The sequence below is a fragment of the Rhipicephalus microplus genome, chromosome 8 (genome assembly GCF_043290135.1).
Source record: "Rhipicephalus microplus isolate Deutch F79 chromosome 8, USDA_Rmic, whole genome shotgun sequence".
In the NCBI taxonomy this organism is placed as follows: Eukaryota; Metazoa; Arthropoda; class Arachnida; order Ixodida; family Ixodidae; genus Rhipicephalus; species Rhipicephalus microplus.
Genome location: NC_134707.1, coordinates 59970151 through 60042239, shown reverse-complemented (window position 1 = coordinate 60042239; position 72089 = coordinate 59970151). Strand labels below are relative to the sequence as shown.

The 72089-nt window shown below is 47.4% G+C and overlaps 1 protein-coding gene and 1 long non-coding RNA gene across 3 annotated transcripts; both read left to right on the top strand.

The window, feature by feature from the left end:
* The first annotated feature begins 29627 nt into the window (after nucleotides 1–29627).
* LOC142768549 (uncharacterized) lies at nucleotides 29628–31646 on the top strand. Of its 2 annotated transcripts, XM_075870548.1 has the most exons (3): nucleotides 29628–29698; nucleotides 29798–30577; nucleotides 31113–31646. In XM_075870548.1, exon 2 carries the CDS (start codon nucleotides 29913–29915, stop codon nucleotides 30330–30332), a length of 420 nt encoding a protein of 139 aa, XP_075726663.1. In that variant the 5' UTR covers nucleotides 29628–29698; nucleotides 29798–29912; the 3' UTR covers nucleotides 30333–30577; nucleotides 31113–31646. The 2 variants fall into 2 exon arrangements, with proteins under 2 accessions (XP_075726663.1, XP_075726662.1); XM_075870547.1 differs by having other exon boundaries at nucleotides 29634–30577.
* Nucleotides 31647–54816: 23170 nt separating this feature from the next.
* LOC142768548 (uncharacterized) lies at nucleotides 54817–66957 on the top strand. Its single transcript, XR_012885332.1, has 3 exons — nucleotides 54817–54878; nucleotides 63856–64089; nucleotides 66359–66957. It is a non-coding gene; the product is annotated as an uncharacterized LOC142768548 (long non-coding RNA).
* Nucleotides 66958–72089: the final 5132 nt, after the last annotated feature.

Sequence of the window (72089 nt, the reverse complement as noted above, 5' to 3'; positions counted from 1 at the left end):
GAAAAAGATTGCGTTTGCGCTTGCTCTAGATAACGCAGCGGGAAAATATTACAGAGCGATATCAACTTCACGTGCGTCTTTATATGGCTTCAAAAAGGCTATCTGGCCACAAAAAAGAAATGCTACTGCGCAGGCATTTTGTGAAATCTAGTGCGTGCCACTTTCACCCACATTGTGCCGTTTCACGGTAACGTACACATAAGACGGTGGGGCCTGGAATAACGTACCCGGTGATTCATACTGGAGCTTAAGCGCACATACAGGAGGACCAATACGATGGAGACACAGGGACCAGCGCAGTCTCTATCGTATTTGTCCTCGTGTGTGTGCGCTAAAGCTTCAGTATGCAACAAAACCAACTAGCCCGTCTTTCCGTATTACTCCGGTGATTCGGTGCTTACACATTCGTCTCGTTTGGCGTGACTGGGAGCGTCATACGCGAACCACATTTTGGATTATCATTCCAGCGCAAAATTTTTATGCAGCGTCATTTGTGTTAATTCAGTAAGTGTATATAGTATACGGGATTTTCTTATGTTTTGAAGTTAACCAGAGCTTTCGGCTCGGTTGGCACTGGTAGAATACCGCCCACCACTATTCACTACCCATAGCTCTGAATGACTCCCTTGAAGTGCGTTCATGAGGAACAAATAGAAGAATCTATGAGAACGCAACTCCTGGGATTCGTGCCAACCTCCACGTGTTTATGTCAAAAGGAGTCTGAGCAGGCGGCCTTGCGGTGTCAGGGGTGACCTACGCCACTGTGGGCGCCAGAACGCAGACGTCATTGCTTCTGTTTTCTGCGTGCGTCACAGATGCGGGAAACGCTCAACTATGAACGGTATATGATTTTGTTATGAAAACGGGAAAATTCAAACCTAGCGATGCAAAAATGTGTGCACTTGAAAGCTTAAAGACAGTTCCTTGTCTGTGCAATCTTTAGCGCAAATGGCGTGCAAGCGCTAGCAACCGACGAGCTCAGATTGAGTTATATCGTTTTGTACTAGCATATCTATCTTCCTTGACCACCTCCTGACCCCCTCGCCACACCTCGTCTCCATAGCTCCTCTTTCCCACCCCTTTTTATGCTATACTGTACTATGTAATGCTACGGTTTACCCTTGCCCACCTTCTTTCTTTCTCATCAGCCTCACTTTCCTCTGCTAACCTCTTGGTATGCTTTACCGTGCATAGATATTCTACGCTAGGAGCTTCTCGGTACATATCTTCATTTTGTGGCGCACACGGGCTGAGTCCTCTGTCTGCCGACATCAACGGCCTTAACTCCAGCTTAAGCAGCAGAGCTCCCAAGAAGAGCTCCTATGGTCGGTCGTATGGCCGGTATATAGATATATTCGTGTTATTTCGTGTTTCCGGCTCTAAACATTGCCTTTCGACAACCTGTAAGCATGATTCTGATGTTATGACGGTACACAGGCAATGGAATTCATAAATTCGTTTCGAAGACGCTAGACATAGCCCACTCGGCCGTTTCGCAAGCCAGGTTAAGCCTTAGCAGAAAAACTCTGTCATATTTGAGCATCCGTGCGCATGGCCTTCGAGAGTGGCTCCGGCAACAAGCGACGACGCGCTGCGGCTCTGATCGCGGAGGTCACGCCATGTTCCACACGCTTACCGCAGCCACCACGAGGTGCCTCCACGCACCTGCTCCAAGCTTTATAGCGCTGGAATTTAGCTGTGCAGTAATACACTAGCGCGCTCGTGGTGGCGCTGAGAGTTATCCACTGCCTTTGAGCTGAAAAAAAATAAGAAAAATTAGCGATCAAAGCTTTGACACGCGCTGAGGTGGCTACTTTTCCCGGTGTCATCCCTTTGTTCGGCTTTCCAGCGATTTTCCAGGGACAAAAGGAGAGAGGAGGCAGCGTACGCGCATGACGAATCCTCGCAACTACGCTGGTAATTTACGAATTCGGAACACTTTCCGGGCAATCGAATTGTGAAGCGATGAATAAACGAGAGTTATATCATTCGATGACAACTTACAGAAGTGCTCTTGCTATCCTTAAAAAAAAACTGCTCCAGTAATCAACAGCCAAACACGAGGCACTGCTTGGGTTTCGTTTAGTTTTCCATTATTGATATGCCGAGCCATACGAGCTACAACATCCTATCGTCACTTCCGAGTGCCATACGGTTTCGTAATTTTCATGTCGAACAGATATCCTTAGGCAATCGTCATCAGTCTCGTCACATACGTGTCTACGCCCACTTCGGGGCAAAGACCTCTCCCTTGTTCCGCAAATCGTACGCTTGCAACGGCTACGTTATCGCCCGCAAACTTCTTTATCTCACGTGCCTAGTGAACTTTGCCTCACCCTTGGGCACTCAATTGTGATCTCTTGGGTGCCACGGCAGACACAGCCACTGACCATACCGCTTTAATAAGTGGGGATCGTAACGAGCACGCGCGGTGCACAGTAAAACTAGTGATGCCAAAAGCGAAGGAATAGTGGTCTTCCAGCAGAGAGAGTATACACCGGTCCCATGTGAGTGACGTCATGACGTAGGTAACGCCACGCTGTCCTGGGGGTTAATAGACCACCCCACATTCGGTGCGTTCGTTGCAGCGTCCGTGGTTGCCAAAGGAACGAGTTGCTAGCTGAAAGAACCAAAGTAGAGTTTAGTTGTAATATGACAGTTCGCACTCGTTTTGTATACATCTGTCGCGTCCTTATTTGTGTTTGTCACAGAGCGTTTATAGCTGCTTGCCGTTCTTGCTGTCGCATTCATTGCTCTGCCCTTGAGGACAACGATTGAAAATATTTATAAGAGAAGCCTGCATTGTACCAAAGCATAGATAAAACTGATTTTATTTAGCCGCGTTTTCCTGGCCATCACACATTACCTGGTCATCTTCCCAATCCATTTCCGCCGAAATATGCAAGGCAGCAAAGCAAACTTTCTGGCGTTGCCAGAGGATACTTGTGGGAGGGCTTTCCGTCCACGCGTCAAAATTAAAACGCGCTGCAAGGTTTCCTACCCACTTTAGCAAAGCGAAAGTATTTATAGGAAGATGAATCACCGCGCTCTCATTTGTAAAAGAACAATTTGGCGTCGCGTTTAGGGTCGTAACTACCTAGCCTTGGCCGTGTTGTGTCATCGTCGTCCAGCTGGAAAAGTAAAAAAAAGCAAGAAAATAAATTTAGGCATAGCAATGTTAAATGCGTCAATCAATTTAAATGCGTTAAGGCTTGATCTTTCTCTGTGCTGAGTACGACAAGGGGTAGCACACACGAATCAAAGTACCTGCGATGTTATGCCCGCTTACAAAACAGTCCTTTAAGTTTTTCGTTAGCCCTCTCTTGCCACGGGAATCACTCTCGTTAAAGAGTCACGTAAACACTGTTTCGATATCATTATACTCCCCTCGTAGGTTGTTGAGACATCAAGGTAAGTTAATACAAATTTGTAAAGAGAATCACAGGGGTGATTCAGCTATAAGAACTCAGCTATAAGAGTAAGGCATACTATCTCTTGAACTGTAGCAGTAGTTGACAAAACTATTTCAGCACCAAAACATAAATGCTCCAGCAGCTTCTTGGGCAGCAACTGCTTCGTTTACTTCCCATTGCATTCTTCTTACGCGAATGATGCCCGCGCAATAAAAAAAAAAACGTTCTCAAATAACTCGGGGCGTACCGCACGTTTTCCACCAACATATTGAAGTGTTGTTTCGCGTTACAGCACCCAAAAGTGCTCCATGTCCCGTGTTACGCCGTGTTATGCTTGAAAACAATAATTCTATTCGATAAAACAGACGTAAAATTCGTTGCTATCACAATTTTTTTCATCTGTGCACATATCTCATAAAGGCAAATGTGCAAGATGCGCAAACACGAAAAGGAATTGACGGGAGCGTGAGCACGAGTGATGTATAAATCATCACCAAGCGATGATTTCACATATCCAAAACATGTGACGTCACCCTGGCATACCGTACCGACAGTGCGCTTTAGCGTACCGACAGTGCGCTTTTGGCGTACTGTCGGTACGCCAAAAGCGCACGAATCACGGAGGCAGTACAAAAACGACGTCGGTTTCCGTCAGCGCCGATATTCTCCGATACAGGAGGCAACGCAATGACACGTTGTCTGCAGGAAGCTTTCGGCCGATATCCTCCGATACCGGAGGCAGCGCAATGGCACGTTGTCTGCAGAAAGCTCTGGGCCAAGGTCAATGCAATCAGTGCAGAAGAAGTTACCATGCAATAATATGTCGGCTTCGAGTAGCGTGAAGTGTGGGAAAATCAACCCAGGGTCAGCGTTCTCCGACAATATCCATCCACATGGCCGCCCCGTACGCCATAACCTCCCGAGTCCCAGACTGATTTTAGTGCAACGGATTTTTGTGAAACTTTCAAAATTAGTTTATGAGGGCCTCTGGATATAATAATAACAACTTATTATTCACTGCAAACTTTCGGACGCGTTTGCCGCATTGTCCTTTACATTGGACATTGGGACTCTATGCGGTCTTTTCTAATGCAGCGGTATTGTTACACGCAAGATGTTTTTTGTGACAAATAATTTGATCAGGTAAACGTAGGAAAATTTTATTTACAAACTGCTTTGTTCACTTTGTGTGAGCTCCTTCATTTACTTGGTGTGAGCATTTTCGAAGCATCTCCTGTCTTTGGTGACGCAAAAGAACAAATTACACTTTGTGCAGAAGAACTTCGTCTTTTTGTTGCATCCTTCGAGCCTGCAGCGGGCCGCATTCGGAGCATCTGTCAGTCTTGGGAAATAGCCTCTTTGCTTTTGCTTCGACTGGAGGCAACGGAGCCCTTTTTGGTGGTGGGCACCACTCTTCGTCGGAGTCACTCTCTGCTTCATTTTGACTCTGAGCTTGCGCAATTAGTTCCTCACCAACAGACAGACGAAACTCCAGAATTTCACAATCTGTTTCTGGCGCTTTTGTTGCGCCCGCATGTCTTGCACGTCCTGCATCCATGAGTTGCTTAACGCAATGTCGAATAGGTGGGAGATGCTTCTGATGGTCCACTTGTTCACTCGAGCATTGATTCTGTAATAGCTGATCATACAATCTGCGAGATCAACTCCTCCCATGTTGACATTGTAACACCGTACAACAGCTGGCCGGGGCACATCAATGTGTTTTTTTTTTATTTCCTGGACCACCTACAGCATGTGTCTTCTTGGTGCTGGCCATGAATAGAGGACATCAACGTAATGGGCATATTGTCATACCAATGTACAACTGCCTGTTTTTTGTCGTTTCTCGCAAACATCTCTAACGTTCCTCTTCCTTTTTCTTTTAGCTCTTTCTCGCTGGATAGTTTCACCCCTTTTGGTATCTGGTTGTTCATAATTGTTCCCGTGCCAGCAATTCAGTTTTCTGCTAGCTTATCCAGAAGCGGCTCTGATGTGAAGTATCTGTCGAAGTAGACCTTCGTTCCGGAAGGGAGCGTCTCAGTGAGCCTCAGCACTGCGGATTCTCCTATTCCAGAGCTGCCTGGATACAATACTGCCTTTTTTTCCTTGATAGATCTCAAAATCGAGGATTAATTCACCTGGCATTGCGAGCACAAAGTTTTTAAGCCCCTCTGGGTTTGGCTTGCGTGGTACGAACTGCTTCAGCTGCGTTCGTCCACTGAACGGGATCATTTGTTCGTCGATGCTGACATTCTCTTCCCGAGGAAGCTTGTGACACCCTCCCAGTAGAAATGACACCAGTGGTCTTATGCGCCAGAGCCTGTCTTTCTCTTTTTCTTGCTAACTTACATCAAGTTCGTTAACTAGCTTCAGCCGGCGCCGAAGTTGAAAGTACCGGTTCTTTGTCATGTTATCCGCAACAGGAGGCACCCTTGTCTTTTTCATTCAGTACATGCGAATCTGCGGGTAGCACAGGCAGGACATTGTCAGTGAAATCCCAAAAAAACATTTTGTGTTCTTCTACTGAGGTCTCCAGACTTTTTCCAGTCTCCTGGACATGTGTCGTGTTCATGGCAAAAGCCATCATCTCGAAGACTTCATGTGGCACATACTGAACGAGGTAGTCACTTGGGCTCCACGAAACCCGTTGTTGACTGTCATCAGGGGTGGATGTGAAGTCAGGAATCCAAGACGGAAGCGGCTTGCATGAGGAAAAACAGCGTAAAAGAGCAGAGTTGCTTTTGATACGTTCACATGGCAATGACCGATCGTCACAATGCACACTCCTGCAGTACATTAGCCCCCCCCCCCGCCTCGCATACTACTACTATTCCTTACCTATCATGGCGTTTCCATGACTGCCCCTTTGTCGTCTTCGAGGTGGACGGGCGTTCATCGTCGCTATTTTCATCCTCTTCAGAGCTCAGGGTATCGATTGGAGCCGAAAGTGTAGTGTCTACCAAAGTGTCGTCGTCACTGTCCGAAAGATCAATGTAGGACGTGGCCGTTCCAGCGATTCCTTCAAGGATTCTTTCGGCCATCTCATCACCGACGCGTGGCCTTTTTCCTAAATGAAAACAAATTTCATATCATACCGCAACCTAGTAGCAATTGGAAGCAGGCACGTTCTGTTCACACTGCAGCGCGCCACGTTATTCACACAAAGCAACTTGGTTCAGTCCCGACGTCCAATCTTTTGGACATGTCAAAGCTCACACCGCGTAGGCAAAAGAAAGGACGTTAAGAGCTGAAATATTCAGCTGCGTGTGCTTTCTGCAATATTATTTTTGACGTTTGACCGATGAAATGACATTAAATAAGCTCTAAGTGCGAAAAAAAGTACTCACGGTTGCGGTTCAGACCGTAGAACGCCGCACCACTGAACGCCGCCATTATGAATACTCCTAGCGGCGCTTCGAGACCTCTAATTTCAAAACCACGGTACAGATGGCGCACCAGTTGTCCAAGGTATTGGACAACCGGTTTTACGGTGATGGGAGCTTTGGAAAAGCTGTAATCGCTCGGTCTTCGATGTCCAATATTTTGGACAAATTTCCCATTGCTGGTACTCAGGAGGATATCCTGGTTGAAGTATTCGCCTCGCTCGAGTTCCTCAGGATCAACGCCAAAAGTACGGCCAAGAACCTGACGCACTCCATCGGAATTGCCCTCTGGCGGTCTGTAGACTGCCACCCACGGCGATGATGTGAAGAAAGCGAAGCAGTAGACGTCGTGACGAGTGCCTCCGCTTTGCGGAACCAGCGCAGATCCTTGGGTGAGTTCTTTGCTTATAGACAGCGATTCAGCGGGGACGGGCTTCGAATGCACCTCCCACGAGAAGCGGTGAAAAAGGGAGTCCTGCTGGTCACCTTCTGCGTTCTCGACGCGATAGAGAACCCAGGGACCAATCGCCTTCTTAAGCATGAGGCACGTGTAGATGCCGCACAGACGCTGGAGCCGCTCATTCGCGTCTTCCATAGCAGAGATGCACGCACGGATATCGGCGATGGCGCCTGGAACGGACCTTCCCGTGATCTTCGGGATGCCAAGAGAACTGTCGCCGTCCAGGCAATGCAGCTGATCGGCTTGCAGGCGGGAGAGTCGGGCGTCCAGCCTGTCCAAGTCTACAGCTGCCATTACGAAAAAACGGAACTACGCACTCGTGCGCTAGTAGATCGTGGCAATGACACACTTGCCGAGCGCTGATGTTCACCGCTGAGTCTACCGAAGTGGACCACCTGGACCACCGTGCCATCCGTGATCGCGCTGAAGCTGCCACCCCAAAGCAGGAATTGGTGGTGTACCTGGTGTTAAAGCGTCGAAGTATCCTGCGCTATCTAGGCAAACGCCTTGTCAAGCTATTGGCAATGGTACTTCTGCCGTCACGCGTTTTACGTAACGTAAACAGAACGCATTGGAATTTCCGGTGGTCGATAAGAGGCTGGAAAGTCACGTGACTTGAACAGAAACATCACTACTGACGTCATGACGTCAGTGGTTCAACGGCACATCACTGTCTAGTTTACTTGGGGCAGTAGTGGTGCTAGCAGAACTGTGCGAATGGAGGTGTATCGGTCGTCATAAAGTCGAGGTGTATGAGAACTGTTGTAAGACGCTGTACTGCATCCATCAAAGTACAGTGTACGTGCGAAGCACGGCTATGGGAGGGGAGATGAAATTAATGAAAATTAAAATTTCATTGGAGATACTTGGCCAGTAATTTGATTTTTTTTGTGCGTGACAAAATAGTTTAGCAATTCACTTTGCGGTGTGCCTCACGTGTTGCTGAGTAGTTGAAGGCCTGAACGATTTTTTTATGTCACGAATCATAAGCAGGCACTCTATTATTTCTGGCTTGCGTTTAATTTGACGCACTGCCGCGTCAACACGCTATCGTTATTTTAGCGGGACGGTATCGCGCGTATGATCTGTTCGCTAAATCTCTGCACACATAATCCTCACCTGACCTGGCGTTTCAATCAAACAAACCTCGTTCACAGAAGCTCTAATGAACCGTTATCGTCCCTGCATTTTCTGACGCGTAACCGACGTGCTGTCGCTTTTCTTGAATATGAATTCTTCACGCTGCCCGATGGAGCACACTGCATTGAGCGGCAACGAAAGCAACAAGACCATACATGGCTGCTGTCTACGATCGCCCCTTTCGTTTCCACATGAGCTGGAAACACGAGTTTTGATCTTTTGGGCTACTGTGCTTGTAGGTGGCTATGCAATATCACCTCTTTATTTGTGGGCCACGCAACAGCAGCATCTGACGAATAAAATACAGCTTCTTCGTTAAATGTCTTTTTCAGGTTATTTGGTTCCAAGTTATTGTTTTTCGGGTTTACCAGAGGCAACGAGAGATCACGTGTAATTGCATCCATTATTCGGGCAAGTGTTTATTTTGCATGAGTACATGAGTAAACCCGGATCTCTGCAAGCCTGACAGGACTGACAGAGGTGCAGTGTCGACAGACTAAATGGTCAAGACGGCAGCCAAGTTGCTGTCGGCAAAACGCGTTTAATGAAAGGCTTGAATTCGTGTTGACTTTGCTACATAGTTTTTGACTCCTTTTTTTGTGGCATGTGGATCGTGTGATCCCAAGTATTTATAGGCTCTTTCCTCTTCATGAAATACGCGCTGCCGTCGTTTGTAGCATTGTGGGTCTTTACTTTTTCACACTGTAACTCAAACATATTTGATGGACTAAATGCTTTCAGAAATTATAACAGGAATGTCGCTGGAGCCAATGTTCACTCAACTGAACTTATCTTTGTCAAGGCAGCGCTGTTACCCTGATGATCGGCTAGTCACTGTGCCGAAACACTGTTTCCAGGGATGTTCTCTCTGAACAAAATTCTGATCGCTTCAGGAATCCCCGTGCTTGTGCACTTTAGCCCTGTTTGGTACTGAACTTCTGTAAGAAAGTTATAAAAGTTGTCATAAGAAACGTGATTGAGTCAAATACGACGTGTCCTACTCGTGTTGTTGATAACTTTCGCATTGGTTCGGATACTCTGGGTTCATCTCTTGCTCATTATGTCCTTATATATCGCAAATGAGAGTTGCTCGTAGAGATTGACACTTCGACACTACGTGCATCTCTCTGTATTTGTACAAAACGTGTAATAAAAAAGTAGATTTTAGTTATGTTGATCGAGATTCGTCTCACCGAAAAGTCGGCCATCTCAACTTTCGCTAGTTCAAAACACACGAACGAAATAATAAAAAAAATGTTAACAATATTTTACGATTCGCCGCATTACCGAAGCTGCCAGCGAACCTCAACGAATGCACGAACACCTTCAGCTTTCACGCGAAGCGCCAAAGGAGAGTTTCCACGCGATCACCCTTCCTCTCGGTTTTTCTTCCTCTCCCTCTATTTGGTGACCTCAGCAGTGACGTCATTGGATGCCGGGCAGCCGCCAGTGGTAAAAGCGGCGCTGCATGCCGCTGCGCATCAGAATGCGAGAACGCGTTACACGGGAGGTATGAGGAGTTTCCGCCCCTTGGCAGAGCAGCGTTACCCGATTTAACCGTCTTTGTCGAATGCATGGTTGACTTCCGCGGCGCACCTCACTGCGGCGTCCGTTCTATGCCCACCACAACGTGTCTTCATCTCTCCCGTAGTTGGAATGTCAAGCGAGCGCGATCTGACTTGCAATATTGATCGAGTGAGTGGTGAGAAGGAGCGGAGGCAACTGCTACGAACTCAAGTCAACCACCTTGCTCAAGCTTCACATTGTTTAAAATTCACAAAACAAGAACTGAAAAAGACATATAGGCAAAAGAAAAGTTTTTCACACTGGTATCGAATTTGTTTATTTGTAAAAACTTGTGGAAGCCAACAAAAGCAAACATTCACATCCACCTCGCCCACTCAACAAGATCTTCGGATGCCAGATCTTCGGTGACGTAATGAAAGAAATTTTCTGTTCATGACTTATTTCTAGTAGGACACCCGGCTACCGCCAGTGGTAAAAGAGGCGCTGCCGAGAGCGAACACATGGGAGGTATAGGGAGTTTCTTCCCCGTAACACAGTTTGCTGGCGTTCCCAAAGGATACTGAAGTGAAGGCTTCTCGTCCACGCGTTAAAATCAAGTCGCACTGCAAGGTTTCCGAGCTAATTTTGCAGAGAAACTAAAAGTTTTTATAACCAGTTGAATCACCACTTTGTCTTGTGTAGAAAAACACTTTGGCGCCACATTTAGGGCCGTAGCAGCGTGGCCTTGGCAGTGTTGTGTCATACTTATAGTCGCCTAAATCGACGTAATTTGTCAATTGACATCGTCTTCCAGCTGGGAAAGTAAAAGAAAGCTAATTTTTAGTTTTTTTGGCCACCTCGTCTCTGTGCCGAGTACAAAAAAAGGCAGCGTACCCGAATCAAAACACCGACGATTTCGTCATTTCTTTGGTTGTCATAGACGCTTAGACACGGTGTCGACTATTTTTCTCAAGTGTTCACTTGCCACGTAAATGACTCTTTAAGGAGAATTCGGAAGTTTTACTCCCGTCGGAGAGGACTGCAAGCTCAATGAAAGTTAGCCCGTCCCTTTAAAAGGAGTCATTGCGAAAAGGAAAAACTCACCTATAAGAGTAAAGCATACTCTCTCTTGTAATGTAGTTCCAATTGGCAAATTGATTAAACGCAAGTCACTAAACGCTCAAGCAGCTTCACGTACGGGCAACGCTTGTTCCGCTTACTTCTCAATAAATCCTTTTCCCTGAATTACTGTGACCGTAGCACACATCTTCAACATAAGAATCAACCTGCTCATTTCGCCTCACTTCGTCCAAAACTGACTCAGCATCGATATATAACGCTAACATGCTTGAAAACAAAAGTTCTAGTCGATGAAACTGACGTAAATTACTTTGCTATTACACTTTCTTTCTTCTGCCTACGCATACCTCATCAATGCGAAAGCATCAAATGCATCATCAAACAGGAAACGGGACATTCGGCTGTGTGAACTCGACGCATGCAGAAATCATCCAATATGAGATGATGTCAGATATTCAAAATTTGAAACGTCGCTCATAGCATCACACGAAGACGTCATCACAAGGCGCCGTCGGTATAGGTCAAAAGTGAACCGATCAACGAGACATTCACGTCGGGCTCCGGCGGCGTTCAGTGGAACTTTTCAAGTGCACATATTTTCATAGCGCAAGGTTTGAATTTTCCCCTTTTTCATAACACATTCACATAGAAGCGCATTTCGAGCACCTGTGAGGCACGCAGAAAACAGAAGCAATGGCGTCTGCGTTCTGGCGCCGACAGTGGCGTTGGTCATTCCTGACACCGCAAGGCCGTCTGCTCAGACTCCTTTTTACACAAACACGTGGTGGTTGGTGCGGATCGCAGGAGTTGCATGAGCACAGGTTCTGCTCTGTTCCCCAAGAACGCACTTCAGAGGGGTCCTTCAGAGCGAGTGGTGGTGTAAAGCGGTGGGCGGTATTCCACCAATGCCAGCGAGCCTAAAGACTTGATGATATTCCAAACATAAGATAATCTTGTATACCATAACCGCTTACTTTATCAACACAAATGACGCTGCATAAAAAGTTAGCGCTGGAATGATAACCCAAAATGAGGTTAGCGTGCGAAGCTCCCAGTGACGCCAAGCGAGACCAATTCGTAAGCACCGAATCACCGGAGTAATACGGAAAGACGGGCTAGTCGGATTTGTTACATACTGAAGCTTTAGCGCACACACACGACGACAAATACGATAGGGACTGCGCTGGTCCCTGTGTCTCCATCGTATTTGTCCTCCTGTATGTGCGCTTAAGCTCCAGTATGAATCACCGGGTACGTTATTCCATGCCCCACATTCTTATGTTTAGGTTGCCGTGGAACGGCACAATGTGGGTGAAAGTGGCACGCACTAGATTTCACAAAATGCCTGCGCAGTAGCATTTCTTTTTCTGGCCAAATAGCCTTTTTGAAGCCATATAAAGACGCACGTGAAGTTGATATCGCTCTGTAATATTTTCCCGCTGCGTTATCGAGAGCAAGCGCAAACGCAATCTTTTCCCGTGTCGATTCCTATTGTGAAGAAACGCGCCGCCCACCAGATGTCGCATCTCCAGTACACATTCGGGTCTGTTAAGGAACTACAAGGTCAGTTCTTAGTCGCTCACACCGATTCGGGTCCAGGATAGCGTCTTCGTCGGCAGGCTATACTTCTTCGGCAAACTCCTCCAGCTATCCGTGCCAAGAACAGTGCGGAGGCTCGATCATATACACTGGGCGACACGGAAGGCGTATACACATCTGCTGCACCACTAAACAGCACTTTCGAGTCTCGTGCTGTCACATTGCACAGCGACCGCCTGTCCACATCGAGCGACTTTCCGAACGAGACCCTCATTCTCAGCTGGTCATGGCAGAAGAGGACATCCACACACTGCGACTTCTCATGAGGCCCTTGTCCCTGGATCAAGTGCGCAGCCTCGAAGACGACAAGGTGATACCGGGCCTGCGCCTCGGAGACGTCCAGGATAGCAAAGAAGCCTGCGACAAAGTCTGTGCTGCCCTAAAATCAGGCGAGTCACGCCTGGTGCGACTTACCAAGCTCGCTGCGGCCTACTGCTGGCTCTTTGCGCGCAACCAGAGGCTCACGTGGGCGCTCTTCGCGCTGGATCGGAGCATGCCGCCCATCCACGACTTCCTGCTGCAGACGCTGATAGCGACCGGGCTAACGTTTCCGGAAGTGGACATCGGGTACGTGACCCTGACCAGAGGGAGAGAGCGCTACGCGTGTGCAATCACCGCCGAAAAACAGTCCGACCCCGAGGGTGCGCAAATTGTCGTGGGCATGTGCACGTGGCTGGACTTGCCGTACCTGGCGATGTCTTTCCCCGGCACGAGTTGTGCGACGCGGGTACAGCGTATTGTCGACAGCATCCTCGAGTGCAAGTGCGACGAAATATTTCTCGGCTGCTACACTGGCATTGACCGGACACTAGCTCAAGCCAACATTCATCGCATGCAACCTGAAAGCGACAGCGAAAGTGTTGAAATCGACATCGAAACTGTAGACTAGCCACAGACACTTTGACGTCATGTACAATTCCATACTCATTGACGGCATCTGAACAGCAAGACTAATGCAACGCGGAATGTGGCAATATGTAAAGGTATACACACCTGGCTCTTTACGTCAATATACCATTGGTCTAGTTGTTATGGTGCCTAATTGACAGCCCGATGGTCGCGGTATGGAATCTCGGCAGCCGCAATCGATGGAGGCGGGACGGTCGAGACCCGTGAGCTTACGGTGAGGTGAACTTTACAACACCTCACGTGGTCCAGTTTTTTGGAGTCCTCTTGTACGGCGTCTCTCGTAATCGTATAGCAGATTCGGAACGTTAACAGTTCACGCATACAAAAGTACACACACATCTAATTTTGGGATACCATTCGGATGATTACGTTCCACACTTTCCCAACTTCGCCAATATATTATTAAAGCTCCTGACAATTCAGATTTTTCTTCAAAGTTCAAAGCAATAAAAAAGATTAACAAAACACAAGGGATGAAAATACAGTTACCGGTGCACGTGAATCATATGTTTTTGTATTTGTGGTTTACAAATTGCGACATTTTATTTACATTTAAATATATGTTTATTGCACTGTTTTTCATTCAGCGACCGCTTGCAGTGACATTCAAAGTTTTATAATTCCTAATTTTGTTTATGCTATGTACACGTTGTGTACTTTTGTCAGCTGTGGTGTTTTGTTGCCACCACCGCCACTGCCCTATGTGAATAGGGGGTGAGAACGTAGTCGAGCGGATAGTCTCTTTTATTCTCACCCCCTCCATCAACTTTGTATTGATAGAAAATAAACCATTATTATAATTTTTTCTTGATTTTATTTCAGTTATGTGTTGTATACCCTCATTGCACGTAAGCCTGATTGTCCAGTAACGGCTACGCAAAGAAAAACCTTACATTACGACACATGTATCAACATTACACACCACCCACTGGGGTGGTCTAATAGCTAAGGCATTTTGCTGCTGACCCGCAGGTCGCGGGATCGTATCCCAGCCGTGGCGGCCACATTTTCGATAGAGGCGAAAATGCTTGAGGTTCGTGTGCATAGATTAAGGTACACGTTAAAGAACCCCAGATGGCCAAAATTTCCGGAGCCCTCCACTGTGCCGTCTGCCATAATCGCATGGTAGTTTCGGGACGTTAAACTCCAACAGCTATTAACATTACACCACGTCTTGGCGTTCTGTGACACCAAATTACCATATAGCTCTACAAAACAGGATATATGCCAGTTTGGTTATCCAAGGACAGACTGTTATTGCGGCTATTTCGGTAGCGCTGTTATTGTGGTGACATGCATTGCTGAGTAACTCAGGGGACGAATTGCAACTCATGATTACGGAGTTAGACAAAGAGAGCAGAAAGGCGGGCTTTAAAATTAACCTGGAAAAAACGAAAGTAATGTACAACAACCTCGGAAGAGAGCAGCGCTTTGAGATAGGTAATTGTCCATTTCTAGTTGTAAAAGACTATGTATACTTAGGGCAGGTAATAACCACAGAGCCGAACCACGAGATTGAAGTAACTAGAAGAATAAGAATGGGGTGAAGAACATTTGGCAATCACTCTCAAATTATGACAGGTAGATTGCCACTATCCCTCAAGAGGAAGGTATATAACAGCTGTATCTTGCTGGTACTTAGCTACGGAGCAGAAACCTGGAGACTTACAAAGAGGGTTCAGCTTAAATTGAGGACGACGCAGCAATAAATGAAAAGAAAAATGGTAGGTGTAACCTTAAGAGACAAGAAGAGAGTGGAGTGGATTAGGGAACAAACGAGGGTTAAGGATATAATAGTTGAAATCAAGAAGAGGAAATGGACATGGACCGGGCAAATGGACATGGGCCGGGCAGGACAACCGCTGGTCAATAAAGGCAACTAACTGAATTCCCAGAGAAGGCAAGAGAGTTAGGGGGAGACAGAAGGTGAGGTGGGCAGATGAGATTAAGAAGTTAGCGGGTATAAATTGGCAGCAGCAAGCACGGGGGGGGGGGGCCGAGTTAACTGGTGGAACATGGAAGAGGCCTTTGTCCTGCGGTGAACGTAATCAGGCTGATGATGATGATGTTGATGTTACTGTGGTGACCACATTTCAAAGCTGAAATGATCGTTTCTTTCTTTATTTGCAGGAGATAAGTACCACAGGGAGAGCTCTGCTGGCGATGACCATATCAACATGAGAAGCTTCTGAAAAAACTACTCTTTTTTTTCGCAATTTCAGGAGTGACATCATCATCTTGCGCTGAAACTAGATATATTATTTTTAACTTCCCCTTAGTTTAAGAAGAGGCAAGGGTTCCAGGGAAACCACAAAGTCAGGCAGGCAGATGAGATTGAGAAGACACTTGAGGATAATTCTTTGCCGATATAAGTGCAGTTAAGTTTTTTCTTTTTCTTTCTTATAAAACGGCAACATATATTTTATGTGACTGTTGACTGTATGCATCAGTTGCTCTTCAATCAGTTAACAACACCATATATGCACATATGTGTGATTGTCGAAGACATTTTGAAATCTCATGTTTTACCCAGTTGTGCTATTGTGTTCTACCTAGTTGTGCTACCTAGTTGTGCTAGTTGTGTATATTGTATATGCTATGGACTTCCTCCGCACATACACTTGTACCCTACGTGCACTGTCGCAACATCAGTGAGAACAGAAAGAAAACCAAAAATACAAGGCAGAACGCTGTTCCTTCCTGTCCTCATCGATTCTGTGCTACCAAAGTTTAAGATTATGAACGAACGCATTCATTTGAAGTGTATATGTTAGATACCTCTAAGGGATAAGGAGTAGCCGGCGTCGTTTTTGTGCGCCAACATCTCCTTACGTCGCGCCATTAAATACAATACCGCGAGGACAGCGTGGCCGCAACAAGCACAGCACAAGGTTGGAGGCCTTTGACCTGCAGTGGGACTGGTAAGGGTGAAGAGCTTGATCATGATGGAGTCAAAGACGCCTGTAAAATCTCCGGCCTGTTGCTCCTCAAACGCTTTCTTCCTATATTTTCCTTTGTATAATCTCTTTGTAATTTAGCACTGCTGAAATTTGGGTTTGTTGGAAATGTAGCGTCGACAAAAAAAAAATGGTCTCGATGAACGTGTACACCCAAGAGGACACGACACAGACGCCAGCATCCAACAAAGTCTTTCCGTAATAGGTTACTCATATTGCTTGAAGAAAAAACGTCACAGTATCCATCAGCACCTCTGTTGTGTCCTCTTCTTGAGTCCCGATCCATCCAGCGCTGTTTATTTTTTCTACACGACACCTCGCGATCCCATTGTTATCCTGGAAATTACGTATATGGCTTCTTATCGAATTGGCGCAGTGGTTGTATGCTTAAATTTCAATACGAAAGGTTAAGCTGTATCGAACCTAGGCAGTTTTCTCTATGTGCTGTGAAAGCGTGTTCGCATCCAGATATTTTCCCCCTGTGGTAGCTAGTGCAGCCACTCTGCCCATGCCAGATTCTTCATGATGCCCTATCGTATCATCGACGGAACTAACATACTAGAATGCGCAGGAAACGCCTCAGTTTTGTCCATTCATGAAATGATACAGCAAACTACGTTACAGGCCTTTGATACACTCTCGAGCACATCAGCTTGTCTAACTTGATAACCCAGCTTGGCATTTCTTTTTTTTCTGTTGCTACGTTTATACACAATGATCATTCCAAACTATATGTTACAGGAAACGTTCTTTCGACGCCATGCACAGCGGGTTTGTCTGGTTGATGTCATTCTTCAGATGTGCCAAAATAACGATAGGCCAAAGACTCGCAGCGTCTATCCCCGCTGAAAAGAACAGTGTGTGAGTGTCGTTGTCGAAGCTAGACCCTCATTCGCCGCCGGGAATGACGTCGACCGACTGGAACTCACTGTGCTTCCACCTTTCGAGCTTGTCAGCGAATACGCTATGCTCCATCGACGAACGATTCACTTTGAACTTCCCAAAGCGAGAGCCATGACCTTGATAAGGGCCGTGAGTGCTATTCGCGTCTACCTGGAACGTATAACAGTCCTGGAGAGACGCCTGTGTTGCATGGTCCAGACATACTGCCAGCTGATCGAACTAGGTGCGATCAGACCACGGAAGCTACTATACTGGCGCAGACGCTACAGGCCACCCATGAGCTGGGGAAACACTTATTGACCATACACGGTGCAGAAGCCAAGAAGTGCGGTGCACGAAGGAAACTCGGGAAAGCCCGGCATACCTGTTGGTTGGTCGCCATCGAAGGCCGGGCATGCCATGAACTTCGCTGCTTCACCGCACGGAACAAGCTGCCGTGCGTCGCAGTACTCCAACCACCGGGAGGACGTTCTGCGCTTCTCGTTTTTTCAGTCCTGGAGGCACGTTGGGAAGCTCTGGACAGTCGCACTTTCGGGGACCTGGAATCGACGCCAACTGTTACGGCGACGCTGGCCATTAAGGGCCGACATAGCCACTCTTACGCCACCTACGAAATATGATAACCGGCGAGAAGGTTTTAGACGGGAGCGAACATTTTAGCTGTGGAGTATGGCCATTGCAGAGACAGATGAGGCTGTACGCTTACAATCTTGCCGTGGTTCTCGCCTTTTGAACGTAACTAAATTAGGTAGATGTTTAAGGGAAGGTGGAAACTTGTGGGCATGAAAGAACATGGCTAATCTTTTGTCATAGGAAACGAGATACGTTGTTAAGCGCTTATTGTGCATAGTTTCGTCACAAGGGCAAAGAAATGAAAGCTAAAGCAACAAACTGCTGCAAAGTCACGCAAACAACGGCGAGCGGCTTCACAAGCAAAAAGGACACGCAAAGACGAGCGCAAACAAACTGCCACTCTACAATTGCAGTGAACCGCACAGACACAAAGGAGCACGAACTAAAATAAGAGAAGTTTAAAAGCTGCAATTATTGTCGGAGTCTTCATTCCGACATTGAGCCACGGTCGCATGACGTGCGCCATGTGACCGCGGCTCAAGATACTTGCGTCTTACGTCGAAGCGCGCTCTGAACGCACGCTTTATTACGCAGCGCCACCACCAAGCGTACGTGACGATGACAGCGAGTTTTACCCATGACCCCAGGTCTCCTATAGGGTCATTGAGAAGGCCGTTTATGTGTTCGGAGGGATAGAAGAGTTTGAGATCTGGTTGTGTGAAACGCAGGCGGTGTTGGCAAAATGCGAGGGACTCCACACGAGGCGAAAATTCAAATTAGGCGAGACGTGGTCCCGACGACCCACGTCGCACGCACAAACTTGCCCACTGCGGTAGTTTAACGGTGCTCGCATGTGAGGACGCGGAGCTCTACAAGTATACTTACTACAGACATTGAACAAGGCGACTAAGGACAGTGAGATCAACAGCAGGGTCTTTCCCCCGCTTCACGTCAAGCTCTTCCGGGCTCACAGTTTTCACCCCTTTGCATGTTGCAAATCGGTTTCTATCCCAGCTAAGCCAGACTCAGTATTGGTACGTGGGCTCCTACGAACTCGATCTGCCGGATTGCGGAGACCCCTTCTGCATGCTCTGGCGGTGTTCCTTGTTACAGCACAACGATCGTCTCACCACGGAAGCGGAGTGGGAGGAGGCGCTCAAGAGTTCCGAGCTCTCCGCTCGCTGCGGGCCGTCCAGAATGACCGAGACGTGGGGGTCAGCTATGGCCAGCTATCCCAACGTGGGAACTGCCAGCTGTGGCTCTTCACGTGTGAGAAGGCTTTCCGAGTCACCCCTCTATAGAACGCCATAATGTAACAATGTTTGTCTGTAATACTAGGTCGCGGCCCCACACTGCGTCTGCGACGTGTAGCTGGTGACATAAGACGTCTTGATTACCCGTGCCAGGTTTCGATTTTCGGGTCTTAGGATGGCGTGAGCGCGACAAGTCCGTGAGTGAGATGGGTTCTGCGCATGCGCCTCTTTATGATTACGTCACAAGCAAAAACTGGCCGGCTACGTGTCACTCGTCCATTCCAATGCAGCAAGCGAGCTTTAAGTCGACATGTGGACCGCTGCTGAAGCTAACATCTTCCCTATGTTTGAGTTTTGCGAGATTGCACGCGCATCGTCTAGAATAGAAAGGAAGCCATAGTTGAAAGCCGCATCCACAGTCGCGGATAACACGATCGTAGCGGTTGCTCAAGTCTGGAGAAACGCTCGTGGTCTTCGTGCGCAGTCGAAGCAAAACTGCTGAACGCTGGTGCTGATGTATAGCGAGGCTCAATGATGGATGGAGGCTACAATGGATGGGTGGAAAAACTTTATTTCGTCAGAAAGCAACTGAGGATGATTCCGTGTTAGATGGCCATCAACCCAAGGTTGGCGGCGACCTGTGTGGCCCACTCCACGACACTTAACTGGACGACTGGGTCTGAGCTGGTCAACAGGGCCTCCCCGTGCTCAAGGGAGGGATCACGCATAATATCCACCGGCGGCGGCACTATGCTACATTCCCAAAGTATGTGATCATATGTTGCCACAGCCTGACACCATTTGCATTGCGGCTTAATCTCCTCCGGGTACACTTTGTTCAACACGTAAGGGTTGGGAAAAGATCGCGTCTGCAGTTTTCTCCAGACGCATTCCTGCGCCTTAGTCAACCGCTTGTGTGGGGGCGGATAAAACCTCCGCTCTAGTTTATAATGATTCGTTATGTCATGAAAGGACACCAGCCCATCTCTCGCGGACCTCCCCGGAACTGGCGGCTTACCTACCCGGCTGACGAAACCTCGAGCATTCAGGTGAGCCTCGTTCCCAGGGTTCCCAGAGTGTGCTGGTACCCAGACAATTTCTGTTTCTCTAATTTCTCGTCCCGTGGCCCCATGCAGAAATCGTGCGGCGGTCGCCGATATTCTGCCCCTCGCCAGATTTCGGATGGCTGTCTTTGAATCACTGAAAATCAAATCTGACTGCGAATTAGTTATAGCTAGCGCTATATCCGCTTCTTCTGCAGTTTCCGAGGAACAGGTTTTGACCGATCCAGAGGCGACCAAGCGCCCCCGCCTGTCCACCACCACAATCACAAAAGCGTCTTTGTCCTTATATTCCGCGACATCTGTATAGACTGCCGCTTTGTACTCGCCGTACTCAACGTGTAAAGCTCTGGCTCTTGCCTGCCTGCGCTGCGTATGGTGACTGGAATGCATATTTTTGGGCAACGGTTTTATGTACAGGGCCTTATGTAACTCTCGCCGCACCTGAATTTTAGTGTCCCCAGTGGGAGCCTCTGCTCCAATGCCAATCCTTTCCAATATGATCCTGCCCGCTTTGGTTGTCGAAAGACTAGCGTGCTGCATCACCAGACGCGCCTCCCATAATTCATACAGGGTGTTGTGTACCCCTAGTTTTAACAGCCTTTCTGTAGGCGCGTTGTTAGGCAACCCAAGCGCTGCCTTGTAAGCTTGCCGGATCATAGCCTCGACCTTACCTTTTTCTGCGGCATCTAACTTCATATAAGGTGTCGCGTAAGTAATCCTGCTGAGCACAAACGCCTGTACCAGCTTACAGAGTTCTTTTTCTTTAACCCCGCTCTTACGGTTAGCGATTCTTCTGATTAGCCTGGCAGTAGCATTGACCGTGGTCTTAAGTTTTTCAAGGGCCACCCTATTCTTCCTGTTAGTTTGCAGATATAGGCCAAGAATTCTAATCGTTTGAGCTTCAGCTACCGGCCTACCCTCTACCTTTACCTCTAACGGCGGTGGCGGAATATAGTGTCTTGCATGTAGCCCTCTGGGTTTGTCCCGAACCACAAAAGCTCGGACTTGGGCTGAGAGCATGAAAGTCCCGCCTCCCCTGCCAACTCTTCGACAATATAACTGCCTGTTGAAATGTTTCTTCCAGATGCGCGTCACTACCCCTGGTTACCCATAGAGTAATATCATCTGCATAAAATGTGTGTTTGAGTCCCGGTATCTCCTCCAGCCTCGGCGGTATTTTAATTAAGGCGATGTTAAACAGAAACAGTGACAAAACTGAACCCTGCGGCGTCCCTTTGCTTCCCAACGCGAATGAGGCCGATTTGATATCTCCTATTGAAATTTCTGCGGTTCGGCCCTCCAAGAATGATCTGATGTAGCGAAATGTCCTGACCCCTGGGCCAATTTCCGATAGGTTATTCAATATTGCCTCATGCGAAACATTGTCGAAAGCTTTATTCAGGTCAAGCCCCAATACAGCTTTGGTGCCCGTGCCATGCCCGGGATCGACTACATCATGTTTGAACTGTATTATGACATCCTCTGTGGACAAATTGGCCCTGAAACCTATCATGGTTGAGGGAAAGATGGCCTTGTCTTCTGCATAATTCTGAAGCCTGTTGAGAACCACGTGCTCCATCAATTTGCCCACGCATGATGTCAGCGATATGGGGCGCAGGTTTTCCAAGCAGAGTTTCTTGCCTGGCTTCGGAATAAATATAATCCTAGCATTCTTCCATTGTGCTGGGATCTCCCCGGCCACCCAATACTCATTTATCAAGTCAGTGATCGCCCGGACCGATTTGAAATCTAGGTTTCTCAGCATTTTATTAGTAACTCCGTCTGGACCTGCGGCAGACGTAGTACGCAGCTGCCCCATGGCAAACTCCACCTCCGCAATTGTGAACTCTTCATCTAGGTCTGAGTTTTCCACCCCCGAGTAGTGTGGTAAGCATCCGTCTACTCCATCAGTTATGTACCGATTCCGGAGTTCCTGTATAAACTCTTCAATTGTGCCATCATATTGATGCATTAACCAAGTCATTTGTTCTCGTTTCGCCGATTTTGTTGCTGCCGGATCCAAAAGATGCCTTAACAGCTGCCATGTCTTTTTGCATCAAAACTGTCCACTCATGCGATCACAAATCTGGCCCCACTGCTTGGCTTGCAACTTAATTGTATAATTTTCGATTTTACGTTCTAACTTGGCAGTCCTTGTGCGAAGGACGCCATTATGTTTTAGATGCGGAGCATCTTATACTCGCGCCTTGTAGTGCGCCGTCCGCACCGCTTCTCGAACATTCGACAGCTGACACGCGCGCATGCGCCGTCGCGCCGTCGCCCACTCTTCGTGCATCCCTTCCTCCTCTACACACCGCGCGCGCTTCACTCCTCCACCATCTGTGCACCCTTCCTCCTCTACACACCGCGTTCGACATCTACAATTCTCCTGATTCTCCAGTGGACGCGCATGTGGCGTCGCGCTTCGAGAACATTCAACAGCTGACAGTGCATGCGCCGTCTTGCTGTATATATACTCAAGGTCGGCGCTCGCTCGCTCAGTTGCCGCTCGTCGGTTGGTTTGTACGGCGCGTCGACGTCCAAGGTCGCGGTGAAATGAATTCCAACGAATCCACAAACACAATGATCGACGTCCCTTCGACCAGCGCCGCCCTTTCGCATACGTGTGTACGTGTTCACTCATTTAACACCCCCTCCTACAACCACGTTAACCAATTTAGCCATCGACCCAAGTAAGTCGCAATTTAACACCCCATTTCACAACCACGTTAACCAATTTAGCCATCGACCCAAGTAAGTCGCACTTTAACACCCCGTTAACCAATTATATGGTCCGCATCCTCCTCAGTGTTCCCCCGAGGGAAGCTGCGGGCAATTTTTGCTTCTTCCCCCTTCTCAAGAGACTCGCGTGCGCTTCCCACATGTGTAATAGTCTCGAGTCAGCGGTAAACCCCTCCTGCTCGACTGGCACTTCTACCGTGGTATTATTTACATCCTCCTTGAGCGCCTGTACCCATCCATCTAGGTCATTAATTTTCCCGTTTACAGTGTCTGCTCTGTTTTTCCTAAATCTGTCCCAATCTGTAATTCTATGCCCCCTCACTTTGTCTTTATGCTTCGCAGCGCTAAACGTCGTGGAAAGGATATAGTGATCACTTCCTAGGGCTTTTCCCGTGTTAATCCACTTTACATTACTGATGCCTCTAAAAAACGTAAGGTCTGGGGAGGTATCCATGCTTATGCTGTTGCCCATCCTCGTATGATCTTGTGGATTGTTTAACAGCGTCCATCGCAGATCCCGGGCAACTTGCCAAAGCCGATTGCCGTTTGGGCTGGCTCGAATATAACCCCACTCCGCGTGAGGCGCATTGAAATCTCCTACCACTATAAGCGGAGCGCGAGCTGCTATCCGTTGAGTTTGAATCAGGAGTTGTGGCAAGCCCAATACCTTATCTTTTGGAGAACTATACACATTAAGTAAAAACAGACTCTTCTCATACTTTCGTTTAGGCAAAATCTCTAGCAGGACATAGTCTTCCCCGCTGCTATCTACGGAATGCTGAATGGCAGTGATATTGCGATGGACTAGCACGGCTGTGAAGACGCGTGATACGCCCCTTGAATCAATTCCTGGCGCTGTAAATGCCTTAAATCAAGGTAATTTTACGGAACCACTAGCCTCCTGTAAGGCTATTATGTCTGGTTTACTGTCCAGATTTTGTACGTGCAACTGCAGGTTACCCCGCTTTTGACGAAAGCCCCTGCAGTTCCACTGCCAAACCTCAATTTGCTGGTGAGGCGCCATGATGAGGCACCAGGTTGACAATGGCACTTGGCCACCCACGGGAGGCAGTCTTGCCTCCAATAGAGTTAAGCTGCTGAAACATGCCCATGACCTGGGTTTGGGAATCCCTAAATTCAGTTGAGAGCATGCCGAGACGCTCCTCTATTGTGTCTAATCTGGCTTCGATCTTTTCGACTCGAGCCTCCAACCTATCCTGTCTTTTCCCTTGTTTGCCTACTTTATCCGCAAGTGTTGTTACATCCCACTTAAGACTAATGACCTTAAAAACAGGCTGTGGCATGTCTACTGGTGACGTTTCGGCTAATCGTTTTGCGTTAGCTACCTCATTCCCCAGCAGTGGTCTCTTCACTGTCCCCCGATTCTCCACTTCCATAGCTGCACACTCCTGTACACGAGCAGACGCCTATTGCGTCATTTTTTCTGTAAGCCTTGCACTGCTGGTGCCTGTGTCTCCTGCCGTTGGTCGTTTCTAAGTGCGCGTTCCATCTCTGCAATTCTGTTTTCCATTCTTTTAATCAAGTCTCCCTGTCGCTGAACCAGCTCTGCTAACTCCCTCTCTCGAGCGGTTTCGTTCTGGGAGGCCGTGCTTGACAAGCTCACCTTTTTGTTGGTGTCGCGTGCGTAGCTGTTGGTACTGGATGCTCGTCCACCATCTTGGCCGCCCCCGCGCCCTGGCAATGGCGGGAAGGAACTCGACCAGTCCCTGCTTTTGCTTGTGCCTTCTTTACCCCTCGGTGACCGCTTCGTGGCCCTCGAGGACCGCTTATCGTTGCCAGCTTCGCTCTCTCTTTCGATGCTCTGCTGCCGGCCTGTCGGTGGCTTGCGAGCCAGGCGAAACTTGCAGTTCCGGCTCCCTGTGTGATGCGCACCATGGCACACGATGCAGTCCGGCGTGCACGTAGGTGGCTCTCCTTCTGGTGGGGCAGGATGGTCCTTCCCGCAACGGTGACATAGGTTGCTCTTCGGACGATAGCAAACGTCGGCTCGATGTCCAACTCGTCTGCAGTTGTAGCAGGTCTCGACTAAATTCCTGTACGGGATCACAGCGTACAGACAGTTCCAGTAAGTAATCTGCCGGGGTATGCGTTTTCCCCCGAACGTAATCTGAATCGCCTTTGACTTTCCCAGAGGTCTCGCGTCCAGAATGTCTATGCCTTCATTCTTCTTCAGGAATCCCGCCCGAACTTCTTCCACTGGGCATTCATCATAAGCATTGTATATCACTCCCCGCACGGAGTTCTCCAAAGGCGCCACGAACGCCGAAACCGGCAGATCACGATCACCCAGCTTGAGCGTCTTCACAGTCGCATATGCCCCACTGCGATTTATGCACGGTGTGCTCACCGTCAACGTGTTGTTTGTGCCATTAACCCGCACAATGTCTTCTTCCGCGGCAATCGCACTCGTTAGACGCGCTGCTGCTCTCAGTGCACATCCGAGTTCTCTCGCTGTCACAACACTCAAGTCCCAGTTCTGGGGCCTGTACAATCTTGAAATCCGTGACTGGCAACTTGAGAAACAGTCCACGTTTCTTCCATACCGGCGCTTTCCCCCGCTTGACTTGCTGCGCTCCGTGCGTCTTGCGCCCGTCGCTGCCGGCCTGCGTCTCGCAAGGCTTACTCTTGGCGTTGTCGCCATGCTGAGTCTTCTTAAATCGGTCCTGTGGCGTCAGCACTGGAGCCCACTCTCCCGCTTCAAAATCTTCGGGTGTTATAGTCTCCCCTTCGACGTAGTATTCCATCTTCAGCCCATCAAAGCCCACGGTCACCGGGCGCAAGTCAGACGCCCGGCGACGCGGCCCAGGCTTGGCCTAGGAGATAGGCCTAGCCTTGCCACCGCGGGGTTGATAGGAAAATTTCGGAAACTCCAAAAACGGGGACAAACTTGCCTAAATGAGTGGTGTCCGTAGGTACAGGGCAACCGCTTGCAGACGAGCCCACTGACAGCAAGTCCAGAACACAGCGCGTCCGCCGATAGTCGGTCACCGGGCCGGAGCTCATGCGAAACACGTCCACACAGCGTCTCACTCCAGCCGCCTCTTCCACCTTTTCGATAAAAGGCCCATGGCCCTAGATTCGTCGCGTCAAGGCGTGAAAGCTTTGGCGCCTCCTTAAAAGTGAAAATTGACTGGCGCCGTCCTTCGGCAGCGTAGATACGAGTGATACGATCATCGCTTTATGACGTTATCACGACTCTGGAGGCTACAAACTTTCGAAAGGATGCGAAGCTGCTGCTTGTCGCAGTTTTCACTCGTCACTGCCTGCGGGATCACAGATAATGGCCATGCAGTCCGAGTGCGCCGGGGAAAATATAAAATCAAAGGTGTTTTCCGCAGCCACTGAAGCCTTGGTTTCCAACAACACGATTGCGGGAAGATTGCAGATGCATGGTGACGACGACTTCTGAAGGAACGCCGCCGTTTCGGTCGTTCTCGAACGCCGTTTTCGCTCCATTGCGCAGCACAGTTGCGACGCTATACGTGTTCTGATAAATCTCGGAATTGGCTGGATTTTTCAACTGATAACAAGTTAATGGGAGTTTGATGCCATCGAAGAATGCATATTCTGGTCAGAACCCCAAAAGATGTCCTGGTTATCCAGTTTTTCTTATTAACAGTGGTGGCATTAACGAAAGTTACCGTGTTTTCATGCATGCCGGCCAACTTTCTGCAGAGCTCTCGAAATCCTATAAATGTTATTCAGCAATCATTATGCGCAACTAAAAATGAGTCTCTTTAAATTTCACGCTTTAATACAATTGGCTGTTCAAAACGCATTTTTTTACTGTTTTTCTCTTTTCCAGCATCGGGCAGAACTGAAGTTAGATGAAGTGGTGACAAGAAACCCGCAATCAGGGAACAAGATGTGTCAACAGGACACCGCCAGAATTGTCACTGCATGCGCCGATGCAGTGGCAAGCTAAAACTGGTTGCGGTTGCACCTCCTCCGATTCTTCAAAAGCTGCAATAGAAATGCTGAGCAAAGTTGCACCGTACATGTACATGACACTGCCTGCGACGATTTCATATATTTTGCATTGTGTACTTGCAAAAAAAAACAGAAGTCTTCCGTTTGACATGGCCTAATGTCTCAGCCGAGAACGGACAACATATGGTTGCCCTAATCGTGATGTGAAGGAAATAACAAGCCCACTGTCCTTTCCATACAATAAACATACGATGTCTCATTGAATAGGAAAATGCTTGAATACTCTTCTGCCTACCACGGTGGCTCCGTCGTTAGGGTGCTCAGCTGCGGAAGCAAAGGTCACCGTGGATTGGATCCCGATCGCGGCGGTCGCATTTTGGTGGGGCCGAAATTGCAGAGGCCCGTTTGCTGTGCAATGTCAGTGCTCATTTTAAAGAAAGTTATGGTCGAAATTTCCAGAGCTCTCCACTAACAGCACCTCATAATTATATCACGATTTTGGGACGTTAAACTCCAAATATTATTAAAGACGACAGTCTTTTTTTCGGATACGTGAACCCAGGCATTTTGGTCCATTTTTCTGTCTCACGAAACGATTCACCCATACGGCCAAAACTAAAGCGCTTGCTGAACGCCCATCTATCTTGCACTGGTGGCTGCGTTCATACTTGCGAACATTGCCGATCAAATATAGCGAATATTACGCATATCTGAGGCGTAACATCAATACGTGCGTATAAGGTGATGTGTTTCATTTAAGACAATACACAGACACGTAATTTTAAAGACCCTAGCACTTCTTAGGCTGCGCTGAAAATGCGACGTTATGCACGAAAAAAAAATACCAACGGAAGACATTTGCAGTGTGTCACGCAGATACGCCGACAATTTATATTATTCAATACTGATCTGATTCGTAAGGATTCATCCGTGCTTTGTGATGCCTTGTACTCGCTTTTTGTGAATACGTATCATTCTCGTAGCATTTGCTGCACTGTCTTCAATGTGATGTGCAGACGTTTATATGCCGCTGGAAAATTCACATGAGTTGCGAATGCGCGCAGTCGAAGACGACACCATGGATTGATTGATTTATTGATTGATTGATTGATTGATATGTGGGATTTAACGTCCCAAAACCACCATAAGATTATGAGAGACGCCGTAGTGGAGGGCTCTGGAAATTTCGCCCACCTGGGGTTCTTTAACGTGCACCCAAATCTGAGCACACGGACCTACAACATTTCCGCCTCCATCGGAAATGCCGCCGCCGCCGCCGGGATGCGAACCCGCGACCTGCGGGTCAGCAGCCGAGTACCTTAGCCACTAGACCACCGTGGCGGGGCTACATGAAGTGTTTATGCAAATGATGGGTATTTTTAAAAATCATTCAATCACTCGAACTTGCTAGAATGAAAAACAAAAACTGCCGATTTGATTGATAATCGAACGCCTCTTATACGTTACGCGTCATATATGGGACATGTTACGCCTCATATATGCGACATCCGACTAGCGGGAGTAGGCACCGCATATATACGAAACAGTAGAAATGAAAAACGAAGTTATGAAAAATTGGCAGATCCCTCCGTGATGGTTTGCGCCAAGACTCTGAGGAACAACCAACCACGTGCACTGGAAATCGATGACATGCGAAGCACGAATGAGGAAGGTTGATATGTCACTTTAAAATCAGCACAATGTTACGAGGTGGAGGTAAATGATGCCGTATACGACTTCCGCGTCATGATTATCATGTTCACGCCTGAAATTTTTGTTCGTCGTCCATTCAAGTCACGCAATGTCAAATTTGGTGTATCTGAAGCCGGTGAAACGGCCGCGAGCACGCTATGAGTGTAGCATGTAGTGATGTCTTACATGACACGCATGTCATGATTATCTTGTTTGGACGTTCCATTTACCTTCGTCATCTATTCACGTCACGTAACACCAAATTTGGCATTTGTGAAGTTAGCGAAACGGCTGCGACCGCGCTATGAACGTAGCATGTCGTCATGTTTTACATAACATCAATATCCTGATTATCATGTTTGGACGTGTCGTTTACCTCCGTCGTCCATGCACGTCACGTAACAGCAGATTTGGTGCATGTGAAGCTAGCGAAAAGACCGCGAGCGCATCATGAGCGTGGCACGCAGTCATGTTCTTACATGACACGCATGCGATGATATCCACATGAGGGCCTGTAAATTACGTTCGCCATGCAGTCATGTCGTGCCATACCAGTTTCGCGATATTACATGTGGACGAAACGACCGCAGTAACAGCAATACCATGACATGTAAATCCCGACATTCATGACATACATGTCATGATATTCATGATATGACTAGTTAGTTATGCCTGTCATAGAGTCATGTTATGCCATACTAAATGTGGTATATATTCCGTTATCTCAGCGGCCAGAAGAGCTTAAAGTCGTAGGCAGCTAAATAGATAGTTAGACAGATAGGGTCAAACTCGCCGAAGTTCGCTAAGAAATTCTTCGCAATTAGATATGAAAGATCCTGGTTTATAAACACCTCTCGGACATTACATCACAGCCCTTAAGCGCGTGTATGTACGGCTGCTTGTAATTTCTTTTTATCAGAATGACGCCCCTTCCAGCTAAATCCATTATCAGACACGTGACCAGTGGCCGAGTAAGCATGTGCATTAAAGTCCTTGCGGCGAGGCATTGCACTGCAATCCGCCGCCAACGCTCGAACGAAGCGGAGCCTGTCGCCGTACTCCTGAAAAAAAAAGTATGTTCAAACGCCCCATCGGCCGGAAACTTTTTAACCTCAGGCTCGACATCTGACTAACGGGAGGTGAACGCAAGCTTTTTCTTTTCACCCTTCCAGGTCGCATCAAGTACACCGTCACAACATCAAGTACACCGAGGGTTCCCTCTAGCCATAGGCCAACACCCCACGCAACATTCAGCTTCCATAGGCGCCTTCAGGGTCACTGGCAGCCATGGCGTACGTGGAAGTGCTGTGCTCACACCTTTCGAGGGTGCCGCAACACGAACTGCGATGCTTGGACAACGACGGCTTCACCGACCTTCCAAAGCTCGCCGACAAGTCTGTACCAGAAGCAGTCAGCGCGGTTCGCGCCCATCTGGAATCCATAGCCGCTCTGCGCGACCGTCTGGACTGCGCGGCCCACTTGTTCACCTGCATGGCCGGCCTGGGCGTCATAGGGTCCTGGGTTCTCTATCGCGCTGACCGTAGGGAGGACCCCACTGATATCGTCGGCGACATCCTGAAAAAAATGCGGCAGAGACGCGTCCACGGCGTGTTCGCCAAGGCGACGGAAAACGTCTGTTGCACCTGCCTGCTCGTCCCCGAAGAAGAGAGAGGCAGGGACTTCAGGCCTTACTTGTTCGTCGACTAGTACACAAAGCCCTGCGTAGCCATACACGAAACGCCCGACATACATTCGCCGTTACTCGAAACCGTCCTCCGACAGACGCTGGGAAATCCGCCACGAAGCTACCGTTGCGGCGTTTATCGAGACCTGAGGTCGCTGTATGCTGGCGTCCTCCAATTGTTCCCGTGATGCAGCCGCCGACTCCATCCCATGCCATCCGTGGGCAACGCGGTGAACTGTCCCTCCTTTTCGGCCTCCGACTTCATACCGTAAGTCATTTTTGCGGGCTAATCTTTTTCTATGTATGGCGTAGTTGCTCTGCTAAGAGAATTTAGGCCCGTGATCTCTGTGGCCAACGTCACAAACAGGTCTGCTTTCGCAAATAGTAACTGCGTAGATGTGGCTAAACACGTTCATTTTTAATTATACCGTTATTGTTGTAGCGTTCCTTGGACAATCCTAAATTTACTGTATAACTATCAAGCATAAAAAAATATGTGACGCGGTTTCCTTGATTTATACACTTCTGCTTAATTGAACGTAATGCTCATTGAACAGTCGTTGCTAGTAACATCACTGGTAACGTGGTTCCACGGCCATTAACGTCGGGACACACAGCGATGCTTGCAAGCCCGACGTGTGTTTATCTGTGCTTTTGAATTTAACACTGCTAATTTCCGTAACGTCGATTACCAGTAGCGATTTGCTTGGATTCATAACTGCCGTAGCCGGTTTATTGCGTTATCCACCGTGAATAACTATTCCGTTTGTGAAACAATTCTTCATTGGTTGTCTTCTTTCCAGCATGAAGACGATGTCGTTTGACGGACCAAAAGTTTTCATGAACCGGGCAGTTTGCCGAAACCACTTGACGACTTACAAATAACCAACGCATCCCCATCGGAGACTGCAGCCACGAAAATCTTGATAAGTACCACACCTGTTAAAGCTGTAGTGACAGCTGTGTTGAACATTGTTTTACTCAATGTTTCATTTTTAACCTAAAATTTCCACTTTAATTTTAGCTTCAAACATTAAATTTCTTGCCGCATTCCTCTTCGAGCGCCCCTTTTGTGTGTGTGAGCACCACCTGGAAGAGAGCATCATCCTATCCGTTCACCATCTGTTGTCACCTGCGTAGTGGAACATCATCTTAATCTTAGCTGAGTGACGAGGCCTCGACGAAATGGCTTATTGCTGTCCACCAACATGTTCCTTCATAAATGTGATGAAGGCGATGAGAGACTTCGCACTTCGTGTTATATGAAACATGTTGGGTCTTATGCAAGCCGAAACATCATGGCATTGACCAGTCGAATAAAGGAACTTTTATATGCACCCATGCTTTCTTGGTATATTTGCTTCTCAACTGTGTCCCTTGTGGCCAATCAAATTCAAGCATTGTTGATATTTCTACTTTTCAACAACGCCATCGACCCCCCCGAGCATGCATGTCCTTCCTCAACAAGTTTCACGACGCTTCGCAGTTTCCTAGCACGGGTGACAGCGCAAGGTTTACGAAGTTGCACCAGTTCTAGCAGGACGGCCGAAACATCACATGCCGGAAACGGTGGGCCTTGCAAGCAGTGGAGTGGAACGCCACAAGTTTTCTTTTGGAAGGAATGTACTTTCTTAGTGCGCAGAACGTTTCAGAAAGAAGTCGCATGGGACAAAGCGCACACTTGCAACCACTTTATTACACAGATGGCGGCCGTATATATAAAGCGAAGAGGGCGAGAAGAAGACTCACAAAAACGGAAAAATGATGGTGCATGTGCCAGAACATCTTATTATAGGAATCTTGAAGATACGTTTTAACTGACAAGATACTTGTACTCATTGTCCGAATGGGGCACTAACACACTCGGTTACCGCCTTGCGAATCAAAAAACGCTTCATTTCCCGTGCCCTCTTGTCAATCTTGCCATTCGCATTCTTGCCATTCAAGCCTCGGGGTGCACTAACAATGGGCACAGTCACTTTCCAGGTGGCTGCCCACTGATCCGCGCTTGAGATCCACGTACCCCTTAAGGAGATATTTCGGACATGCAGTGCCCCATCTGACCGATGTGTTATCGGCCACATGATATAGCAAATCGATATACAACAGCTACATTGCATTCTACGAACATTTTTGCAAGCTTCTTATAATACCCTATACCTGAAGATCCTTCGTTTTTCATAATTTTGTATAGAAACCCTGGATGGTTTTTGCTGTGAAAACAACCTTCACCTTAATTTTTTTTAAAATAATTCTTTTTAAGCAGTGTGAACGTTTGTGCATATAAAGTATGGCAGAAACTTTCGGGTTTGGCTGTTCCTGAATTGTGTGCTTCATAATCTTTCCCTGCTTTAATTAATTCAGAAGTGACTCTTCTGTTCCTCAGAGCAATTGATAAGGAAAGCCTGCTTTCTTATGTCTGTTAATATGGCTGCCGAAGCTGCTCTCAACCTGGTGATGACAGGGCCTTGACACTGATGCCATCTCGCGTGCTTTCGCAGTTCCTCACTCAATAAGCTTGGAATGCGCTCAACTAAAATGTATCAGGGCTTTCTGCTTCTGGCAGAAACATCTTTCTGGTTCTGGCAGGTACTGGCAGAAGTTCTAGGTCTAAAAATCTAAGTTTGTTATTCTCGGGAAACTCAGCCGTCAGCATGCAAATTAGTCATGTTATCAGAAATAATGCTCAACTCTCATCGGCGTCCTGCCGTGTGTCACATTGTTTCGCACTATAAATGACTAAGAAATCATTACCATAGAGGAATACCTTAACGGTACCAAGCCTCGCTGTATGTGTTTGTCATAACGAGCTAATAAAATACCACTGAGTACTGGAGCTAAACATGACCCAGTGCGCATGCCCTGTCTTCGAATGTACCATTTGTCGTTTTCTCGTGATGAAAGTCGACTGCGAGTAAAAGTTCAGAAGTTCAAGAAAGCTATCTACGTTAGTTCCACAAAGTCTACAAAAAAGTAATTCCCCCCACAGCATTGGATGCAGACTTCACCTCCTCGCACAAAATGTCCTGAGGTAGAGAATAAAAAGAGTCTTTAACGTCTACCGGAAACGCACAAGCACTTTGAGGGCACTCATTCCCTAGAAAGTCTAAAACGTCCTTGGGGTTTCTCACGAGGAACGTATCTTCAATGGTCGAGGCATTTGCAGATGTCGTCCGACAAATTTCTGCCTAGAGTAATACTCCGAAACAGACATAACTCCTTGTGTGTTTTGGCCGTGAAGGAGACAGAGAGGCTGGAACTTTCGCACGTCCTCCCGGACAGGGCCAATCTAATGAGCCCCCCGCTTGGTTCATACAGCCTCTCACCTTCTCGTTTTACTTTTGGCGGAGTTACTTTCCGCAGTTCTCTGAAGTTCCCTGATCGAGCCGCTGCCACTTTTTCTTCATATAGTGGTTCGGAAACCAGGGCATCCTCCTTCCTCGTCAGACTGGAGCAAATTGATGTCCACTTTTTTAGGAGCAGACACGACATGCCTAATTCCTGAAGTTTCTTCTCTCGCGGGTTCCTTGGGCAGACGCTTGACTCCTTGTTGGATGCAGCTCTCCGTTTCATCAGCCCCAGTTCTCCCAAAGGCTTGTCCGGCAAGACTGACCAACTCAGTTTTATCAAGCCTTGGGTGGACGCAGCTCTTAGGACCGAGTTCCAGAAGGCCATCTTTGGGTATCCTCTTATTTCCAAGGAAGAAAACGTCCTATCCCGAAGCGGGTGCTTTCGGTTTTTCTCCTTGGTAGCCTTATCCCCGCGGAACGCCACTGGAACTCGGCTGTTTGCGAGGAATTGCACAGATCCTACAGGAACACTTTCTTGGCTTTGTCCATTTGTCTCACGCATGCGCACTGACGGGACAAGGAAGACTTCACTCGCTTTAGCAGCAGTCGCTTTCAACGCGAAATCCTTGAATCATAGAGGTTACCGCAGTCATTGATGTGTCTGGTAGTAGCATTCGCGTACACTGGTGCGCTGCTTGCGTTAACTGCACTTCGCACTCAGCTCGGAGGCCAAGCAGAAAGGAACGCGTGGTTCAGATCTGCTCCGCCAGGTGCCGCAACGGTCCCGACAGATCTCAATCTTTCAATGAACTTCGTCCGGTACATTTCATCTTCATTTACCAGCGCACTGTTGGTACATGGCCACGTGGTGCGCCACATTCCGATCGAAGTATTCGCCTCGCTAGAAGCCGTTAGTATCACCGCCAAGAGTGTTGCCGAAAACTTCGTGTACTTCACTGGAATACCCCTCTCGTGGTTTGTGGAGTGCAACACACGGAGACGAAGTCTAGAATGTGAAGCAGTACACGTCGTGGGCCCCTAGTCGGGCTGTCGTTTTCCGGAACCAACGAGCACGCGGGAACTTTCTTTGGTTATAGCCAGCGAGTCGGTGGCGACGTACTTCACATCCATCTCCAGCAAGAAGCGGTTCAAAAGCACGTCCTGAGTCACACACTTAGCATGGGGGACGTGACAAAGAATCCAGGGACCGATCACCGTCTCGAACATAAAGACAAGTATAAATCACGCAAACGCACTTCAGACGCACCTTTATGTCCCACATTACTCGTGCGAATTGTGGAGATAGTGTCTGGAACGGACATTTCGGTGATATTCAAGATGGAAAAAGAGTTGCCACTGTCCTATCAGTACAGTTAATCCACTTGGACGCTGGATATAGTGCTGAGCAGAGCGTGTCTAAATCTACCACAGTTATCGGAAATAACAGAAAAGTACGTAGAACAAAAGTTCGACTTCTGAGTAGGATTAGGATTAGAATTAGAATGTTGTAGGTAGCCGGCGGATCTACCCTTCCAAAATTTGCAGGTAATTGCCCTATCATATTCTTTGCTAATTGTAACTAATGTCCTTTTGTTCGTTTGTTTTTTTAACTAAGCAAGGGCAGGATTTGAAACGGTCCCGCGTAGCTCGACGTAAGCCGAACTGTTGAACCAGACGTAAATATTATCTATTTTGCAGCGAAATTTGTTATGAAGTCATGTACAAGACTGAAGACATTATCCGAAAAATCCAGAGTGTTAGAAATCAAAAACAAAAAACAAGAAAATAATTACTATTGACACAATGTGACTTCAAAATACGCGCCCTAGCAAATACTTGTGCCTTCTAGATGATTTGCTATGCGCGAGCCTGCGGGACCCAGCTGCGCGCGAAACGGGTTGAAAGAAAAGGAGAACGTAGAACAAGAGGCAGAAGGCAATCCTCGGGACAATCTAGCTGTGCTATAATTCTCGGGCACAAGTTCGCCCAGCCTACGTTAGCTTATTAAAAGAGTTTATTGAAAAGTGCATTACAAATCTGGTGGAAGTGCTGGGTGTGATGCCAAGCCCCTCTCTAGTGACAGAGCACAGTCCAGAACCACAGCGATTTCGACCCAACGAGCTGACGCCTGTTCATCAGCGCTGCAGTCGACGCCTACGTGGTGAGGGTCCTGAATTTTCACCTTTATCGACTTCGCTTGGAACATCAACGGCTGTGAACGGGCACGCAACCGACATGACAGCTCAGGTCACTCCAGCCAACATTGTCGTAAACCAGCCAATGCTACCAAAGCCTTTCCACGGTGAAAGCTACGAGGACGCAGAGGACTGGCTTGAGCACTTTGAACGCGTCGCAAAGGCTAACGGATATGGGGAAGAACGCAAACTTGGAAGTGTTTACTTCGCACTGGAAGATAGCGCACGAACGTGGTATGAAAACCACCAAGCCACCTTCCGGCCATAGAACGATTTTCGACGGGAACTGCTCGCTGCTTTCCCGAACACAGACCGCAAAGAGAGAGCTGAAGCTGCGCTCCAGACAAGAAATCAGCGCAATAACGAAACTGTCGCCATGTATCTGGAAGACATGTCTCGCTTATTCAGCCGAGCGGATCCAAGTATGAGCGAAGACAGGAAGCTGCGCCATCTGATGCGAGGCGTGAAGCAAGAACTCTTTGCCGGACTAATTCGAAGCCCGCCGCGCACCATCGCCGAGTTTCGTTCCGAGGCGACTACAATGGAAAGGACGCTACAACAGCGAGCAAGGTTATACAACCGGGATGCGATCGTCACTTCTTTGGACATGTTGCCACCAGCCTTCGGTAACGGCATGAAAGCACTACGCGAGCTGGTGCGGTCTGTTGTGCGAGAAGAGCTGCAGAGGCAGCGTCTTGACCAGAACGCTCCAATGCTTTCGTCTCTGGCCGATGTGATCCGTGAGGAGGTCAGGCAGGTGGTACGCGAAACTTCGAGCAACGCACAGCCAGGGCCACCACTACAACAGAAGACGAGAATGACGTATGCTGATGTGCTACTACGAGGACCTCCAGGACGTGCGGACGTCGCGGCGGCTACACCTATGCAGTACCCGATGCCGCCGAGCACCCCGCAGCCAACGCCAGAGAGGAGACTAAGGAAGAGCGATGTCTGGCGCACTCCAGACAGGATACCGCTGTGTTACCACTGCGGGGAGCCTGGTCATCTCTACCGAACGTGCCACTACCGCCAGGCAGGACTCCGTGGCTTTCCTGTTAATGCACCTCGACCACGAAATGGCGAACGTCCCTTTGAAATTGAAGGATACCTGTTAGGTCGTCAAACCTCAAGTGGCTTCCAACGACACCAACCTCGAGCAACGACAACGGGGAGGTATAGATCGCCTAGCCCCCGACCTTCAGCAAGCTCCCGAAGGTCTCGTTCCCCAAGCCCGCGTCGGGAAAACTAGATTCAGCGACCTGTGGAGGCAAGGCCGCTGTCGACGCTAATGCAGAAAAAACTCCATTGCTGACTCTGAACGACGACCGATTCAGAAACCGGTGCTTCGATAGTGACGTTGCTTCCGATTTACGTGTGTTAGTTGACGGCTATGAAGTCATCGGACTGGTAGATACCGGCGCAGATTATTCAGTGATGAGTAGCGGACTTTCTAAAATACTAAAGAAAGTGCTGACTCCTTGGAAGGGACCACAAGTTCGCACAGCAGGAGGGCACCTCATCGACCCTACTGGAATATGCACAGCAAGAATCGGAATACGGGGTTTCACATACGTCGCCAGTTTTATTGTGCTGCCGGAATGCTCAAGAGACTTGATTATCGGCATGGATTTCTTACGAGCTAATGGCGCTGTAATTAACTTGCGAGAATCTTCCGTCTCATTCTCGACTAGGCACGCGATTGGTACCTTTGAAACGGAAGAAAACGTATATGACCTTTGTATTGCAGATGATGGCGTCATGGTTCCGCCAAGATCGAGCATATCTGTCCCAGTAAACAACAAAGCATTCAGTGAATTCGAAGGATTTGCTGACAACAACACTGCCTTACTACTCCAAAAAGGGATCTGCATGGCACGAGGTCTTGTTAAGTTACGTGACGGCTGTGCAAATGTTCTACTCACAAACTTTGGAAATGAAGTGAAGCACGTTGCAAAAGGAACCGTCATCGCCAGTCTTAATGATTTCGTCCAGGTTACGGAGCTGCGAACTTCTGAAACCAATGATTCTGATTTCGAAGACGTGGAGTCTGTCCTTGCAGCCATCGACATCGAGCCGGGCCTACTAACAAGCGAAAAAGAGCAAATAGAGGGTCTTTTAAGAAAATTCGCCGAATGTTTCTCGTTGTCATCTAAGGTTCGACGCACTCCTGTCGCTAAACATCGCATCATTGTCGACGAGTCAGTGAGGCCAATACACCAGCATTCTTACCGAGTGTCACAAAAAGAAAGAGAAGCTATTGGTAATCAGGTTAAAGAAATGCTCAAAGACGATGTAGTCCAGCCTTCATCAAGTTCATGGGCGTCACCTGTTGTTCTTGTGAAGAAAAAAGACCAAACCTTACGTTTCTGCGTTGATTATCGGAAGCTGAATGTCGTCACCAAACGGGATGTTTATCCTCTGCCAAGAATTGATGACACTCTGGATAGGCTGCGAAATGCCAGGTATTTTTCCTCATTGGATCTTAAAAGTGGGTATTGGCAGATAGAAGTGGACGAAAGAGATCGCGAAAAGACTGCGTTTGTGACACCGGACGGTTTATACGAGTTTAAGGTGCTCCCTTTTGGCCTTTGTTCAGCACCCGCCACATTCCAACGGATGATGGACACAGTGCTTTGTGGTCTTAAATGGCAGTCATGTCTGGTTTATCTCGACGAAGTTGTTGTTTTCTCTGCTACCTTTGAGCAACATTTGGAAAGGCTCCGGGCCGTGCTCACTGCGATCAAATCAGCGAACTTGACGATAAAACCGCAGAAATGTCATTTCGGCTTCCGTGAGCTCCTTTTTTTCGGCCATGTCATCAGTGCAGAAGGTGTCTGCCCAGACCCTGCAAAAACTGAGGCCGTAGCAAGATTTCCGAAGCCAACAGACAAAAGGCTGTTAGGCGATTTTTAGGTCTCTGCGCCTATTATCGACGGTTCGTTAAAAATTTTTCACGAATTGCTGAACCACTGACACGGCTGACAAAAGAGGAAATACCTTTCGTATGGCTTGCCGAACAAGAGGATGCCTTCAATGAACTACGAAAGTGCCTTCAAAGCCATCCTGTTTTGGCGCATTTTGACGAGGAAGCGGAAACCGATATCCACACGGATGCAAGCAATTTAGCTCTTGGGGCCGTGCTCATCCAATGGCAAAACGGACAAGAACGAGTCATTGCGTATGCCAGTCGCACTCTTTCGAAAGCTGAGGTGAACTACTCAGCGACCGAGAAAGAATGATTGCCGTGGTATGGGCTATCAGCAAGTTTCGACCATATTTATATGGTAGGCCTTTTCGAGTTATAGAGAGAGAGAGAGAGAAAATTTAATGCGGAAAGGCAGGGAGGTTAACCAGAAAACATATCCGGTTTGCTACCCTGCACTGGGGAAAGGGTAAGGGGAAAGGGAGGAAGAGAAGCACAAACACACATACACACACTCGCACACAGTAGTGTCACAATCGTTCTACGAGGCGGGTCGCTCGCAGAAACTTCATCAGCGCCTTCGTTGCTTTCTGGCGTGAAGCTCGATCTTTCCGACATTCCAAGATTGACTGCTCAGAAAATGGCTGGTCGTCGAGGCGAGCAAACACTGCTGAGAGGGACTGTCGCTGAGAGCTGTACTGGGGGCACTGACATAAAATATGTTCAATTGTTTCGTCATTGTCGCAATGGTCGCATGTAGCGCTGTCTCTCATTCCGATGCGGCAGGCAAAAGCGTTCGTGAAAGACACCCCAAGCCACATACGGCAGAGAAGGGTCGTCTCGGATCGGGGTAGGCCAGATGGAATAGTAAGTCGTAGGCATGGGTCCAGGCGGTGAAGACGGGTGTGGAGAAAACCGGGCGTATTCCGCATAGACCTTGCGACATCCTGCGCAAGCGTATTAATCTTTGCTGCTGCGTCGCTTCTTGATAGTGGAATAGGTTCCATCACTCCATTTTCGTGAGCATTCTTAGCTGCATTGTCGGCATGCTCGTTACCGATGATGCCGCAATGGCCTGGTAACCACTGAAAAGATATGTCATGTCCTTCGTCTATTAGGTGATGGTACAGTTGTCGTATTTCGAGCGCCAATTGATCTTGAGGTCCACGACGTAGAGTATTGTGTAGACATTGGAGAGCTGGTTTCGAATCAGTAAAAATGCTCCATTTTTGTGGTGTCTCTTGGTCAATCCTGCGGAGTGCGCTGCGGAGTGCCGCGAGCTCCACGGCTGTCGATGTCGTCTTGTGTGACGTTCTGAACTGGATGGTTTCGGCTCTTGCTGGGAAGATCACAGCTCCTGCAGATCCTCCAACAGTTGTCGAGCCATCCGTGTAAAGTTTGACATGATCTTTGTATTCTTCGTGTAGCATGAGTAGAATCATCTGCTTTAAAGCTGGCGCCGAGAGCTCCGCCTTCTTGCGAATCCCCGGCACTGTCAAGCGCAGTTTTGGTCGGTCCAAGCACCAAGGAGGTGTTAGTATCCGTTCCGGAGGTGTGTAGACTGTTGGAAGGCACTCACGGAAAGTCAATACTCTCTTACAGAAGGAGGCACTCGGTCGATCTTCTGGAAGCGAAGCTAGGTGGTGGGCAGGGGCGCGAGCAAGGTGTCTAATATGAGCTCTAAGCACCTCCAAAGTAATGTGCACTGTGGCCGGATGATCTTTGGCGATTGCGATGATTTCCGCTGTTGATGTACAGCGTGGTAATCCAAGACAAACTCTGAGTGCCTGGCCCTGGGCGTTTTCTATTGTGCGTATACTGCTTTTGCAAGCGTTCGTCAGAACCGGCAAGCTATACCGCAGGTACCCCAGAAACAGCGTTTTGTACAAATGCAACATCGCGTGCACTGATGTGCCCCACGTTTTGCCTCCGAGGAACTTGAAAAGTTGTGCGATGGCCGTTAGGCGCTTCTTTAGAGTGGCCACATGGGGACTCCAGCAGAGATTTCGATCGATCGTGACCCCCAAAAACCTGTGGGTCCTGGCGTAGCAGACACTGTGTCCATTGATGGCGATGGGATATGACGTCATTGCCTTCCGCGTGAACGCGACCAGCGCCGATTTCTCAGGAGAAATCTCGAGGCCTTGTTCTCTAAGGTACGCCGATATTGAATTCGCTGCTTTCTGGAGTCTCGCACGTACCTGAGGACGTGTTACACCTGATGTCCAGGCACAAATATCATCTGCATAGAGAGATATCTGCACGGAATCTGGTATGCGTTCAACGAGACCGATCAGAACCAGGTTGAACAGTGTGGGGCTCAATACACCACCTTGAGGAACACCACGGTGTGTATAATGTTCAGAAGTCGGCCCATCTTCAGTTTGCATAAACAATGATCTCATATGTAGGTAGCATTGGATCCAGCGGTACACTCGCCCACCCAAACCAACTGACTCGAGGGCGTCAAGTATGGCTTCGTGAGAAACATTGTCATATGCTCCTTTGACATCTAAAAATAGTGCGACAGATAACCGTCTGCTCATTTTCTGGTGTTGTACGTAGGTCACCAGGTCAATGACATTGTCAATGGAGCTCCGAAGACGACGAAAACCGGCCATGGCGTCTGGATATATTCTATGGCGTTCTAGGAACCACTCGAGTCTGGCAAGGATCATTCGCTCCATCAGCTTCCCTACGCAACTAGCCAGCGCTATTGGGCGGTATGATGTCAGCTCTAGAGGCGATTTTCCAGGTTTGAGAAGTGCAACCAACCGGCTTGTTTTCCACTCTCTGGGGACCGTTCCATCTCTCCAAGACTCATTGAATACTTCCAGCAAAGCACTTCGTGCTCGATCACCGAGATTGCATAATAGGCGGTATGATATGCCATCCGGCCCAGGCGATGACAATCGATTGCATGAAGCAAGAGCCACATTCAGTTCTTCCATTGAAAAAGGCAGGTCCAGGTGCGGGTCAAGTGAATGTGGCGTGTAATCAGCAGTAAGGGCTTCTGTGCAATTTGGTGGGCCCGCAATCTTCCTACAAAAATCTTCCGCTACCTCGATATCCCTTCTATTTTGGAAAAGGGCCAAGGCTTTAAACGGAAAACGTTGTTGGGGAAATGTGCGTAGGCCTCGCACGGTTCGCCATATTTGAGAAAGCGGTTTGCGAGGGTCTAGACTCGCGCAAAATTTCGCCCACCGTTGAAACTCCAGTTTGTCTATACGACGCTGGATCTTCTTTTGCATGCGCCTGGCCATCCGTAGATCTTGAATGGATTTTGTGCGTCGATATCTACGCTCCGCACGCCGACGAGTCGCACGGAGTCGCTCTAACTCCATGTCCGTTTCTGAGGGCCTTGAAGAATATGCCAGCGTGCGCATCGCACTCTGCGCTGCTTGTTTGATCGCTTGCTCAATGTCAGAGGTTAAGCCTTTTTCACAAGCGTGTTCAATGTTGGTTTTGAATGCTGAAAGATCGATCTTCCGTACGGTTTTCGGCGGGTGGTCGCTAGCAAAGCCTTCGATGGTGAGATAACTGGGGATGTGATCGCTACCATGTGTCTCGATGTCTAAAAACCACTTAACGCTTGTGGCGAAGCGACGTGACACGAACGTCAAGTCCAAACAGCTGCTGTACGTTGATCCTCGCAGAAATGTAGGGCTCCCATCATTAAGTAGAGACAGTTCATGAGTCGATACAAATGAAGCCAGCCTCCGGCCCGTGGTATTGACTTTTGAACTTCCCCAGATTGGGTGGTGGGCGTTGAAGTCCCCTATAATTATCCACGGATCCGGGACGCTCGAAAGAATGTCATCCAGTCTTTGGCAATCAAAACGGGCTGAGGGAGATAAGTAGACACCTATTAATGTGAAGGTGAGGGTTTTCTGCTTCACAGTCAGGCAAACATATTGGTTCTCATCATGAGGCGACACAGGTTGAATGATGTAGGTAAGCTCCCGACGAATATACACAATGACCTTGCTGCTTTCGTTTCGGGTTTTGGACGGGATTGATTCGTAGCCAGATAGCCTGATCGGGTTTGATAATTTCGGTTCACATATTACGATGATTGGGAAAAGGTTAGAAAACACGTACTGACGAAAATCGGAAATCCGTGATCTAAGTCCTCTTGCGTTCCACTGGATGACTGATGCTTCTCTGACGTCTTTGCGGAACGATTGTTGATCTCCTGCCATGACTCTACGCGAGGGAGGCGAGGACTGGGCTCAGCGCGTCCAACACCTGTAACCCGCTTCGAGCGGTTGGAGTTCCCAGGCTTCTTAGTATGTCTGCCATGACAGCGACGAGGGATCGTAACATCGGGATGATCTGTCGATCGACCCTTGACACATCCTCAACGGAAGTAGACTCGGTGGAAGGTGTAGGGCGGCGAGGCCTCGCAGGAGGCTCCTTTGCAGGCTGTGTACGCGGAAGCGTAGGCCACTCATCCGCAGCTGTGAGCTTCTCCACTTCTTTTCGCTTCGTGCTTACTACTTCACTCGTGCTCGGAGGAAATGGGTTATGTGCAACACTCTGTCCTCCACGCCTCCGTCGGCGACTACGTCGCCGCCGTACCCTTTCAGCAGCCTCTCTGTGGGTTGAATTGTCCCTAACCATTTGTTTGATAATGGCGATTTCCTTCTTAATCCGAGGGCATTCCTTGGATGCAGCATCATGCGGACCATCACAGTTTCTGCACTTCAGACTTGTTGCCCGACATGCGTCTGCAGTGTGCGGCTCAGCGCATCGGGGGCATACTGTGGTGTTTGTACATACACTCTTGATGTGACCAATTTTCATGCAGTTATGGCACTGGAGTGGTTTAGGGACAAATGGTCGAACAGGATGTCGGAAGTGTCCCACTTTGACATGCGACGGAATGGAATCTTCTTTGAACATTATCTTTACACATCGGGTGTTTCCGAGGCGAAGTACATTCGCGATGAGAACTCCTTCGTTCGCTGGTTTTATGAGAGTTGGGAGGTCCGAGTTTGCTATGGCCAAATCAATGTCGTAGATTACTCCCGCCGTGCAGGCACCGTCCATTGGAATAACCGGTCGTACTTTGATGCCTCCCAAATCTGATACTCTGCGAAGCTTGTCTATGGCGCTGGCAGTCATTGTGTCCACAGCTAGAATATTCTTCCGCGTGTTCACCCGGATATCCTTAATGTCGTTTGGTGCTACCCCCTCAAAGTACATAGAGAGAGCTTGCCTGTTTACTGCTCGAAGGCTGATGGTGGAGTCCTCGGGCATGAAGAGGATGGTGTGCGGCCAGCATTCTCCTTTTGACTGAGACGTTAATGTCCCTGCTGGTGAAGACGACTTGATACTTCTTCTTTTGGCCTTCCTGCTTCTCACGGTCTCGAAGTCGTCATCCGACGAGTCGTCGCCAGTGGCCGAGTACAGTTCCGTGTCCTCGCTGGTGCTCGAACAGGTGCTTCGTTTCCGCGACGAGCTTGCCAAAGGTGGTCTATGGTCGGACATAGCCGCAGAAGGCTCCACGTCCACAGCCATGATGCAGTGACTATCACCGTTGGCCTCACTGGTTCTGGGCCAGGCGCGCTGATTTACCGAGGAGCTCGCCATAGCAGACCTCTGGCTGGGCGGACCAGTGGATGACTCCGCGTCCGTCGCCTTGGGGCAGGGAGCAGCGTCTCCCGTAGAAAGCGAAAAACTTGATAACAATGCTCGGAGCCGAAAGCAGAAGCGTTCTATGAAGAGACACTTCGTCGTCGTCCTCTTCGAGTTATAAGTGACCATTATTCGCTATGCTGGCTGGCTAATCTCAAGGACCCGTGTGAACGGCTTGCACGATGGAGCTTGCGATTACAGGAGTATGATATCACGCTTGTGTACTAGTCAGGTCGCAAGCACAGTGATGCGGACTGCTTGTCACGTGCTCCGATTCAACCTGCTGCTTCTGCTTCCACCGAGGATGGTGAAGATTTTATTTTCTTGGGAGCTGTGACACCATCAGAGATGGCACATCAGCAGCGATCCGACCCTGAGATACTCCTCTTGATCAAGTACCTACAAGGACAGTATGTCGATATTCCACGACCTTTTGTCCGCGCCTTGTCAGCGTTTGCCCTACGAAACAACATCCTGTATAAAAGGAACTTTGACAACAAGACAGCGACATTCCTGCTTGTCGTCCCTTCACCTCTGCGACCAGAGATTTTGGAGGCTTGCCACGACGATCCATCAGCTGGACACTTAGGAGTAAGCAGAACGTTAGCACGCATCCGCACTAAATACTACTGGCCGAAGTTGCTTAGCTCTGTACGACACTATGTCAGAACCTGCCGGGACTGCCAAAGACGTAAAACGCCACCGCTAAAACCAGCAGGTCTCCTTCAACCGATAGAACCACCAGAAGCCCCATTCACACAAGTGGGAATGGACTTACTGGGCCCATTTCCTACGTCGTCATCGGGAAAACGGTGGATAATAGTTGCGACCGACTATTTAACCAGATATGCCGAGACAGCGACTCTAGTTAAAAGATCAGCCGTTGAAGTTGCCGAATTCTTCGTCTCCAACATAGTACTGCGGCACGGAGCTCCAAAAGCGTTGATCACGGACCGAGGGACTGCATTTACGGCCGACCTGATGAAATGTATCATGCAATTGACGCACACCTGTCATAGAAAAACGACGGCATATCATCCTCAAGCAAATTGTCTAACGGAACGACTGAACAGAACGCTGGCTGATATGTTGTCAATGTACGTTGATATAGAACACCGTACTTGGGATAAAATATTACCGTATCCAACATTCGCCTATAACACTGCGATGCAAGAGACAACACGGATGACGCCATTCCAACTTGTTTTTGGCCGGACGGTAACGACAACTTTAGATGCAATGTTACCTATTGACGAGACGCCCGAGAATTACTATGACGTTCACGACTACATACAAAGAGAAGAAGAAGCTAGACAGCTGGCACGATATCGCATTCTCCAACAGTAGAAAACCGACACGCATCGATACAATCTGCGAAGAAGAGACGTCCAGTACGCACCAGGAGACAGAGTGTGGGTGTGGATTCCTGTACGAGTACGTGGCCTGTCAGAAAAACTGCTTCGCCGCTATTTCGGTCCGTACAAAGTGCTCCGCCGCGTCGGCTCGCTCAACTACGAAGTTATGCCAGAGGGACAGGATATTTCATCCCGACGGCGGCATCGCACGGAAACTGTGCATGTCGTCAGGATGAAACCATGTCACGACAGGCAATGAAACGCTGAAGATACAACGTTCTTTGACGCTAACGACATCCCCGACGAGGGTTTGTGAATGACTACCATGCAACCAGTTTGACACAAGCATCGAGACGATGCACTCTGGAAAGGGGGCAATGACACAATGTGACTTCAAATTACGCGCGCAAACAAATACTTGTGCCTTCTAGATGATTTGCGATGCACGAGCCTGCGGGACCCAGCTGCGCGTGAACCGGGTTGAAAGAAAAGGAGAACGTAGGAAAAGAGGCAGAAGGCAATCCTCGAGACAATCTACCTGTGCTATAATTCTCGGGCACAAGTTCGCCCAGCCTACGTTAGCTTATTAAAAGAGTTTATTGAAAAGTGCGTTACACTATTATATTAACGATAACCTGATTTTTGGAGCCGACCTGGCAGCTGAGTTTGACAAACACAATTAATTTGGGATGTACGTCTCATATTTATTCACATATTAGAAACTACGTCTCAACGTTTTTCGCTTTTTTTTCGAGAATTCGTAAAAGTGGGCATTATGTTGAAGTACGTTTAGTGGCTTGAATGAAATTGCACACCGTAACAAATACATCTCTGTGGGAATGTCCCGAAACGGAGCCACAAAAATTTAGCAGAGTTTATCTGGTTAAACTTAAACCTAGCCTCGCAAACAGAATAGCTAGTAGTCTTTTCCTAATTACTACCTAGTTACGACATGATAGAAAATAATGTTGAATAGATACCGATTTTTCGCTGAACAAACGAAGGCAGGAAAGCCATCTGGCACTTGGAGTGATTTTGTCGTCTTCTCTTCCTCGTATTCTTGTGGCACGTATTAGTGCGTCACGCCACCGTCAAATAACGGATAATCGAGCGCCATTGAAACAAGAGCGGTGTACGTTGCCGTATTATAACTACATAAAAAAAGGACGTCCGCCATTGTCACTCGATCAAAACAGCTTGACAGCGAAGCTAGAACGATGGTGAGTTTCGCTTCGGTACAAAAAGCATCATCATCACCGCCATTTCATTTCACTAAAAGAAAAGCACAATTATCATCATCATCTCGAGAATCGGCACTTTTAGCGCCACGGACGACAGTGGCACGGCGAAGACACAACTACTGCAAAAAAAAATAAACAAACAAAATGAAAGAAAGCACAAGGACGCAGGGACACAGTCCAAGTACCACCTTTTCGCATCTTTCCATCCCATATTCATCATATACAAGGACCGCCATCCCGCGTGCATTTCAAGGACTAAACGAGAGGTGGTTTCTACGACGACGACGACGACACGGAACATACGAACCGATGGCGTAAGGAGTTTCGCCTCTAAAAAAAAATCCTGGTCGTTGATTCGTGGATACACAAAATTAAAAGATAATTGAACATGCTGTAACTTACCGTGCAATCCTTAGGCAGACGCTGTAGACTCTGAACGGCTGCACTTCGTAAAAAAAAAAAGCGCGCAAAGGAACGAATCCGCGGTGGAAGCCTTCGCTACTCCAGAAAGGAGAAAATACACCGTCGCGACAGCGGCCGGCCGCGGCTACCCACGGCTTGCGCAATACTACCGCGCGCCCGGCAGTGTTCTTGCGCGCCATGGCTGTAGAGCAGCGCCGCCGCACAACTTCCGAACAAGTATGTAGTGCGTTTAAAATTTTAATGCTGCCACAACGAAATCGCTGTGGTACGGACTGTTGTAAATTGTAGAATATCACCACCGTGACCAAGCGCCAATCCTGTGAACGGCACTATTTATTAGGCCCTTTTACAAGACTTTGGTTGGAGACGGGTTGGGAGCCGTTTAAGGCGCTCAACAGAAAGCGCCGGCCACGGTACCTCTGCGGCTGCTGTTTTGTCGGCTGGACATGTAAATGGTATTCTCTAACTGTGTACGGACGGCACAACTGTCTGAACCGGCAATCTAGGTGGTGAATCTCCGCGGCCGACGAGCATAGTATTGCCCCAAGCAACCACTGACTCCTCAGAGGTGGAACCCTTCGTCTGCGTACTTTTCTGTTATTCCCGATGGCTGCCGTAGACTTGGACAGGCTGTGCTCGACGCTATCCAGTATCCAAGCGGGCAAACTGTATTGCCTGGACGGTGACATTTCTCTTCCCATCCCGAAGATCACCGGAATGTCCGTTCCCGAAGCCATCGCCGCAATCCGCTCGAGCATCGCTCTCATGTCGGACGTGAAGGAGCGTCTGGAGTGCATTTGCGCGATTTATACCTGTCTTATGTCCAACAGGGCGATCGGTCCCTCGATTCTCTATCACGCCCCCGACGTCCAGGAGGCACTTTTGGACCGCTTCTTGCTGACGATGGATGCGAAGCCCGTCCTCACCGACTCGCTGGCCATAACCGAAGAACGAATTCACGCGTGCTCGTTGGTTCCGGAGAGCGAAAGCCCGACTACGGGCCACGACGTGTACTGCTTCACATTCTGGACTTCGTCTCCGTGCGTCGCACTCTACAAGCCACGAGAGGGGTATTCCGGCGAAGTGCATAACGTTCTCGGCAACACTCTCGGCGGTGATCCTACGGACTTCGAGCGAGGCGAATACTTCGACCAGGAAGATTGATTGATATGTGGGGTTTAACGTCCCAAAACCACTATATGATTATGAGAGACGCCGTAGTGGAGGGCTCCGGAAATTTAGATTACCTGGGGTTCTTTAACGTGCACCCAAATCTCAGCACACGGGCCTACAACATTTCCACCTCCATCGGAAATGCAGCCGCCGCAGCCGGGATTCAAACCCGCGCCCTGCGTTCGACCAGGATGTGGCGCACAACGTGGCCATGAGCTTGGCTCCGTCGAGCCGAGCTTCGTAGGACGTCGGAGAACGGTGATCTTTGCTTGGTTTCCCCCAGACACCTTTTGTACTGGCCGACACTGACTTACTGCACGGTAAGAAAAAAAAGCCGCGTATCTGCGCGTTTCGCTCCAAATGTAATCGGAAAACGATAGTCTTCTGTGTGGAGGCGCTGTGTGAGATATGGACAAGTAGGAGTAATGCCGACAAAGAGGAGATCATACAGAACCTGGAGCTTTTGGCAAATGGCTGAACCGTGCAGTCCACAGGGTGCGTTTTCGTGCAGAGCGTCACTTTTTCATCGCACCGTAAAAAACACGTAAATTGTGTAAGGTGTAGAATTACTTAGGTTTTTCAGAATTAGGTATTTTTGTAATCCAAAGTCGAGAAACACACCACCTAATACTTGCGTATTGAGACTACTTCCGTAAAATTGGTTTTGTTTTTTCATCGTCAATGTTCACAAGTATGAACACTGCCACCAGATAAAGATGACTGGGTCATACGGAAGTGCTAAAACTGGAGATGAATTCAGTGGTAGACAGACGCAGACCGAAATTTCTGCGTTAAAGTATCCTAACAAAGACTGTCATCTTTAAAAAAATCGTACCGTCTCTTGAGCACTCGCCTAAGATGGCGGAAACGGCGTGAGCCATTCTCTTTTCGCTCCGTTGCATCGGTCTCTCCTGAAACCTTTCAACAACATACGTGGTGTCCAATGCCTCACGTTTGACAGCAATTGAAAGCTTTCTATCCCTAAGGTGGCCTTGTAGTGGGACCACTTTTTGACCAACCGACGATGTCATTTGGTGCTATAAGTCATTTTAATCTATCATAATTGTTACCAGACAGATAAAAGCAAGAAATGTTCCCTGTGGTGTCCCACTGCCGAGGTCACAGAATCAAATCTCTGTGGAAATTTTTTATGAAGGCGAGAATGACACAGGCCCATTTACTCGGTTTTAAATGCATGACTTATGTCCCTAGGTGGTCGAAATTTGTCAAGCCCTTCACTGTGACATCTCTCGTGGTCATAATATTTTGGGAAATTGAACTCCAACGAAGTTATCTCTCTTGGATTTATTTTGGTGTCTAGCGTTTTTTGTCTAGTATCCAGTATTTTCTCGGTTGCCGTGTAGACGCTCATTCCCACTTACATTTAAAGTGCAATGTTCAGGCATACTAATTCCCAGTTCAATGTAGTAAAATCGGCTTTTGCAGTTAATGACATTGTTGGATGCCTTATATCACATTCTGCTTTTCCTGCCACTAGGTTGCATCATCGGCTTGACCAACAGAAGTCGCTCAATATAACCGTTCTTTGCAGCGCAACCAGTACACATCGTGTGAGAAAACCGTGTCCAAATCAACAGAGGCTAATATAGTCCCCAAGATACACCATGTATCGACGCAAATTGAGAAACGAATTCAAGGTTTCTACAACGCCTGCCCACCAGCGAATGCGCCACAGCCAATCAAAGGTGCACCTTTATGCATATTAGTACTATTACTGTCATTAAAAGTTACATCAGGATTTTAGGATTGCATACTGCAATGACAGATTCCTCGACATTTTCACGGCGAGATTCCTGTTGGTACAGATGTGTGAATGTTTCGTACACGTGGCACTTTCAATGTTCGAATGCTACAAAACTTGATAACTGGTATTTTAATTAGCACAAGGGCTATCTACTTGTTGTCAATCTTGCAGAATTTGATGCATAAATTGACAAGCTGGCGTATAATCTTCTGAAAAGACTGAAGTAGCATGGGACAAACAAAAAAAGGGGACAAAAAAGCACAACTTGTAGCTTGTGGGCACCTTTTTTGTCTCCTGTTTATCCTTTTTTTGTATGTGTCCTGTCCTGCTGCACATTGTTTTCAGGATATGCTGCCATGACAACTTGCCCGACTTTCAACGTAATGACAAGGTAGAATCCGTTATCACATTCCCTCACCCATTGCACTGTTGAAAAACTTGGACATTTGAAGGGTTACTCGCCAGGTCCCCTAGTTGGGCCGTGGCAGTTGTTGGTGTCTGATGAAGAGCATTATGCCACAAAAAATGTTTCAATCAATTCATTACGAGCTGAAAAAAGTGGCATTTTGAAGCGTCGCAAAAAGATGATGCGAGGAGACGAGCTCAAATCCCATGCTGCTTGCCCCACGTTGCCTTTGCAAGCTAAATCTCTTCTCTATCCTCTCTGACATCCGAACAAACGGTCACATGTGCATGACGCCCCCAGGCAAGCCCCTCGCCGAGAAGATGCGGGCAGCATTGTTTTGTTGACCACCACTATTTTGTGGTCTAGTGCCTGTTTCTGCGGGATGGATTTAGAGATGCTGGTATAGACACGCTAGAATAGATTCGCATATTGAGTGCTCGAATGTGCAGGACTATTAATTTAGTTTTCAGGGCTGGCGTCTGCTCGATGCATTAACAGTGGGGACACGAACGCACTCAAAATGCAGTTACATTAGCCCCGCATCTCGTTGCAATTCACGAGAAAAAAAATGAAAAAGACGCACACATTCCCTGTGTGTGTTTCTCATTATTTATCTCAAGTTTTATTCATATATTCAGGCAATAGATTACACAAACTACACATTTTTGAAATAATTTTTGCTGTCTCACGTGCTACTGTTGGCGACATCAGATCACAGTCGTCTATGCAGAGGACTGACATCACAGCATACCATTTACACAGGGCAATTCTGTAGTCTACGTCATTCCCTTATTCTCAGGATGGCCGTTCATGAAAGGAGGCAAGCAGCGTTCATCTTGAAATTTAAACCATTTTTCTGGCACGTAGTGTTGCACAATTTGGCAGAACTGATCGTGAACGGCCCATGTATGCATTGCGCTCGTCAGCTCAAAATTGCGAAACTTGAGAAGTGGCCCTTCAAAGGAGCGACAACACAAAAATATATCACCTTGCTTTTTTTTTTGAAGTAGGTATCTTAATACCGACTTATCACTGCTGGAAACTGTTTGTGTGAGTGCACGATGTTCGTTTGTTTAGAGACGTGTTTAAAGCACCCCTCTCTATTTTCATTTCAGAGTTCCAACCTCAGCAGAAGCAGTTTCCAGAGAGAGGTAAGCACAGCTGGCCACGGTGACCACTCAAAACTGTGATGCACATGCTGCGCATGAGAGCAGGTACGCAGTTCTCACATCACAGCACTGCCAGCATACACGAAGTTGCAGGGACAAAGGAGGAAATTGCATTTAGAAGAAGTGCAAGGCACGTGCCAGCAACCAGCAAACTCGAACTTGTGGCGTAGGTTTGTTTACATTGCCAACAAATAGTGCTGTACAATTTATAAAGTTTTTGTACATTATTTGCTGTATTATGTACTTTTTCATTTATGGTTGCCGAAAACAACCTTTTTTTTGTAAAGGTCGGCTGTATAACCAATATTAAGAAATATTTGAATTGTTGCCCCCGTTTTGTTTGAGCTTTCTATCTGCTTAGAGAATGTTTATTTATTGTCGGTCTTGCCTTACTTACATTGTTTTATGTATTTTTTGTTTACTGCTATAAAAATGCAGGCATAGTACTCAAACTGTCTCCGTGGCAATAATGCCTTCGACGCAGCTTAAAGTAGGGCTGACACAAATTTTAAATATTTTGGTACTGTTGCTGTGTATAAGAATGCGGATTTGAGAACTCTGAAAGAGTGCGGTGCATGGGAATACGCCATGTTTATTTTTAATACCGTCACTTTAAAAAGACACTTTTGGTTTTGATATCGCGGAGGTGACTTCGCGACGTGTCATGGTGGTGACAGCAATTCGCAACATAATAGTGACAAATCTGCCATCTGCTTGTGGTACACGTTGCAGAAGGTTTCGAGGCTGCTCGGCCCTGACATCCCAGGAAAGACGCGGAGCCAGACCAGGAACCTTCTTTATCGACCAGAACCCAGGCCGCACCTGCCTGCTGCCAGCCGCTACCGTGTGCCATGACCACTCCCGGGATCGTCGTCCTTCTCTTCCTTTTGTCATTGGCAGGCTCGCGGCCACCGCTCCCATACTGTGCCCTCCCCTTCGGCAAAAGTGGAGAGAGAGAGACGTGATGCAGTAGCTGCTAGCATTGGCCATGACGGACCGCACACAACGCGTAAGACCACATACCGGCGCAGTCAGCCCACAATTCTATGTGTGACCTCAGGAGCTGCCAGCCTCTCATGCTGTCCTTGTAGGTCCCACCGCCTTTACGGCTGGCCTGCTGCTTGGTGCGTGAGGTGGAAGCTCCAGAGTGTACACACTTGTCAACGTGATTTGGACCTTTGGCTTCAGCATTATTCCTGTCTGGTTGTAGCTTTCATTGCCTGACGAATTCTTCGACCTTCACTTGATGCTTCTTACCCATGAAGTGCCTCGAGCTCGTCGCCGTGAATGAGCGCTGACATTTTGCAGATGCCAATTTCCGTGGTCGCAGCGTTGCATTCGTTTTCAGTGCCATCAGCCTGGGCACCGTCTTTCGCGCTGCAGTTCTGGGTATCATGCACCGTCTCATTATGCACTTCAGGGTTGTCCGTGACGTGATGCTCCCCTCCACCACCTTCAGCGCACTCCTGTCACATGCCATCAGCATTTTCCACGTCATGAACGACCCCTGCATCAACGGCGTCTAGGCAGGTGCAGTGGGGCCGCCCGATGGATGCGCTTCTGCATGGCCCGCATTAACCTCGCAGACCCTCCTCTGGGCATTGCGTTCAGGTGTAGAGCTCACGCCGGATACGGTAGTCGTAGGCGACCGGTGGCAACGTTTCCCGGAATGCTGCGACAAACTGGTTTTAGGACTGAAAGGGTCGTTAAAGCAGCCACCATCGTTGTGCGGTACTACGCAGATCAACTGGGAGGACCTGCTAGAGCACGCCAAACTCTGAGAAGCTGCTAACACGAAAAGATTGTCAATGAAGTCGAGGACCGATTCCCTCGTGTCTTAACCGGAAAAAGTGGGCACGGTCAGCGGGGTCGTCAAGGCCATGGTCGCAGACTGCCAGGTAACTTGATGTCCGTGGCCCACGGGCAGGGTTCTTCCCCATGGGCGTCAATTGTAGGGGGTTTTGAAGCTGCTTGGCCCAGAACCCTGCAGGGAAGATGTGGAGCCAGACCTGGAACCATCTTTATTAACCGGAACTCGGGCCGCAACTGCCCGCTGCCACGGCCACACCGGCGATCGTCGTCCTCCTGTTCCTTCTGTCATTGGCAGGTTCGCGGCCGCCACTCCCATAACGAAAACAGTGATGTGTGCACAATCTCCAGCAACCCCGAAAGTGATCTCTCTGATTTACTAGGTGGTATGCTGGACATGAGAGTTTGCAAACTCAGTGGAACTGCGTTGACTCGTCGGGACAACGTTCATTGTGATTGGACTGGCTTCCTGATGCTCAGCGATGAAACCTTTAACATGTGGAGAGTTAACACGGCATACCAGGGAAAAGAAAAATCGTTTGGTAAAATTTGTTGTTGGGCTAGTTGGTGCATGTTACGAGAATGATGCCTTTTCCTTTTGCCTATTCCTTGGTGGTTTGGGTCGTATATTTTTTTATGTAATTTTAAAATCTTGACTGCACACCTTCTAAGCATTCTGTAAATAAATTGCTAATTAATCTTATTTAAACTTTTGTCTTCATAATTCTAATTCATTTTACGCTTGAAATTTTGATGTTCGTACGCTCTTACGAGATAAACAAAAGCGAGACATAAGTTCTATAAGTGCCTGCAGTAGCTCTTAGCACCATTGTATGCAAGATTTTGTGAATCTCCCAACTTTGAAATGAAAATGTGTTTCTTGTCATTTAATTAGATATGTTCCGTTTTGAAAGCATTAATTACATCCTTCTCATTACAAAGTAAAGAATAGGTCAAGCAACATTCTTATATGAGTGGTATTAATGTAAATAGAAGCTCTTTGGAATGAAAATTTAAGTCCTTATAATTAATTATTATTACTATCAGTAATAATATTATTATTTATTATTATTATTATTATTGCAGAAGAGCCACCATTGGTTGCCTTTTTAAATAGACAACGGCTGAAGTACAAGTGCTCCTTCAATCAAACGAGACGCAGCAAAGTCAAGCGGAAGGGGTGTGTACATCTTTTGACTGGAAAGACGTGTGAACCCTAGTCCCGAACTGGAATGCTGTGAAGTACAGTAAAACCTCGTTAATTTGGAAAAAAAGGTAATTTGAATACATTCTCCGGTCCAGGCAAGCGTATGTATTGTTCATTGGCATCAACCTTGTTAATTCGGTCATATTTGGCCACAGCACGATTAATTACGATTTTCAGCACACTTGCCACTCGCGAAGTGCCAAAAAATGTGCAACGCAAGTGGCGTTTGCAGACAACCGATATGAGGCGGCGCCCTCTACTTCGTCATCACTGCGAACCTTATGGCAACGTCCTGAGTAACGTTCTTATGTCAATTTACTATACTAGGTTAGATTATGACGATTGCAAAAAGAGTGGAGCTGAACAAGTGTTAACACTATGCCGAACCCCGCGTTACAGCTATGGACAAAGTGCTCTGCCACACCGATGGCGCTGTGCTGACCGAGCTGAAAGGCACAGCAGTGTCGCGAGATGGGAGAATTTTTGGCTAGTTCACGCAGTCAGAGTTTCAATTCTAAACCTAATCTGGTAACCTGCGACAATATAAGAATATTGTCGCAGGTAATGGGTATGAGCCATCAACTGTAGCGTGAAATCGCTTGGAAGTGAAGAAAAGAAGAGGACTTGGTAAATGCGCCTCTAAATTTGGCTGCATTCAATTTCATTGTCTCTAAACATCAGTAAAAGTGCGCTCCTGGTGTTCCCTATAGCAGATTCTATTAAAATTTCAGTACTTTATAATCAGGAACCGATTCCACAAGTAGAGTCTATCAAATATTTGGGCATTATTTATAACGAGAAACTTAACTGGAGCCCTCACATAGACTATAACGTGGCAAAGGCACAACGAGCTTCAGGCTTATTGCGAAGGTTGAGCAACAGAAAATATGGGTTACGTAGACACACCTTATTAATGATATATAAAATGTACATGCGCCCAATACTCGAATTTGGGTGTATATTATTTTCGGGTGGCCCTACGTACAAAATTAAACCGTTAGTTCTATTAGAGCGAGAAGCGTTACGGTTGTGTTTGCGACTCCCCAGGTATGTCGCTATTAATGTACTATATCAGGAAGCTCGCATACCAACTATTCTTTGCCGATTCCGTATCTTAACAGTACAAACATACTTGAAATTTTACGGCTTATCAGCGAGACGGTCTGCATATGCCTTTATTAGTGACCCCGACGCCTTCTTCCTCGCTCACTGGCCACGCTTTCGTACTCCCCAGATTATTTTTGTACAAAAGAAACTTGAAAGCATAAAGGTGGATATCAGATCGGTAATTGGAACCAAAGCATTAAATCACAATATTACGATAGAATGTGATGAAATTTTTCCCCCACTATCTAAGTTTCAATCTTCGAGTTACTTAAATGACAGGTTAGAAGACTACATAGCTCATGCGGAAATAAAGAACATAATAGCCACAGACGCTTCTGTGAATAAAGAAAAGGCAGCAGTAGGAATCGTCTCAGATTACCTCGGTTGGTCATTCTCGGTAAGACTACCAGACTTCACTCCGGTTTTCGAAGCTGAGCTCCTGGCTATTATTTTAGCGCTACGAAAACTTCCTTCAAACGAAGAGAGTGCAATGATAATTACTGATTCTCTTTCGCTGTGTACTACTCTCACAGCTTCAGAACAATCAAGAGCTCTAGCGACATTACAAACATTAGTTCCACCTCATGTGAAGTTCCTGAAGTTAGTCTGGGTCCCGGGACACTGTGGCATACGGTTGAATGAAATAGCCGATTCACTATCTCGAGCCACACTTGATGGCCCTGTGATCTCGGTACTACCAGAATCGGAACACATAGTGTCGATCAGATATAGAAAATGGGCTATTTATACGGATATTATGGAAAATATTACTAAATATACGGACTATCAGCACCTAACATACCCCTGGAAACCTCAGTGGAGTCAATCTAAAAAGTTAGAAGTTATTTTAACCAAATTTCGATGTCGTGTCCCTCCATTAAACTTTTACTTGCACAGAGCTGGTCTGGCGATATCCCCCCTGTGTCCATTCTGTGAAGAAACGGAAACAATAGAGCATTACTTTATAACATGTAAAAACTATTCATTAATTAGGAAAAGACTTTTAATTGTTCCGTTTCAAGCAGTAGGTTTAAATTTAACTGCAGATAATGTTCTAAGTTTCGGTGCCTTTAGCTTGGGACATTGCCACAGGAGCGTATTCGATGCTGTATGCAATTTCATTCGAGAATCAAAGCGCATGTCATAATAATGCCTGCTTAAATATATTTCTGAAGACACTTGTCTAATTTTGAATGAAATTTGCATATTCATTTGATTGTGACCGGGTGAGATAAGCTCGATTGTCTGGTCTACTCAAAATTTCTGTCTTCCACTGTAGTATTACCTCACCTTTTCTCTTCTTGATTCAATCTTCAATTATTTGTTTAGTTTAATATTCCTTTTTAGTTAATTATTATTTTCTATTACATCATTAGTTTTTTCATTAAGGATAAACCTTTTAATATATCTCATATAGGATACTTCTAGATTTCATGGCCAATCCCCCATAGTGGGTATGTGCCAGTGCGAAGGGGCAACAACAACAACAACAACAAATGCGCCTCTGCTGCAGATTTCCAGCCGACACACCGATCTACTTGCATACAGCTACAGCTCTCACGGCAAGAAGCAGACGCTGCCTGCGAAGACTATCTCCCGAATACGATTCTCTCTCAAGACGAGATGGCAACTTCGACTATTAACCAGGCGAGTCAAACCAACGACGCCTATTCTTTTCTCCCGCATGTTTTTCATGCGCCGCAAACGCCATGCTCAATTCATGGAGACATTTATGAAGATGTTCATGACTGGTTTGACCACTTCGATCGAGTTGCCAACATCAACGAATGGGATGAAGCTCTCAAGCTGCAGAGAGTTTACTTTGCGTTAGAAGACTCTGCCAAAACGTTGTATGAGAATGATGAGGGTTCCTTTGCGACGTTCAGCCGACAGTTTCGTGATGCGTACTGCAGCACTGAAAGGAGGAGAGAGTGTAGCAGGCCATCTCGTCTCGAAACCAACGACCTAGCGAGAGAGTTTCGATGTTTGTCGAGGACATGCTTCGATTCTTCAAGCGTGCCAACCCTGCAATGTCCGAGGAAAAGAAGGTGCGGCATTTAATGCATGGGGTAAAATAGCAGCTCTTTGCCGTACTCGTGGGCAATCTATCGACGACTGTGGCTGAGTTCATAAATGAGGCAACCACAATGGAGCGGAGTCTCCAGCATCGGTCGTCACAGTATGAACGCCACGACGTGACCACTGCTGCATGCTGTATCGGGCTTGACACCGATAAATATGCCCTCGCAGAGTTCATAAGCGTTGGCAGGACGAGCTGCGCCAACTCCAAGCAGCAGGACCCCAACCACCCATAAATGCTCTCCCAGACTTAATCCGAAATGAGATCCGACAGGTGGTCACCTCACTTGCGCCGACAAGGCCTGAGGCACCTGTGCTGACTTATGCGGCGGCTCTGCGATCTCTTGCACCACATGGTCCTGATCCCACCATGGGGAGAATGGATCAGGCTAGCCATCGATTCCAAGGCACCTCTTGGACTCTGCCACTCGCCTCAAGGTTTCCGAGTGCACCAACTTATCGTCCGTCTGGATCGTGGCAGAACGCCACGAAGGCTAGCGTGTGGCGTACGTCCGATAGCCGTCCACTCTGCTACCACTGTGGCGAAGCGGGTCACGTCTACCGTAGCTGCCAGTACCACCAACTTGGTCTCCGCGGCTTTCACCCTGATGCTCGGTGCCCTTGTTACGGTGAGCGTCCCCACGACATTGAAGCGTACCTTACGGGCCAGCAAGCTCCTCGCCTTGGTCAACGCCCCCAATTACGATCACAATCACCTCGCCGCCCCACGTCACTTAGCATTCCCTCGTCATCTCATGCTCCTTTCAGAGGCTGGTCACCGAGTCCCCAATAGGAAAGCTAAAAACCGCGGCTCCTGGTGGTGAAGCCGCGTCCCAAGGAACTGTCAAAGAACTTCCCTCGACTCAAAGACTCGACGAAGACCGTTCCGACTTTCCAGTCGTTTCGGAAAGTCATGAGACTGTTTCCGCCGACATCACTGTACACGTCGATAATTACGTCGTCACTGCCCTCGTTGACACCGGTGCCAATTATTCGGTTATTAGCAGCGCCTTGTCATCCCAACTGAGAAAGGTGACTACTCCTTGGCAAGGACCCCCACTGCGCACGGCAGGGGGCCACCTCGTCACGCCAACTGCAATGTGCACAGCCTGTGTTCGAGTCCGTGCTTCGACGTTCACAGGGTCTTTCCTCGTATTACCTGTGTGCTCCCGTCCACTCATTCTGGCACTGGACTTTCTTCGTGAACACTGCGCAATTATTGACCTACGAGAGTTGCATGTGTCCTTCGAGGACCCATTTCATCCTGAACCTAAAAACACCCACTTATCAAAGGCTGCCGTACGTGTATCCTCCGAATCTGTTACTATGCCTCCCCGCAGCAGCCTCTTTATCAATGTTGAATGTGACGAAGACGTCCTCGATGCTGCAGAAGAAAATTTGTTTCTACTTTTTGCACAACAAATCTGCGTTGCCCGAGGTATTGTTCCGCCCAGGAGGAAGCAGGCTTGCCCTTTCTGTATATTTTTCTATACCTGCATGTTACGTCGGTAGGAAAAGCTTCTACGACGCTGAAGTTTGTGATGTATATGATATAGCCTTCATCAAGTGTGTTGTATGAAGCTATTCTACCATGCCAATCGCTGGTCACTACTGCGTAAACCTTAATTAACTTACCTGTTGGATTGGTCCTCTGTTAAAAACTGCCTGTTGTGTTGTCTTTCTTGATTTCATTTTGTTGTGCTTGTGTCAACAAGTGAAGTGTATTTCTTTACCCCACCCTGTAACGGCCTTTGGCTAACAGTATCAATAAATAAATAAATAGTCACGAATTTCAGCGAGGATCATCGCCATCTTACCAAACACACTGCGATCGCATACCTTGAGGATATTGCTGACGTCCCTGGCCCCTCAACATTATCTGCTCTTTCATCAGGCGACGATCCCGCCATGATATTTGCAAGCACTCTCGACGTAAACCGGGATCTACCGTCCGCACAACGGGAACGTCGTTGGAAGCTACTCGACCCATTTCGGAACTGCTTCGCTATGACTTCGAAAGTGAACGAAACACCGCTTGCCAAGCATCATATCATCACCGAGCCTACTGAGAGACCGATTCGACAGCACGCCTACAGAGTCTCGCAAAAAGAACAAGACAATATACGCCAACAGGTCCAGCAGATGCTCAATGACGACGTCATCCAGCCATCGACCAGTCCGTGGGCGTTCCCTGTTGTGTTAGTAAAGAAAAAAGATGGTACTCTGCAATTTTGCGTTGACTACCGAAAATTGAATATGATCACGAAGTAAGACGTGTATCCTTTACCATGAATAAATGACTCGCTGGACCGTATTCGCAATGCTCGTTACTTTTCTTCCATGGATCTACGCAGCGCCTATTGGCAAATTTCTGTTGATGAGCGCGACCACGAAAAGACCGCCTTCATTACTCCTAACGGACTCTACGAGTTCAAGGTCCTTCCCTTCGGCTTATGCTCGGCGCCAGCTACTTTTCAAAGAATGATGGACGCGGTTCTTTCTGGGCTAAAATGGCAATTGTGTCTTGTCTACTTTGACAATGTGGTCGTCTTCTCGGACACGTTTGAGCAGCGCGTCCTGCACTTACAGGCAGTTTTTCAGGCGATTCGAACAGCTGGACTTTCTCTCAAACCTGAGAATTGCCCCTTTGCTGTCGAGGAACTGAAGTTTCTTGGTCACGTTGTCAGCCACATCGGTATACACCCAGATTCTGAGAAAACGAAAGCTGTTGCCGCATTTCCTGTCCCAATGAACAAGTGCGATCTCCGCCGATTTCTGGGACTGTGCGCATATTGCAGACGCTTTTTCAAAGGCTTTTCTAAAATCGCTGAACCGCTAAATGAACTTACAAAAGACGACGTACCGTTTGTTTGGGGTTATGATCAGCATCACGCCTTTGACACGCTATGAAAACATTTCCAAGCCCCACCTGTACTCGGTCACTTTGACGACAACGCTGCCACAGAGCTATACACGGATGCCAGCAACGTCGGACTTGGAGCTGTCCGACGTTTCTGTGGCAAAATGGCGTAGAGCGCGTGATTGCCTTTGCAAGTCGAACACTATCATGCACAGAGAAAAACTACTCTGCAACAGAAAAAGAATGCTTAGCCGTTGTTTGGGCTATAACAAAGTTTTCCCTTATATGTACGGTCGACCATTCAGGGTAGTTAGCGACCACCATTTTTTATGCTGGCTCGCCAACCTCAAAGATCCTTCCGGTCGTCTAGCACGGTGGAGCCTTCGGCTGCAAGAATTTGACGTTACAGTCATTCACAAGTCAGGACGCAAACACACTGATGCTGACTGTATCTCACGTGCGCCGATTGGAAGTACGAACACGGGCGTTCAAGAGGACGATACATTCCTTTCCTCTGTATCAGCAACCGACTTGGCTCAACAACAACGCGAGGACATGCAGCTAAGCCCGCTGATTGACTACCTCGAAGGCCGAAAACGCAGCCTTCCTCGAAACTTTGCACAAAACTTCGTGTTGTGGTTGCCACCGATTATTTAATGAGTTACAGCAAAACAAAGGCCCTGCCCAAAGATACAGCAGCCGAAATCGCCCAGTTTTTTATCACCAGCATCGTACTTTGTCACGGTGCGCCAGCTGTGATAATTACTGATTGTGATACAGCTTTCATCGCAGAGATGCATCAAGAAGTGCTGAGACTAAGTGGTACAGAATATTGGAAAACCACGGGCTATCCCCCCAAACAAACAGACTCACTGAAAGGTTGAACAAGACCATTGAAGATATGCTGTCAATGTATGTGGCCCTTGGTCACAATAACTGGGATGATATACTCCCTTACGCAACTTTTGCTTACAATACAGCAGTCCAAGAGAGTACAGGTTTCACCCCATTTCGCTTAGTTCATGGTTGAGAGGTCACTACAATGCTCAACGCAATGTTCCTTCCCAACAACCTGGGCATGTTCAACGCGGACGCTGCCCTGTTCGCTGAACGCACCGAGGAGGCCTGTCAACTCGCCCGATGCCGTATTCAGGCTCACCAAACTGCGGACGCACGCCGCTACAACCTTACACACCGAGAGGTTACCTTCCAACCAGGCGATGAAGTTTGGGTGTGGACTCTCATCCGATAGCGTGGTCACTCTAAAAAGTTGCTGCGGCGCTACTTCGGCCCGTAAAAAGTTCTACACCGACTCAGTGACGTTGCATACGAAGTTCTCCCCGAGGGCACCTCAAGACGTTCCCGTCGGTTTCCATAAAGTGATGTGTTGCTTGTGTCTGTCAAGGCTCAAGCCATATTTTTCGCGTCATCAATCGAACGTGGACTGACTTACCATGCAATGACCATTTTTTGTCACTTTTGTTTCTTTTTGATTGTCTTGTGTCCTAACTCCTTTCTTTATTGAGTACTATGACACCAGCCCATTTTTTTTCCTTACGACGCACTTGTAGGATTCCATGGTAGCATCTTTTTTTTTCTTTTTTTTCCTCAACCCTCACTACCAGCATCGAGACGATGTTTTTCGAGGAGAGGGAATAATGTCACAGGTAATGGGTATGAGCCATCAACTGTAGCGTGAAATTGCTTGGAAGTGAAGAAAAGAAGAGGCCTTTGCTTCCTGGTCTGGGGGGCGAGCAAGACGTCGATTCGTTGCTGTCTGTTATTTCGTTCGTGGCAATATGAAATTGCGTTGACGTAATAGACATTTGTTTATTGCTTTCTTGATACTTTCCATTATTTGGCATTCTGTCAGTTCGGAAATTTTTTTCCAGTATCATGAAATCCAAATGAACGAGCTTTTACTGTACTGCTACAACTTATTGTAATGAAGTTACGAGGCTTGGCTTAAGTCATTTGATTAATCTACGATAGGTTCGTAAAGCAGTGCATGGCATATTTGAAGCAGGGCCTAAACCCTTGAGGTGCGCGCTGTAGTGGACTACATGAAAATGTGTCAAACTCCTGCAACATAATTTCAAGGCACTCGGTATTAGATCCGAAGAAAGAAAATGAGATGAGAAAATGAATGAGTTTGAGTAACTATGTGCAATCAGCGTGCAATCAATATCATATTTATTCTGCACTCAGTCAGCTTTAATTGTTACATAAAAGAATTAAATTTTATGGACTTTTCGGTTCTTTACACATAAGGCACCGAGAAGTCTTCAAAATTTCTGTTTATTTTACCTTGCCCAGTGAATTTTGTTTTAGTCCACTACATAGGTTGGCAAAAATTGTGGAGCTCACTCAAACTCGCTCATTAAATATATTTTGCGTGAGTCCGGCTCAGAAAAATTTTCTTGAGCCGGACTCACTCAAACTCGCCACTCGCTAAAATTTTCTGTACCAAAAAACTTAAATTTTTTTTTGCATTTTACCTTGGTCAGTTTTTTGTTTTCTTCCTCTGTTTTTCCCCGACCAGACGAGATTCCGTCAAACTGTTGACTATACTGTATATGTTTTGTTACGATACTTCGCTGTATTGGGATTCACCTGTTTCGTTCGTTGCTCTAGTAGTTGTAGTGCGCAACTGTTGATGCAAAGGTCGTGAAATTGAATCCCAACCTCGGTGGGCACATTTTCCGTAGAGGCTAAAATGTCCGAGGTCACTGTATTTAGTGGCATTAGGTAGACGAAATTTTCGAAGCCCTTCGCTATGGTGTCCTTCATAATCATATCGTGGTTTCGGGACGTTATGCCCCAATAGTTGCTATCCTTCATCGAATTGCAACTCAAATGTGTCCCCACATTGTTGTGACGCCTTAACTTTCTCTCTGTTTTTAGGTTACAAAGCAGCATCCTCTGTATTGTAGAGGACCAAGAATAGTGACTCCAGGACCTGTGAAAGTCGTGGAAGGTGCCAGTGCATATGCAAAAGAGGCTGCTGACAAAACCACATGGTGTGCAGGCATCTATCAGACCAACATGTACTCTCCCACGGTCTCCTGTTGGATGCAATCCCACGATCTCGAAGACAGCGACAATATTTCTTGATCGTCGGAACCGCTGTCCCAAGGTGTAAGTGCACCACTTTGCATCTTCAAATCAGCAGCATCTGAAAGTGCCTTGAAGTTCCAACACCTGAAAAGCCCCCATTGGTGATGTTGGGCCTCCTCTGTAGTGGAATGAAAGCTAATCTCTGGCTTAGTGCTGTATGTGTAATGTTGCGGAGCCAAACAATACCTCCCCTTGAAAATTGAAATGTTTTCAAGACCTATGGAGCGCAGAATGATGACATAAAACCAGCAGCCCCATGTACTTCCACACACGCTCCGAGCAATATACAGTAGACTCGCAATAATTCTAACTCTGATAGTTCATACTTTCGGTTCATTCTAACAAAACAAAATTTTTTTGTTGCCCTCTATTCTTTCAATGTATTTAAAAGCCCCTTAATTCAAACTTAATCATTTGGTTACTTGATACTTTTTGCACTTCACTATCAGAAAATATGTGCTGCTTTTCCACTACTATTTAAAAGTTTGCGTGTTTATATTCCCAACAGTCTAAATATGAGAAATAAGCACCTCAGGGCTTCAAGGAGCAACGCTTTGCTTGTAAACAAATGTTTGAAGCGAAGCACATGCATGGTCATAGGCGTACCAGCCGGGGGGGAGGGGGGGTGAAAAGAGAAAAGTTAGGGGGGGGGTGAGCCTGCCCACATTTGGTAGTGGTCACTCTTGCTGCACGCTGGGAAAACCAAGCAAGGCGAAATTTTTCGCCACAACAGTAATCACTAAATTTTTTCTTACGAGAGAATGAAAATGTTACGAGGTAATGTTATAACATAGTGAAATTTTGCCAACATTTACTCTGTGATGATTTTTCTTGTGGGCTCTTCGCGGTGCGGGTCTACTATGCGACGCCTTTGCATCTTGTGCTGTAGTATTGCAGAGCAGGCAAGGGCTGAGCAGGGGCCCCATAATATTATACTACTTCATCTTTTTATTCTGCTGTGACTTGTTGATGAATTATCAAGAATCGACTGTATCTGCACTAACACGGCGACTTCGCTGCCACCTCTAGGTCGATTTCATGGCTAATAGTTATTCAGTTTATCTGTGTCTTCGTGGTAAGTCGTAATGGTATTCCAAATGTGCTGTTATTGTTACAGTCAGTGGTGAAGCTAAAGTTGTTTCATTAAGCTGGGATTGTCACGCGAGTTGAAGAATGCCTCTTGCGTGCACTATTTAGTTAGTGTGTCATTATGCAGGATTCATGCACAAATTCTACAAATTCTACGATAACTGTGCATATTCAAGGTTAGTCTTCAGCAGAAAGTACTACACTTGCTGAATTGAAGTGTTTGCTGGGATTCGCAAAATTGTTTTTGAATTTCACTGCGGATGTAGCGGCAATTTCTTTCTCTCAGTGCCATGAAATGCCCCTTCGGATTGGTCGTCCCAACCACAGTGGTTATGGGGCCCGGCTGCTGACCCGAAAATTGCAGGTTCAATCGTGGCTGCAAACAGTTGCATTTTCAATGGAGGCTAGCTGGAGGCCCGTTTACTTGGATCTAGTCGCACATTTGAGAACCGCAGGTGGTCGAAGTATCTGGAGCACTCCACTATGGCATGCCTCCTAATTGCATTATGGTTTAGCTAGTGAAACTCCAGAAATTATTATTAATTACTCTCTCTCGGACTGTGTACGCTCTTGTACCAGTCTGCCAGCTTTGACAGCACCTTTGCATCTGAAAACTTTAACAACAGTTCAGAAATGACACAGACAAAAAGAAGTATTACAGCAGCACTGAACTTCTGAAATAAATGATAATACTGACGACCTGTTGCAAAAGTGGCCACTTTACACATGAGGTCAGAAGGCACCATTTTTAATCCTAGAAACGAAAACCAGGCATGGAAAATTCGAATCACTTTCATGTGAGCAGGCACAAAGAAAGTTGCTGTGGTCCCGAACCTCATTATCATGCCACGCTATGGAGGGAGAGCTGATGCACTGATCACTTCGTTTCTCACCATATCAATTTTTTTTTGTGGCTGTTCACGTGGAAGGGATGAGAATTTTCATGTTTTTTAGTTTATCAGATTCAGAATGGTGCCTCCAGATGATGTGCGCTAAGTCCTGACATGCATTAGCCTGTTGTCAGCTATTAAGTCTGCTTCAATGTAAAGATATTTAGCTGCTAGAGAAGAACTCTTTTCTTGCCTGTGTCGTTTATACACTGCCTTCAAGATATTAAAGAACTATCACCAACTTGCTCAGCTATCAATTCTTCTATGACACCTTTGCAGCGTAGCTCATTCAGACTTCTGGCTTCTTTCAGCAACGCCTCTAGTCTTGGAATATCCAACACGGACCAGCAGTCGAATGGAGGAATATTGAAATGGTGATGGCATCACAGATGGTGATGATGAGTGCAGACTGACAGCAAGCTCATCTTTAATGAAGAAGGAGAGAAAAAGGCCCTGCCACAGTCAATCGAGAGCCCGCACTTGTCATTGTCAGTGATAGCGCACTGTGCTCATGGAGGTTTCAAGATCTGGAGGCTTTGAACTTATGACAGTGCTGTGACCTTTCCAATGCAACCTGTGCCTATGGACTATTGTATATTGAAATAGTCTCCTCGCGTCTTACATTGACATAGCCCAAGGAAAAGTGCCGATTCTGCGAGCACACACTTGCTTGAAATGGTCCTTTTCAGCAAATAATTAGCAAATAAATTAGTCGGAAGCTCGCATCTATCGGTAGATTGCATGGTGTTGTGTCAGATTTCTTGCTCTATTTTCGATAAAATTAATTTTGCCATTCTTTCAACCCGCAATCCTGCCTTGCAATCCTTTCATCCCTCTTGACTAGCCTCAGCTCGTCTCTGAGTGCAGGACTGGACTGCACTGCCTTTCACATAAATCTGCTGATAATCTCTTCCTGCCCTTCGGTGCTAGCTGTGCATTCCCATGTGCTGTGGTTCGGTGTCAGTGTGCTCTCACTCCGCCGGCATATGTATTGGTATTCTGTGGGGTAATACGTATGTAATCTCTGGATGTTTGTGTGTCTGTATGGTGCCAACGCCGCAGAATCCACGGCCGAAAGGTACTTGTGTGGTACTTGGTGGAGCCTCAGCTATTCTCAGTAATATTGCAGGATCGCCTTTTAACTGTGATTGATGGTCGTTAGGTTCTCCATGGTGTTAGACTGAAGCGTGCAGAGCTTTAGCATTGAGAAGCCGAAGCTAGATCGCATTCATTGCTTCGCCTCTTTGGCGAAACTGTGACTTTTTTTCTCGAATACTAACCACCTACGATATATTTAGCAGTCCATTGTACAATTTTATGTGCGGTACTTCTTGTAGGAAGTTTTATTATGCAGAAGCGATACACTCAAACCCCGATATAACAATCCAGGATATAACAAATTATAGGTTATAAGGAAGTAGATGAAAAATAGTCTTGCCATAGATATAGGGTTAGGAATAAACCTGCATAACGAATGTTTAGATATAACAAATTTATTTTTGTATAAGATGCAACTTTGTTATAGTGAGGTCTGGGGTATGAGACAAGAGGGCATTAGATTTATGCGGCATGCATAAAACATGACGAGTTAAGCTATTAATTCACCCACTTTTTCCTTGTGGTTACAGGCACCGTCACATAAAAGCACAGCCTCATGTGATGCACCAGAATGCCTTTAAAGTGCCTGCTGTGATAACGTGATTTTTTGATATTGAGGTTCTCCCCACCACAAACATAGGTTCCATAAAAACCACCCACCACCACTTGGCCAATGCGGTGGGCGCACTGTGAGAAACGAGCCGTTTTAATGGCCATATAAGGTCAACACATCCTTTGTTTTGTAAAATGGTGGCTAACTTCAGAGGAATACCTTCGAGCTTTCCAAACTCTGTATATTTACAAATCACCCCATGCCCCATAGAAACGAGGAAAAAGGCAAGGGCAAGAGATTTTTGGCTCACGCGCCTGTCATCTTTGTAAAGGAAGCATTTACTTAGATTTAGGTGCATATGTGAAAGGACCACATGTGGCAGAAATTTCTGTACCCTTTCATTCCGACGTCCCTCATGATTATCTGGTTTTCGGACATCAAACCCCAACAATCATATTGTATACTTGACTCAATTGGTTGTGTCTGACAAGGTGCATTGCAGTATTTTCAGTCAGCCTGTAGATGCTGATGCCTCCTTACTTTCAATGGATAGGGTTCAGGCATACTTGTTCCCAGTTCAACTAGTGAAATAGGGCTTTAATGAATGTTACGTTCTTGGATGCTTTATATCATGCTGCGATCAGGTTGTATTGCTGGCACAATCAACTGCAGTTTTTCAAGGGAACCGTTTTGTGCAGTGTGACCAGTCTACATTTTGTGAGAAGGGCATGTCCAAAGCAACAAACGCTAACATGACATCAATAGTTTGATGGAAATATGTCTGATCAAGAACAGACAAAGACAAAACAAGACATTTCGGCCCCTGTACGGAAAGCTTGTTCACAGCGAAGAAAAAATAAAACGAAAAGTTGGCCCCGTATCTGCATTTAACCTGCAAATGTCGTCGAAAGACGATACTCTTAAGTGTGGAGAAAGTGAAGAAAACATTTATTTTATGTCCTGCTCAAGAAAATCGGTGAATGGTATTCTGGAGTGCTGCATTAGAGTGCCTCGAGCGTGCAGCGGAGGCGAACGAGCGCATCGAGTCACGTCACACGTGAGACATGAGTGCCATCTGGCAGTTTTTTTTCAAAAACAAAGCGCGTAGCTGTGAGACGGGTGTGCACGCTCGTCTCAGAGGTGATAAGGTGTAGAACACAAGGCGACAGGTAGGTGCCACCACCGTGTTGCTTTAGCAAAGCGCTGGAAACACCCGCCTTTCCGTGCAAGGGTAGCATGGTCAGCGCAGCATGATAAGCGCTACGGTCCTTAAAATGACTTATGTATGCCTTTTCTAGTAAAAGGCGCACATGCAGAATATATACGTGTTGTTATGGGGCCCCAGATATGCGCAATAATTGCTTTTTAATTTTAATCGACAATCGCACAAATATGAACGCTGAAGCTTGAGCAACATTGGTGGGCGATGCGGATGAGGTCGGCCGTTTCGAATACTCGTTGTTAAGAGTGGACTGACAAAAAGACAGACATACCAAAAATTTTGCGTCGAAGGTACCCAAGAAAGACTATCGTCTTTAAAACGGTGCACCTATCCAGGCCCTGTTTGCAAATCTGCTCTGTGTTGAGGTACTGTGGCAGAGATGATTTGCCCCTCGCATGCACTTGTTTAAAATTTCGGCAGCTGTACAAACAAAATGACATATGATCAGAGGGCATAGATGCATATAATTACTGCATGTAAACTGGCATTCACAAAATTTTCTGCTTTCCAGAGGTTCTTGCAGCATTTTATAGTCTTAATAACAGTGAAGTTTAGGTTCTGTGTATTTATATGTGGTGCATACCACAGCCCGAGATATGAAGGTACACACAACACGTGAGAATACAGAGTCCTAAACTCTGTTACAGCTGAAATAGGTTGCCAGTCGCGGCATAGTATAATAGCTATGCAAGCTGTTGAAGACTGCAAACTTCTCCAAGCACACACCACTGCCAAAAGGTGCAACTTGCAGATTTCAAGACAGCTTGTGCTTCATTTAAAATGAACTGATACAAATTATTTTACGGAGCTTTGCTGGTCATGCACCTTCAGAGTGTGTGATGGCTACCATTTTTTTAGGGCTAAAGCTTCTAACAGCGACACCAGTTCGTCCCTCGTAGCTTTGTAGTACTGCGTAACAAGTATAACATTTCTACCTCCAAGGTGGTGCCGGTGAGAGATTATTTCTGTGCGTTGTTGAATAATAAAAGATAGTGCTCAATGTACATGCCAATGGCTGCTAAGGGGGAATGAGAGACAGGAGAATTAGGCTTTTAGTTAACGAGCACGCTGCGAATTTTTTTATTGTTCAACTACGCACAGAAGACAAAGGGTTGCTACGTTACACTCGCTGGGCGTAACCTCCTAGGTTTTAGAAAGGTATCGCGAGGTTGGGCCGCAGTGCCATGAATACAGTGAACTAGTATATACCATGAACTCGAGGTGGTTAAAGGTGGGAAGTAGACACGAAGCGCAAGCGGTAAGAAAGTGTGCGTGTGCCTCCTCTCGTTCAGTCCTTGGAATGTCCACTGGATGAGGGTGCTTCTATATGAGGAATTTATGATGAAAAGATGCGAGATGGTGGTACTTGGAGTGTTGAATAGGTGGACGAACGGACACACTGACAGATGCATGGACGGAGGTACGGATGGCTGCACGGACGGATGGACGCAGGAGTGGATGCATGGACGAAAGCAGGGACGGACGCGCAGATGAACGTGCGGACGCACGAACAGACGCATGCACAGGCGGCCACACAGACGCACGCATGGATGGACGGATGCAAGAACGAATGGACGAACGGATGCTTCGCCCCACTATCCATCATTCACTCCGTGGATATGCTGCCATTTTTTATGGCTCCATATATGTAATCTACATATCATGTATTGTTTGTAACACCAAGTGTTATTGGTTGAAAGGCATAATTCGAAAAGCATCTAGCTAGCTCAAACAGCAAAGGTGTTTGAGCAAGTTGCAATGTCTGACCCTATCGAAAAATACTTCGGTGCGTCGTTGCCTGGCAACCCTTCGCCTTGCGCAAGTGGTGTGACGTCATGTCGAACCGTGCGTGTTTGTGCGTGCCGTGTCGAAACGGTTGCTGCCATGGGTCGCCACAAGAAGGTACGCACTCCCGAGGAGGAGGCCGCGTTTTGCGAGGCGAGACTCGCCGCTATGCGAGAGAGGCAACGGCAACGACAGGCCGACCCCGAATATGCAGCCAGAGCTCTCGAGAACAAGCGGCGTCGACGATCCCGATTATGCCGATTATGCTAGGCGTGTGCGAGAACGGATTACTGCGTACCAACGAATGCGGCGCCAGGACCCAGTCATTAGGGAAGCAGAGTGCGAGCGACGCCCAGCCCGTGACCACACGCTGGTAAGTTCAACCACAATGTAGGAAAACGGGAGACTTACCGGCTTCGTTGTGCTTGTCGCGGCACTCCGTTGCAGCAACTGCGCACTTAGATAAAAAACAAAATGCTGCTAACGCGAAATTGTCAGCCTCGCCTTGTCAGATGAAGTTTGTTGCGCTTAGAAATCTGCAAAGCGTCAGCCTTGATTCGAGGCACCGACTCCGCCGAGCTCGGAGGTAGCCGCCTTTTGTTGCATTTTACAAAACCCTGTGTTACAAAACCCTGCGAACAATGTGGTTTGCACTGCTCATCATCGGTACGCAAACGCGTAATTTTGTTTTTACTGCGCGAACAGGCGAAACAAGCGCGGGAACGTGGTACTGTGCAAGAAAACAAAAATATAAATAAGTGCAAAGTTTTTTTCCATGGACGGCTTCTCATTCTTCAGTTTTACAATAAGCGATGCTTTATTAGTCCGAGCTAGGCAACTCCGAAGATTAAAAAATAAAAATGCTTCGCGCGCGCGACTGAGGCGGGTGATTTGAAATCGATTGTGTAGATAGGTCTTCTCTGGTGGCTCATGCAGCCGTTCTCTGACAGCACTGCTAAGTCGCCGAGTGTATCAGGGCATAGAGTTTCATACAGTATTATTGTATAAATTTCTATGGTATCAAGGAGTGCGCCCGATCGTGCCTCGGCAAGACATGGGGTGGGTAACCCGCAAAAGTGCGAACCGCCGAAGAAGTGGCCGCTTATCACGAGGCTCAACGTGCTGCGAAACGGGAGAGAAATCGCTGGCTCAGAAGGCACCCGCCCTACTCGGCCGAACAGGCTGCAGCGTGCCGATCCGGAATGCGCTGGACGAGCGAAGGCCACGGAAACGGCGAGAAAGCGATTACTACTTGAAGACCCAGACATCAGGGCGGCTGAAAATAAAGGTCGTCGGGTCTGTGCTTTAGTGGAGGCTGCCGGCGTCAGGTTTGAGTGTGGGTTAACTTTCGTTGGAGCAACGAGGCGTTGGTTGGAGTTTGGCC

What these genes read in the sequence shown, in the direction of transcription:
- LOC142768549 (XM_075870548.1), top strand. Translation starts at nt 29,913, where the DNA reads ATGGCGTACGTGGAAGTGCTGTGCTCACACCTTTCGAGGGTGCCGCAA.